The sequence below is a fragment of the Marmota monax genome, unplaced genomic scaffold (genome assembly GCF_021218885.2).
Source record: "Marmota monax isolate L192 unplaced genomic scaffold, Marmota_monax_Labrador192_F-V1.1 WCK01_AAM20220418_F8-fsc00101, whole genome shotgun sequence".
Taxonomy (NCBI): domain Eukaryota; kingdom Metazoa; phylum Chordata; class Mammalia; order Rodentia; family Sciuridae; genus Marmota; species Marmota monax.
In genome coordinates this window covers 5,551,001-5,618,181 of record NW_026692786.1, presented here as the reverse complement: position 1 = coordinate 5,618,181, position 67,181 = coordinate 5,551,001, and the positions used below count along the sequence as shown (strand labels likewise).

At 42.3% G+C, this 67,181-nt stretch overlaps 1 protein-coding gene and 1 long non-coding RNA gene across 2 annotated transcripts in view; both read left to right on the top strand.

Moving 5' to 3' along the window:
- Positions 1–6,719: 6,719 nt before the first annotated feature.
- LOC124095065 (uncharacterized) lies at positions 6,720–37,900 on the top strand. The gene is made up of 3 exons (XR_006852409.2): positions 6,720–7,085; positions 8,970–9,165; positions 37,339–37,900. It is a non-coding gene; the product is annotated as an uncharacterized LOC124095065 (long non-coding RNA).
- Positions 37,901–66,060: 28,160 nt separating this feature from the next.
- Positions 66,061–67,181, top strand: part of Uri1 (URI1 prefoldin like chaperone) — a 65,665-nt gene continuing 64,544 nt past the window's right edge. Inside the window, exon 1 of the mRNA XM_046448165.2 lies at positions 66,061–66,475. Within this exon, the coding sequence (XP_046304121.1) occupies positions 66,377–66,475 (99 nt within the window). The 5' untranslated portion in view covers positions 66,061–66,376. The remainder of the gene's footprint in view (positions 66,476–67,181) is intronic.

Sequence of the window (67,181 nt, the reverse complement as noted above, 5' to 3'; positions counted from 1 at the left end):
AAATTTCTTTTTTTAAAATTATTTTTTTATTATTTTTTTATTTTTTAATATTTATTTTTTAGTTTTCGGCAGACACAACATCTTTGTGTGTATGTGGTGCTGAGGATCAACCCCGGGAGCACGCATGCCAGGCGAGAGCGCTACTGCTTGAGCCACATCCCCAGCCCCCTTTAAAATTTCTGTCCTAGATTCTCCTACCAATACTTTTTTCCCTCTGGACTAGGATAGCATTGAGTTCTAAGCTTCCAGTTTAGCAAGTCTGTTGGGGAAAGGGAACCTGTTTCTCAATTCTAGTGAGAGTCTCAGCACTGAGCCTCTTTGCTCTGACTTGAATCATGAGCTCACCCCTGAACCAATCAGGGAGATGCAGGGCTCTGGCGGGCCTATTCTGGTCATAGCTTCCCTCTTAGGGAATGGAGTTGTTTCCAACCTATTACTTGGACAAAAAGGGACTTCCTCAAGGACAGTGGTGGGGCTCTTGTAATCAAGAGAAGGGAGAGAGAATACAATCATCAGACTCTTACATTTTAGACATAGGCCGGTCAGATACTGCTTTCAGCACCTTTATACGTAGTTCTAATTTTATTCTCACAAGAACCCTGTGAGATCAGTGTTGCATAAGATAAGGGCACTGAGGTTCAGAGAGATTAGTATCTAGTCATGAGTCTGGCTGTCCTGGTTTTGAACTCCCTTCCTCCTGAAGAAAGGGCCTGACCTAGCCCATGACTTCTTTTAGGGTCTCCCACCCGCCACCCCCCGCTTCTTTCCCTCTGCCTTCCATGCTGACACTAGCAGACTGCTGGTGTTTCAAAAACGAGGAAAAATTGGCAATAGCCGTGAGTTGAGACGACTTGATAAAATATTTCTTGTTTTCTCAAGTTTACATAGACCAAGTTTTCACTGTTGCTATGGGGTGGGTTGGCAGAGAGATGAAAATAAATCTGTGTAATTTATTTTTTCCATGCGTCAAATATATTTCCGCTCGCTTCACACACACACACACACACACATGCACACACACGCACACGCACACGCACATACATGCTCACACAGACGCACACACACATGCCCGCTCATATAAGCTTTAATAAAATACTTAAACCCCTTTAATGCTCTCTGTGGAAGGAATAAATATGTACTGTACTTTCAACTTCTGTTCTTTGAAATACCATATGGTCTGCACTGTGAGCTTAAAATACTCTGGTGAGCGGATGCTTTCATGCAGTAGATAGCCAGGTGGAGTTTTCCCCGCCAATCTCACAAGGTTAATTAATCCTTTAAAATACAGCGCGGAGGGGTCCCTGCGTCAGGAACGCGCGCTGTCAGAGGGAGGCGGCCCGTTGGCCTGCGCTGGGGCTGAGAAGAGAGTACAAAGGCAGGCGGCGGGCAAGGTGGGCTGGGCTGGGAGCAGCCCTGCTGCCCGGTGGCGCCTTTGATGAGCGCGCTCAGTCACTCAGATACTCACAGTTTGCATCCTGCATAATCAGGGATAACAGGCTGATGGTTTGCATGAATAACTAAGTTTGTCATTGTGCCTAATTTTCCCTCAAAAAGAGTCCTCCCCCCATCTCTCAGACCCAATGCATATTTATAAAGGGCAGGGAAACGAGGCAGAGGACACTGGATGGTGAAGCGCCTGGGGAGGTGGGCAGCGTGGCCAGACCCCCGGATCCTGGAAAGTCATGTTTGTGCCCGGGCTGCAAGCTCAGAGTGGGGTGCAGAGTTCTGTGGAGCCTGGAAAGAACTGCTGGGGTGGGGGACAGGCTGCTCTGCGAGGCCCCATTTGGGCTAGAATATTCTAGGAGTCTCCCTGTTCTGAGCCTTGGTTTTCAAATCTGCACAAGGAGCATGTGGACTCAGGTTTCAGGGTCCCAAAGGGACTGCCAGCTCCAAATGGAGTTACACATTGTCAGAGGAAAAGGAGGGAGAGAAGCTGGCATCCATCCAATTACTTTAGAGGTGTGACTGCCTTTCCAGAACACCTGTACTGGTTCATGAGCAAATATTTCTTAGATTAAATCCTTCATTTATTTAGTGAAAATCCTACTTGCATTGTGCTGTATATATTTTGGTGTAAAAACTGTTAAATTTTCCATTTTAAATAGGCTATGGTTTTTGTGACCCTGTTTTGGCACCACCCACCCCCCGCCCCCACTCTTTTTACATATCCTGGAAACCTCAGTGTGGATGGGCTTCTCCTTTCCCATGCCCCTGGGGGATCCAGGGATTATTTAGGTCTGCTGTTTCTAGAGCATTTTCAGACCCGTTCTCTCAGTGGCCAGTAGGTGGCAGTTCTGAGCTTTCCACTTGGCCACCCTTCTTTCACTCAAGTCACCCATCCCCTCAAGTCACTGCCACTGAGTCTCAGGTGCTTGCGGGAAGCTCCTGACATCCAGTCCCTGGGATGTGTCTGTAAACTATTGGCCATCTATCTGCCCCTTCTCTAGACTGTCTTCCCTACCCCTCCTGTCCCTGTTTCCATGCTAAAGGCAATTTCCTGGAGAAATTGGCATCTTAAATCTGTACAAGGAGGATGTGGACCCAGGTTTCAGGGTCCCTTCAGCGTTCCATCTTAAGTGAGACCTGAAAGACGACAAAGTATTTCAGTCAAAGGGAACAGAATATACTAGGATCCAGAGAACCCAGACCCTGGTTCTTTCCAGAATTGACATGGTGCTGCTGCGTCTGGAATGTAGAATATTGGGATAGGAGAGGGACTGGGAGTCAAGATGATGCCTGATGCTCCTAGGAGCAGCTGGACCAGGGCCACCTCCGTGGAGTCTGGACTTTGTCTCAAGGGCAGTATTTTTTTACTCTTTGGAAAGATCACTGACCTGTCATCTCATTATACCCCCATCCTCCACCCACTGACACATCCATGCCTCCTCCCACCTCACACGGGCAGAGAGGAGCTGCATGTCCTTCAGTTCCAAGGAGAGCAAAGTATAGATAACTTTGCCATTCCCAAGGAAGTTTCCAGAAGAGACTGCAGAACCACTCCCATTGCTTTGGTGGGTGGTCATAGGTACCTCAGAGGATCCTGGAGCATTATACAAAGGGGAAATTGAAGACTTCTCACTTCATCCTGGGCCATGTGGAGGGAGCATGTTCCCCCACATGGGGGCAGCATTTCCTCTTTTGTGACTATTAAGGAGCCCACAGTCCCTCCTTAGTAGGTGGCAGGTCAAGGGAAGGGGAGATGGCCTGGAACCAAGGAAACAGTCTGTACTTGGCGAATCTAGGCTGTTCTGGATGGATGAGGGGACAGATGTATGTGTAAATTGGGCATAGATTTTTCTGCCCAGAGGCATGGGCTCATTTGCCACCCCTAGGCTCCTGGCCTATTCCACCTTCCTGTATCTGGCCCTGAGACCCAACAGGAGAGGCCCTTGCCTGTGTGACACATGATATTCTAAAAACAGCAGAGCCCAGTGCAGTCGCAATCATTAATTAATTAATGATGCTCCCCAGGTGTCTCCCGGAGTCCTTCTTCATGCAGGAGAGGGAGGCTAAGGCCACAGAGGCTCCATTCAGAGAGCTGTTGAATGACTAATGGCTATTGAGATATAATGTCCACTAAGTCACATCCGATTCTGTATTTAATGTTTAAATATTTAATTAATTAAATGTGCCAAATATTTAATTAAACACCATCAAAGCTACCATGACACTCCACTTTGCATAATTCAAAGGCAAGCCAGCCTTCTCTCTATGCTCCTAACCCTCCTCCTAACAGAACTATCAGTCCTCCTGGCTGGCAAGAAGGAAACTCACTCTGAATTCTGAGACTCAGGATATCCCATGTCCTGGACACTGTTGTTTGATTAGATGTCAGACTGACTGTGCTGTAGACAGAGTTCCCTCCGTGGCCACCCAAAGAGCTCTCCTGTCTTTTTTTTCTCTTTCCCTCTCCTCTTCAAGTTGATACAAGCAAGACTTGCTACTGGGCCCCCTTGGAAGCCAGATCTGCACCAGTCTTCCTGCCTGTGATGACGTATTTTGGCCCTAGCTACACAGGTAGATATGTGACCCAGACTGGGCCAATCAGAAACCTTCCCCAGGATTTTTGTAACTGAAGTTAGAGGGGTAGCCATCAGCTCTGATTGTTCTCTCTGGCTCTGTCTGAGGAAGTATGCTAAGACTGCCTGAGGCCATGTTCCCTGCCACTAAGAGAAACCAGTCTTAAAATATAGTGAATCTGACACACAAAGAGAAAAGAGAAAGCTCAAGACAGTCCCACAGTGCTCTGATCTCTGCATCCAGCTGTTCCCAAAGACAGAACTACCCTGTTTTTTTCTGTGTTAGGATAGGTGAGTCAATAAGTTCCCTGTGTGTTTACACCAATTGGAATCAGTTTCCTGTCACTTGCAACCAAAGAGGTTTGATCAATACACACACCCCGATTGCAATCATCTAGCTTATATGCTGATAAAAATAACTTAATTATTTAACTGGACACGATACTTATGAGTAGCTTAGAGACTTGCCAGCAAACTATGTTTAGGTTCCTTGAATATGCCCTCTGTCTTTCAGAATGAAAGAAGGCATCTGAGCCTGAAAGAATGAGTCCCTCTGACATCTCTTACTCCTGCTGATGAGATCTGCATGCTCCTGGAACTGCTGGATCCAGGGGCCCAAATGATGTCACTGTCTGAACTTTGGCTCTGCTTTTTCTATGTTGATTTCATTCCCCCAACAAAGCTTCCTTTTGTTGCAGCCCCAGCGGCTTCAAGTTTACATTATTCTTACAAAAAAGATATTCCAGTGAAAGAAGGAAGTTTTCTTCCTATTGGAAGCACAGAAGTTCTAGCATCAGCTCTGATTGGATGAACTTTAGTTATATGCTGTTCCTGAACCAATCACTGGCAGTGGTTGGAATACGTACATAGGCTCAGCTGAGGTGTGTGCACTCGGGATGAGGGATGTGGAGTAAGTGCACTGGATAGAGGAAGTTTCCCCAAGCAAGGCCACAGTGTTCTTCTCACAGGGATATTGAGTGGATGGGAGCAGAAAGGAGAAGCAAGTGACCATAGTGACACAGCCTAAAAACCTTCCCACCCTGGAAGTTTTACCCAGAGGGTCCCCTCCAAGCAAGGGAAGTAGGGGTGAGGTTGCCTCAGGAAGGGAGAAAGCTTGGACAAATTATGTGTTCCAGACTAGAGAAACATTGGGATTTGGTTATTTATTTCTTCCCTTGATGGCAGGCGCTTCTATCGGGGCAGTTACATGATGTGGACTGAGAGGAGGCAATGGAGGGTTTCTGACAGAACCAGCCCAATTTATTGAGAAAGCACCTACAATGTACCAGGCAGACACACTTGTGAGATTTGGGGGAGACCTCCTGGGCTGACTATTCATCCACCTGACCATGCCCCCCAAAAGGAGATTTGTGAGGAAGGTTCTGAGTATGGGGAGGTTTACCTCAAAGAGAAGCGAAGGAAAATATTCATGGATCTCAAGCCAAAGAATTGGGAGTCACTGATAATTGATAACAAATCAAATGGGTTATAGTAAATAATACCTACTATGCTTATTATTGTCTGAATATCGTAATGTTTCAGTTTTCTATTGGTGCAACCATCCCATAAGTTAGTAGCTTCAAGCAACAGTGATTTATTATTTCTAATGACTCTGTGGATGGCTGAACTTCCCTGGGCAGTTCTATTCCACATAATGTCGGCTGGGGTCACTCAGATGGCTGCGTTCAACTTGGGGCTTGGCTGAGCTGGAATATCAAGTTCATATTACTCTTGTGTCAGTGCCTTTGCTGGGGAGGCTGACTGGTTGACCACTGTGTAGGTCTCTTTCTGGGCAGGTTTTGTACTTCTCATATTGTAGTGTGGTCTTCAAGAGACCCAAATCAAAAGCAGCCAGTTCTCTCAAGGGCTAGGCCCCAAACTGGCACAGCCTCACTTCTGTAATATTCTATTAATCAAAGTCAGCTCATATTCATAGGGAGGGAAATTAGACTCCACCTCTTGATGGAAGGAGCATCATATACAGGCAGGTGTGGTAGAGTTGTTGGGTGCCATCTTTGGAGACCATCTACCACACCGTACTAGCGTGCAACCCCATGAGGGTAAGGATTTTTTATTCTTCTTTATTCATTGATGTATCACAAAAGAAAAAAGGAGGAAAAAAAGAACATATAAAGGAAAAACAACAATTGATACTGGAACAGTTCCTGGCACATAGCATGCATTTGATAAATATTTGTTGAATAGATGAGGCTAATTTAATATAAATTTAGACTCATTCCTGGAACACAGGCATGAAACTGAATTTGTAGAGAGGGAAAGCAAAGTACTTCCCATCCTCTCCACACATATACACAGCCTTCTAGAGAACATGAAAGAAACCAAAAATAAGAGAAGCAAAGATGGGCTTCCTGGAGACCTCTAGGCCTGCATGCTGTGCTGTGGGAATTCTGGCTTCTCCCTTGGCCTTAATTTTTCTAACTGTAAACTTTTTACATGGGTCTTGTTGACTGAATGGGCTGGAAGTGCCTTTTTAGTGATTTAGTTTTACAGTCATGTTAAGTTACAGATTTTTACAGATTTAGTCATTGATTTTTACATTTGATGTCACGTGTCAGGCACTGTGCCAGGTTCTGGGACACAGCTACGTAAACAGGTGGCTTAGTCCATTTTCTGTTGCTATTAACAGAATGCCTGAGACTGAGTCACTAAAAAAAAAAAAAAAAAAAAAAAGGACTCATATGGTTCATGGTTCTGAAGGCTTGTAAAGTCCAAGTTCAGTTGCATCTGATTGGCTTCTGGTGAAAGTTTCTGGTGAAAGCTGCTTCATGCAAGGCAGAAAAGTGGAAGGACAAACGGGCATGTGCAGAAGAGCCAAAGCATAAGGGGTACTCTTGCTATACAAGAATCTGCTCTTGAGGTAACCATTCCAGTTCTACAAAGCAGGATATCTCTCCCACCAGAGGAATTTAATCTAGTAATGAGGATTTTGTCTCCTGACCAGAACACCTTCCGTGATACTCCACATTCTAACCCTGCTGCATTGAGGACTTAAGTCTCAACAAGAGTTTTTGGTGGAGGCAAACCATCTTAAAACCATGGCAACAGGTAAATGCAATCAGCACATTGGGAGGGGGTGGAACACGCCACCTTCAAGATTTAGGTAAGACTGATTCAAACAATCTTAGACCAGTGGTTCTAGCCTGGCTGTCCAGTAGAATCCACCTGCTGTAGAGCTTTTAAAATGCTGATGCTGAAGCGCCCATCTCTAGAGATTCCGATTTAATTGGTCTGGAATGTGGCCTGTGTTTAATCTATTTTAGAAGCTTGCAGGCAATTCTAATATGCCCCAAGCCTTCTGGTTCAGATTTCCAGCCCCTGAAGAATTCCTGGTCTTCTCTTGGTTCCACCCCCCGCACACCCTGAAATGGAGAATGCAGCCTTTCTCCTTGATTTCCTCTCCTAAATGCCCCTCTGCCTGCAAAGTGCAGTGAGGCCAATTTGCAGGGGAGTGCTGGAGAAGGAGCAGGATTTCTTCCTATCATGCAGGGACCTCTCTCTGTCCTGTGTCTTTCACCCCTGGAAAAAGGAATTTGGCAGTCAGTGGATCACTGCTGGCCTCAGGAAATCTCAGGATACCACCAGCCCTCGGCAGAAGGGGGACATGTACCAGTTTGCTCGTTGCTCAGATAAGGTTTCAAACTGCCTGAAACTGCATGCTGGTTTGTTGCTGCCCAGAGAATACCTGCAGCCTACCGTGCATGGGTGTCAAGGTACCCCCAGCTAGGTAAACTAGCATCCGATCTGAGAATCCAGGAACCCAAGGGAGGAAGTCCAAACTGACAAACCAGAAGAGTGGGCACTACTGAGGAGAGAAGAGAACTATAGCAAAAAAAAAAAAAAAAAAAAAAATCTCAGGGAGATGAACTGATGGTGGGAGAGGATTGTCAGGACCTGAGAAAGCTTTTCTCAGTTTAAAAATTCAGCCAATGAACTCAGAAAGAGAATGATCATTGCAGGAAATAAGTCAATGTCCTGAGAGTTAAAGTGCACGAAAAATCTCACCACAGTGCAAAACCAGAAAGAGATTTGGAGGACAAATCCAGGGATCTAACATTCAAAGGAGAGGGGCTTTTAGAAAAAGAAAAAAGGAGGGAAAAAGAAGAACATATAAAGGAAAGACAATAATTGAACAATTAATTAAAGAACATTTTCTGAGCTGAAGAAAGCCTTGATTAAAGAGGCTGATAGAGTTCCAAGAAGGATTAATTAAAAAAAGACATAGACAGACCCTGGTGTAATTCCTGAATTATAAACTTCCAGACAAAAAGGAGGGTTCCTTACAAAGGGGAAAAAAAAACAGGTTAATATAGGCTTTCTTGTCTGCTGCCTTGGAAAATGGAAGACCTGAGAGTGGGCACTGATTTCACTCTTGAAGGACAAGGACAGGGACCCAAGAATCCTATTTCCACATAAGTCATCATTCACATATCAGGGCAATGGCAAGGGATTGCAGAGCAGGCAAAGTCTTGTACCCTGTCTAAGTAAAAAACTGGAGAAATACCATACCCCCAAATCAGATGAATTGGGGCACAATAAGAAAAACCAAGAAATGACCTGGAAGTGGAATTTGGAATGAGGCTAGACACTGGGATGAAGGAGGGGTGGAGCATGGTATAGGGAAGAGGGCAAGGTAGGGCTTCTTTCTATCTTAGTGAACCGCAAGAAAAACATCTAGATGGGAGGGTGGTTATTTGAAATTGGTATATCTATGTGATAGCTTAGGAAATATGTCCACGAATTCTTTGATGATCTTCTATTCAAGAGATAGACCTTAATTTCTTTTTCTTAGGAATTTGGGGGGGAACTTAGGGACCCACTTTAATCAAGAGAACCTAAAACAGCAATTAAGTATGAACAAGAGTAGGTATAAAAGTCACCAATACCTCTCTCTGTCTCTCTCTCACATCACTTGATCCATGTTGTGAGCAGCCCCATGGAGGGAGGTCCTTGAGACAAGGAACTGTAGCCTCTTGCCAACCGCCACATGAGTGAGCTTGGAAAGGACCCTCCAGTCCCAGTCAAGCCCAGATGACTGCATCCTTGGTGGACACTTGATAGAGGCTAATGAAAGACCCTGAGCCAGGACTCTTCAGCTGAGCTGCTCCAGGACTCCTGAAATTATCCGGTAACTAATGACTATTATTTTAAGCCGCTATATTTTGGAGTACTTTGTTACACAGAAATACATAATATGTACTCAGCCATAGAGAAGAATGAAATTATAGCATTTACTGGTAAATGGATGGAACTGGAGACTATCATGCTAAGTGAAATAAGCCAATCCTCAAAATCCAAAAGCCAATCCCAAAGCCAAAATTCCTCTCTGATATGCAGATACTGACTCACAGTATCTGATATGCAGATACTGTCAGGGGTGGAGGGAAGAATAGAAGTTCTTTGGATGAGACAAAGGGGAAATGAAGGGAAGACACAAATTTCCTGTGTTCATATATGAATATACGAACTGTATAACTCCAGATCATGTACAGCCACAAGAATGGGAAGCTATACTCCATTTATGTATAATATGATGAAATACTTTCTACTGTCATATATAATTAAAAAGAACAAATAAACAATTTAAAAAGACATTTCTTTATATAAATAGAGCTTTCTACAATTGTTAGGGAGAGAAAGGTAACTGTTCTGGGGATGAAAGTATCATGGGATTTTTTAAAAAGTGGTGATAAACCTGAGGCAGCCAGCAGAAGACGGTAAAGAGGAAAGAGAAAAATGACAATAATTTAATAAGCATAATATATAAAGTATATACTAAAATTAGTAAACATAAAATAAAATTCAGGTAGTTTAACCTAATATATATCATCTACCATAATAAATTGGGAATTTTCTGACTGGTATTGTGGCATATGCCAGTAACATAGCAACTCTGGAGGCTGAGGCAGGAGGATTGCAAGTTCAAGACCAGCCCTAGCACCTTAGTGAAACCCTGTCCCAAAATAAAAAATAAAAAGGGTTGTAGCTTAGTGGTAGAGTGCATCTGGGTTTAATCTCCAGTAGTGAAATAAATAAATAAATAAAATTACAAATTTTCCTATGAAATTAGAAAAAAAGAAAATTCAAGTAGATTCTGTTTACAGAAGATGCATCAAAAATAAAGATACAAATTAATTGTTGAGCAAAGAGATACCAGAAAAATTCAGACAAAAAGCAAGTAAGGTGACAGTTCGATTATCCATCAATATGGAATTCAAGGGGTAAAGTATTGAACACGACAGAGAAGGAAATTGTGAAACTTGGAAGGACTATTCACTGAGAAACTAAAAACCTTCATAAACACATATGTACCAAATAATTTGGTAAGCAAACACATAAAGCATAGGACTCTTCAGGGAAAATACAATTACAATAGGATGTTTTGATACAAAGGGCGAATGATCTGACATTCTGTTATTCAAGTCTCTTCAATTAAGAGGTTGCTTTGGGAAACAAGAGTACTTCTAGTGCAATAACAATGACAATGATGATGATAATAAAAAAAACACACATTGAGCACTTAATATGTGCTTGTCAAGGTTCTAAGCACTTTATAGGTCTTAATTCTTTCAGTCCTTCCCACAAACTGTGTGTCATGATTATTACCTTCTCTTTGACAAAGTGACTGTAATCATCATTCTTTCCACCTTTGTACATACAACCTTTTCAATGTGACTTTACCGTTTCTCCTCTTAAGCGGAGAAATCTATTTTTTTTCACCCCGTGAATCTGATCTGGCTTTGTGACTTGCTTTGATGATGGAATGTAGTATAAGTTACTTTTTGTGACTTCTGAGCTAGGTCTCAAGAGACTTTGCATCTTGCATTCTTGCTTAGAACACTTAAACATTTCCACCATCATGTTAAAAAGGTAAGTTCAGCCTTTTGAAGACTTGTGATCCAACACCAATCACCAGATGTGTGAGTGAGCTGTCTTAGATCAGCCAGCCCTGGTTGAGTTCCAGATGACCATGGCTGCATGAAGATCAGCAGAGCCTAGTCCAAATTGTTAATTCATAGAATCATGAGAAAATAAAATGGTGGTTGTTTAAAGTTTTGGGAGTGATTTCTTTTGCAGAAATAGATGATTGATAAACCCTTCCCATTTTGCAAATGAAGAAACAGACAGACATAGAAGGGTTGAAAAAGTTGCCCAAATTTTCATAGCTGGTAAGAGATTTAGCCACAGTTTGAATTCAGGTACCAATAAACTGAGCTTCTACAAAATTATTGTCTGCTCAAACATCCCTTCAGGTTACTTGTCTATCCCAAGCAAATGCATCAATATTTTTGATGATCAGCCTCTCAATGATTGTAGAAATAACCACATAATACATAATAATCCAAGTTAATTGCAAATGAAACCATGAGTTTTGAAAATAGTAGTATTTTAGGATGTTTTAAGAAGATATATTGGAGAATTGCTAGGTTACATGCAAAACCACTGACCAACAGAGATTAGTAAGCAACAGAGAAGTCTTACCAGAAATATAAAGGAAATATTTTTAAATGGTTTTATTATTATGTCAGAAGTTGTAATTGCTATCCAAAATTCATTCTCTCTTTCTGACTGGAACCAATTTTTGCTCAGAGTGATGATGTGCTCAGTTAAAAATTCTCACCTCCCATACTCTTTTTGCAGTTAGGATAACCATGGGATCATGTTTTGGCCATGTTTTGGTCTGGTTGTGGGGCTTCTGTGAAACTTTTCCTGATAAGTAAGGAGGAGAGTAAGCTGTCTTGAACTTTTTCTTTCCCCTCGGGTCCTGCCTGCTTCTTTGAATCAGAATGTGGGTATGATGTCTGGAGATGTAGCAGCCATCATGAGAAGGCAAGGAGAAAGAAGCAACTTAAAGAGAGCAGAGCCAGGACCTAGAGGAACTGAATTTGCAGTTCTTTCCATAAGCGACAGCACTGGCTCATCTGTTTGCCTTTGGATTTTTTTTTTTCATACGAGAAAAATAAGTGCCTATCTTGTTTAAGTTTCTAAATTAGGTTTCTGTGGAGTGCAATCCTGACTGCAAAGGATTGAGAGGCCCTTAGGACAATAGCTAAAACCATAAATTCCCTTTTGCAAAACATAATAGTATTGCCAAAGTCAAATGTGAACCGAAGGTTGTCTTGTCATGTTATCACACAATTTTATAAGATACATTATACTTCAGAAAGTCATTATGAGGTTTATTGTTTTGTTGTTGTTGTTTTGATACTGGGGATGGAACCCAGGGGTGCATAAACACTGAGCCACATCTTCAACCCTTTTTATTTTTACTTTGAGACAGAGTCTCCCTACATTGTTTAGGGCCTCACTGAGTTACTGAGGTTGGCCTCGAACTTGTGATCCTCCTGCCTCAGGCTCCTGAGTTGCTGAGCTTACAGATGTGTGCCACTGTTTTCAGCTGAGGTTTATTGCTTTTATGCAAAGCAAAAACTTAAAAATAAGAAGTATAACAAGTATAGGATACATATGAAAAAGTACACTGAATTTATATTTGTTTTAAAAATTGTTACATTTTTACATTTTAATCTAAATTTCAGTAATATTGGATAATTACATTTTTACAATATTTAGTTTTACTTCTCAGTATATAATAGCAATAAAGTCTTTTTGCCTTATGAATGAAATTTTGCCCTTCCCTCAGTAGATTCACTATAGAGAGTTTTCTTCTAGTACAAGTGTTCTTGGGTTATGATGATGTCCTATGTCTTCCAGAAAATAGAAGATCTTAGTAGACAAGATTTGAACAATTGAGTTAGGAGCTTAGTTTAATTGTTATAGGTTTTACTCTGTAAGCAGAGAATATCCCTTCTTCTCTTATGTTCCCCAACATCAAGCATGTTCTTGTCCACAAGCAAAACTTTAGACAGTCTCAGTGAAATCAAGATTCTACATGTCACAGTCTCTGATCATATCTCAGCAAAACAGAAGTCAAGAGTTTAAGAAAAAAATGATCTTCCCCCCAAATCATTAAGGAATCACAAAAGGAACTACATCAAAACCTAAGGGACATAGATAAAGCTGCAATCAGAGGAAAATTTACAGTACATAAATTATTTTGTCATTAAAAATAAAATGCGAAAATTCCACTTATGTATTTAACTTAGGAAATTAAAATAATACAAAAGGACACACAGTAGGAGGGAATTAATAAAGGTAAATGTTGAAAATAATGAGAAAGAAAACAAAATAATATAAATAAACCCAAATATGATGCTTTATTAAAAAAAATTAATTACATGGACTCCCCTCAAGGGAGTCCTTCCTTTTTCAAAGGAAAGGAAAAAAGCAAAAACATTATTAGAAATAAGAAAGTAGTTACAGGGGCCAGGAGTATAGATCAATGAAAGAGCATATGAGAAGTGCAATACCATGGTTCAGTCCTCAGAACCAAAAAATAAAAAGGATAATTTCTAGAAAAATATACATTACCCAGGTTGTCTCAATAATAGGTAGAAACGTGTTAGCAGATAAAGAACCATAAAAGAGTTGAAATGGCAATAGATGATCTGCCCTTAGAAGGACGGCTTATTCCACATTGTTTCAGAGAACCTGCCAATGCAATAAGAGAAGAAAATGAAACAAGTGGCTTATGTGAAAAAGGAGACCAATACAATTCCAATCACTCAGGTCCTCAAAAATGCCCAGGCATTGTGGTGTAGTGAGAATGTGTGTTTCTCTGTCATTGGTTCTTGGGGCTTCAGCAGTGCAGCCAGCTCCTTGGTACTTCAGCCTTGGCTCTGTGTGGTTGGGGGATGGAGAGGTTTGGGAGTGGGTTGGGGAGATGGTCAGAGGTCTTCTTGCCACCCCACAGCCACAGTCCAGCATTTCTAGGAGAAGGGATGCCTACTACAGGAAGGCATGGGCACCCAGCATCCCTTCCTTGTCTTCCCTGGGCCAGTGTCATGGCCCCTGATATATGTTATGGCATATTCCTCTCCCCCTGCAGGCCACTCATGTAGTTCCCCAACCCAGGGAAATCTCTGAAGGTTGGGAAGGAGCTTCCTTCCTCAAACCATTTTCTCTCTTAAGGGATTGTATTTTCCAAAGCTGGAAAAATACTTGCAGCCTTCCCTCTCTGGCTTCTTTACTGAGATGATAATGATCAAGGAATGGCTTAGCTGCCTGCATTGGGGGAGGGTAGGAGAGGATGGGGATGGGAAAATAACAGGTGGGGGGAAAAACATGGGTTAGTATGTAAAACTCTCCTGTCACATTTTTAATTGTAATAAATAATGTTCAGTTACTCTGCAAAATGTGTAGCAATTTATCCTCCCATCAACAGTGACTGGGGTAGGTGTCTACTGCCCCATATCCCCACTAGCTCTGAATGTTGCTGCTCTTTTGAATTTTTATTACAGTTGTGGATGCTGTCTTCATTTGAATATTCCCAGCACAGGTTTTTTCACATACTTATAGGACATTTGCAGCTCACCTTGTATGAATTTCTGGTCCTATGTAGGTCCATTTTTTTTCTATTAGGGTTTTGCATGTTTATTTTCAATTTGTAGGTGGCCCTTTGTTTATTAGAGGTCAAGAAGGCCTGGTAAGTGAGGCTGAGCAAATGAATAGGGATAGATCACAAAGGGCTGAGCTTTTGGGTTCTTCCTGAAGCAAGGGGCAGATCAGATTGACTGAAAGACCCAAGGGCTCAGGATCCCACAACCTGAGGATGGTTCAAGATTTGGGGATGGGAGAGAGGAGGACTGTGCAAGATGGGGGGCAGGTCAGCTTTATGGTTGGGTGCTCAGAAAAACAAAGTAAACAATGAAATTAGTGCAATAAAATACAATAAAAAGTAAAATACTAATGAATTGAGAAAATATAAGACAAAGGCACCATGTCCTGGGGTAAAACGTTTCATGTTTCCACACCCTGTCCTGTGCTTCCTCCCTTTCCAGCCCACAGCAGTCCTGTGAGTGTGCATTAATATTCCTGTTTAACCAGTGGTCCAGGGAAACCAAGAGAGGCAAAGTTATCCAGTGGAGAAGGAGGAGTGACAGAGCCAGGAATGACTCCACGTCACTGTCTTATGTATTGTTTTCCTTCATTATACAGTGGTATAATGTGGAGGGTTGGTTCCAGGACCATCCTGAGGTGTCAAAATCCCTTAAATAACCCCCCCCCCCAAATTCCTTATATAATGGTACAGTATCTGCATATAACTTTTGTACCTCCTCCCCATACTTTAAATCATCTCTAGATTACTTCTGATACCTAATACAATGCAAATGCAATGTAAATGGTTGCTGTATTGTATTTGGGGGGGAGGGAATGACAAGGAAAAGAGTATATGTTCAGTGCAGATGAAGTGGGGGTGGGAATATTTTCCATCTGCAGTTGGTTGAATCCATGGATGAACTAAAAGATACTGAGAGCCCAAAGCATTGTTTTACTTCATTGTTGATTCTTTCCTAAGCACTGGAGAATAAATGTGTTCAACTGCAGATTTCACACAATAGGTTCCCTGTATGGGCTACCAGTGAAGCCCTAGCTTCTGATCCTAGGCCTTTGGGCCTGGCTGACACGCCCTGAAGTCTGGTGGCATGTGGCAGCCCCTGGAGCTGCACATGCAGCTGTGGGGTCCTCCAACCTATCCCTGTGTTGGCTGCAGGCTGAGGGCAGCAAAGGGAGGCAAGGACTGGGCACAAGTGCACAAGGCCAGGTGGGCTTTCTATGGCATGACCGAGGCTGTCTTCTTATTAGCAGTTTTTGTACCGCTAACCTTGAGGCACTTTATGCTTTAGCTCCTTAAAGGCTACAGCAGGAACCGCCCTCCTCACTTTCTCTGGCTCTTCCTCCATCTTCCGCTTGAACTCCTGGAGTGCCTGTGACTCCCGGGGCTTCAGTTTCCTGGTCTGTAGAATGAAGTCAGGCTAGAGGGTCCCGGGCACCCCTGACTTCTTGGCCCCAGTTTCCTGTTGCAAAGGATCATTTCGCCTTAGCCCCAGGTAAGTTCTGGCCCCAGCAGTGCATTGCTCTGGATAGCAAATGGCCTGACGAGGCCTCCAGCTGCTCGAGGTGGAAGCCTGGCTCTCCGTTCCTTTCTCTGCATCCCAGACTTCCACAGAATCCACCCCAAGTTAGCTCATACTGTGCCCGTGACTGCTTGAGGCCTGCACCCACTCTTAGCCAAGCGCATCATTTCCAGCACGCCGGGCCGGGTCTGGGCGCCATCGGGTATGGGGTTTGGTGGGGGCCCAACTTGAGCCTTGGAGCAGGGAGACCTCAGGCAGGGTCGCGCTCTGCCATCTGCCACTCGTCTGAGCCAATTTCCTTGGAGGTCGAGTGAGGTGACAGATCCCCCGCCCTCCCTCTCAGGCGTGAAACTAGAGGCGTATGAGATGGGCTGGCCAGGGGTCGGGGGAGCGCTCCCAGGGGCGGCTGGCGGGCAGGCGAGCCTCTCCTCCGGCAGCTCCCGGGGACCCCCAGCCCCGCGCCCGGTCCCCGCGGGGGTTGATTGCTCGTCGGGCTCCCCCGGCTTCAGCCCAAGCCAATCAGCATGCTAGCGCCGGGAACAGCATGAGGCGGCGGGCCCCGGGAAGCGGCGGGGGCTTCTGGGCCGACTCTGGTGTCCAGAGTTCCAGGCTGCGGGCACCTCAGGTCCGGTAGGCGGCAATCCTGCTCCCAGGGACGCGCCGCGGGTGGCCTCCACAGGCCGGTGCCCTGGCCTGGCTCCCTCCCAGCGGCCCGATCGCAAGGCGTCTGCTGCCATCTGGTGGCGGCTCTCGAGCAGCTGCGGCACAGCGCGGGGAGGCCCGGCCCAGGGCCCTGGACCAGGGTTTGCAGATCCCCCACCTAGAGCTTCGCAGACCCGAGCGACAGGAAGCTCAGCGCCTCCACCTCCGGTGCTGTTTGGTATTTTCCAAGCAGAAAGCGAGTAATACATGTCGCCAAGGAACATACACAGTGGTTAGCGCTTGGGTCAGGCTCGCCACACCCCACTTGGGTGGTTTGCGGCAGGGCCTTTTTCTTTTCGGAATCCCATTTTTCTCATCTGTAAAGTGGGATTAGTGGAAGTGCATTCCTGGAGGGTTTGCAATGATTGCCTGGGTGTATGCATGCGAAGCTCTAAGCACATGGCATGAGCACGCCTAATACTTAGCTGTTGCTCCCGTAAAACCCCATGGGGACCGCCTCAGACTCTCACCAGGGCAAAACGCGGGCGATATCATGGATTTTCTGTTTTCCCGTCTGTAAATTAGGAGATGCCAATGGGCTTGCCTCCATTACTAGATGAGGTAAAAAGATGACTCAGCCACTCTGTGGACAAATCTACCTGGCATCGTGGGTCTCCAGGGCCTTCCACCCGCAGGCTCCCAGAAGATGCCCTCCTGCAAAGACTAAGCCCAAATCTGGAAGCTAAGCCCAAATCTGGAAGCTCTGCCCCTGGCCTCAAGTTTTATGGGCAAGGCTCACCTTCTGGGTTACAGGGGCCTGAGTAGCTTTTTTTGGGGAAACTTCTCTACAGAGTCACAGACTAAAAGTCCAATCAGGAATTGTTTCTCTGAAACTTTTCAAACAGAGATCCTATCCCTTTTATAAGATGATGGTAGATTTAAGGAAAATAAATACCCCTTTGAAAAGAAGAATTTATTTGGATCTACTGTCCCTGAGACCCAGAATGGCTCTTAATTTTAGGAGGCATGCAACTTTAATTACCTCTGAGTATGCAGCAAGAGGTGGCCTACAGAACTGGGTGTGACAGCCAGGTACATTCTCGAGGAAGCAAGATGTCTCAAGCAGCTGCTGATGCTGCTCTGCCTGTGAAAAACGTAGGCTCCAATTCAAAGGTATCAAATATTTGCCTAGCTGTTCAACATTTCTTCAAATAATATACTCACTACTAATTCATATCTAGACTCGACGTCTTCATCTCTCTCAGGCCTCCCTCCTGGATTAGCTGTCTTGTCTATTCTGGGAGAAAGTTGTCCTACATTCTAAAAATAGGATGTGAAGCCCGGACACTGGCATGTACAGTCAGCAAAGGCTTTATTTATTTATCTTGAGAGCCGTCCTCTGGGGACAGCTGCAATGGAGCCTGAAGACACACTCATCAAACAGCCAGTTGTGGGTGTTCAGGTGCGTAGAGGAAGCTGGGAAGTCTGTGCTGGCTGCTGCATTCCAAAAGAGAACATGGCTGGGTGGAGTGGGCATGCTTGTAATCCCAGCAATTGGGGAGGCTGAGGCAGGAGGATCAAAACTTTGACGCCAGCTTCAGCAACTTAGTGACCAAGACCCCAGCAAGTAAACAAGATCCTGTCTCAAAATTAAAAATGTGAAAGAGCTGGGGAAGCTGTGCTCTGCTCCCAAGTATGCCCTTTGAGCTTTGAGCTTTGAGCTTATAGTATACAGGTAAAGGCCTCTCTTCTCCACCTATGGGTCCTTTCCCCTCAGCATTAGAAGCCCAGGAAGTTCCGGTATTATCCAGGATCTAGCAGGATTTAAGGGATTATTTACAAAGAGGGACACTGGGAGGAAGGGCAGAATCTCTAGGTCTAGAAGCAGTAGGGCTGTTCTCATTCTGGGGCTGCAGACCAGGTGAGGCATGGTTACCTGAATCTGTAGGTCTTAGGTGGCTGCAGAGGAACAGTGACCTCTGGAATAGGGACCTGCAATTTGGCCACCCCAACTACACTCCTGTTTTCCTATCCCATCTCCTGTCAGGGTTAACCCACTCACAAAGCAGAATGAAACTTCCACATGGGGAATATCTTTTCTGTTGGGGCAAGGTACACAGAGCAGGTGGAGAAGGGTGCAGAGGGGTGTACAGGGTGGAGGGGAGATGGACAGCTCCTTCTCTCAGCTCCTCCCCACTACCTTCGACTCCTCTGTCTCTGTGCCCTCACTGTTCTCTTTCTGTCTCCCCATCTCTGTCTCTCACTGCCTCACTTCCCTCTTTCTCCCTAGTGACCTCCTTCCCACTTCTCTGTGCTGCAAAGGAGCTGGGGGTGGGTGTCATCCCCCTTTCCCAGGTGACCTGGTCACACTGGAGCTCAAAAGGACTCTCTGGTGTTGCCTGCCACTGCCAGAGAGGGGGAGCTGCGAAGGCCTGGGAATGACTTCATTTGATTCTGGGCTCTTCTGTCTCTGAGCTGCTCTAAATGAAGCCAATCAGGATTACTTTCTTTTCATTACTTCAAGGACTTCCTCATCCACCTCCTTTCATCCCTAACCCTGCTTTGGCCTGGAATTAGCAAGGAGGAGTTAGTTCCCTGCTCCTGGCAGCTCCTCTGGCCACTGTCAAGCCCTTATCCAGAGCTCCTACTGTGTGCCCAGCTGCAGAAATGATTTAAGGGTGCTAGCACGCAGTCAAGAAGGAGGCAGGAGGGGTGTTCCCACAACCGATTCACTCAGTAACCAATTCACTTAGTCCCCTATTCAGTCAGTTGTTGGACAGGATTCATGCAGGGTCCATGCCAGCCAGGGCATAACCAGGTATGTTTACAGCAATGAAGGGCCCAGTCTCATCTCTTGACAAAGCAGACAGGAAGGCTGTGTTACATAAGGGAGAAGCCATTTGAGTGGATAAGCCTCAATTTCCCCTTCCATTACACAGAGATGGCAATTCATATCTCACATGATTGCATAAGGGTAATAAAGCTCACAGAGCATTGCTGATATTATTAAGTGACATGGACTTTGGCCCTTCCTCCTTACCCAACATACACAAAAGGTCTAACTTTTTGAGGGTGGAGTGAGAAGGCAACACAGAGAAGGGGTGAGGGTATAGACTGGAGACACCAGGGGGCTCGGGCACATCCCCTGGAACAGACAGGGTCTTGGACCTCCAGCTTCAGCTCTAGTTTGAAAATTGAATAAGATAATCCACAGAATGAATATCTCTTCTGTGAAGAACGTCCATTTGTGAGGGAACCCATAATAACAGATCTCATCATGATACAAAGAAAATCTTACTCTCCTAATCTTGGAATGATATATACAGCCAGCTAATGCAAAATGAATTTTCATGTTATTTTTGCTTATTTTTAAGTCCATTGGGTGCAACGTGGCTGATCGCTGTTCTGACATTTTTCTTCCCTCATTAAGAAAGATGCCCCTGGTGAGTTACCTGTGCTGGGCTCAGAGCAGAAAATAAATATCGCTGGCATCCACTTTCCTATGCTCTCTGGGTGTAATTAAGAAAAAGGCACCTGCAGAAGAGCAAAAGAATAGAGTAGAAAACGGGCTAGTGGTACCATTCACAAGAACCAAGTCTTTAAAACCATCCAGATGTCACCCCTTTGGTGACATCCTTCCAGATCAGTTGGTGAAGGATCCATTTTTGAACTTTAACACTTCCCTTCTGATACTTCCTTTCCATTGCAATTTTGGTTTTCTCCCTTATACGTCTCTCCTCCTTACTATACTGGATGGTCTTGTTCTTTCCTTTTTCCTCCACACCTGTTTTTCCTTTGGGGGACTCACCGTTCAGTGGCAAACCAAGTGATTTGGATAGAGGTACCCTCTGCCTCAGTGGAGGAGGGGGCATGTGTCTGGCCAATGAGAGGCGAGAACCGTGGGCTGGCCACCCTGATTGGCTCTGGATTGGGCAGTAGGATAAGCTGAACGAATCCGAATGGATTCGCAGCGTGTGAAGGGAACTACTTAACGAGGATCTCTCCTTGTGGGAAGTCTTCCTCAAGCCTGGAGCTACCGTCATCTTTGACACAACTGGGGAAAAATTGGGAAAGAAACCAAATTTGAGGACAACCGAGCCGATCATGACAATGAGTTTTAATGTCACGGTTGGAGTCCCTGGGTCCACTTCTCTGCTGACCTAAGTCACCCCCCTAAGGAGCTGTGGAACTTTCCGCTCACTCGGTTCCTAAGCCCTGCACTGCCTCTGGCTGAGGAAGCTCCAGAAAAGGCAACAGTCCCCTTACCCTGGGCACAGGGGCCTGCAGTCTGCTTGGTTTTCAGTTCCCAGGGACTGGTGTCCCAGAATCCCAGGGGGATTCTGCTAGAGGCAGATGGGCCAATTTGGCCCTTTCATCATTTTAATGCCCCAATTTCCTATTTTTTTTTTTTTTGGCCCTTTCGTCATTTTAATGTCCTAATTTCCTATTTTATAGGTGGAAGTGGGCCATACATGGTACAAGAGGCTTCAGTGAACTAAAGCCCATGGTACTTCTTCCTGGAAGAACTGACCCGCTCTTACCTATCCCTGGAAACCCTGTGTGCCTACATCACTTCATAATTGAGTTGGCCCACTTGATTTAGGACATATTTGTCATCTTCTCACTAGACATTTGTCCTTCACCTTTGGAAAATGTAAAACCCTTTTCGGTCTGAATCTCTCATCTCCACTTTGACCCTCTTTTTCCTTTCCTCATCTTCCCCTCTTTCCTTCCACGACTTTCAAACTGTTCATTAGACAGTGAACATCTATTAGGCCCTGAGCATACACACACTCCCTGTCAGGCTTCCCTGACATACACTTCCTGTGCAACTTTAGTTTCCATGGTTATTCTTTCTCGGGGTACACTGTTCTTCTCCTTCTAGCAGTTCTCATGGTTTATCATTGCTAAGTGTTTGTTTGTTTGCTAGATTCGCTGCTGTCTCTTTACAGTCACTGTCACACTCTTCACACCATCAGCTCTAAAAAGATGGATACTTTGACTGTGAGCATCTATTAGTCCCTGGGCATGTACACCCTGAGTAGCGAATTCCACGCCAGCCCATTTAACTGCACTAGCATATAACTCAGAGTTTGGCACACAGTTGGCCTTCAAGAAGCATCTATGGAATGACTGACTGGGTGGGTGTAAGTGTGCCAAGCCCTGGCCCCAGGACACTGAAGGGGAACCAAGCACAACCTGCTCTGGAAACTTCTCCCAGGAGGCTCAGACTCTAGTGGAGTGAAATGGGATGGGGGTGGGAAGCCAGACCTCCAGAGCGCTGTGGTGTGAAATGTCCCATGTGCAGATCAGAGACATAGCCCAGAGCTCTGAGAGGCAGGCATCAAGCCTGCCTGCCAGGACTGTTCCTTGGGTAGATGCTGGTGGCTGAAACACAGTGAGTTCAGCACAACTTAGAAATGAGAGGACAAGAAATTCTCTCCAGTGCTTGAACATGTTCATCATCTCCTGCTTTGTTCTCTAGTCCTGAATTTTCAAGTTGAATTTGAGCTCCCTGGGACAGGGATGGGTTGTGGTTTCTCATCTGCCACACATCATTTGGCACAGGATTGGGCTAAGGGCAGGCATGTAATAAATGCTCATTGTCATCCATAAGAAATGGCTTACATCTCCACCCGTGTCCCAGTGTCCCAGATGCAATGTCCAATATCAGATTTGGGGTGGGTGGGGGATGGGCAGGGTGGCCCCATGGATTATTTCACATCAACCCAGCTCCATACACAACAAAGGAGTGACATTTTCATGCCAAGAGTTCATTTCAGTTGTCCCTGTGTTATTTACAGAGACTCCTGGTCTTTGGGTTCCCAAACATGGGCCTGGTGACAGAGGAGTGGTATGGGGCTTTAGTTATGGGTTACAATTCCAGCTTTACTACTTTTTAATGAATGGCATGGGTAAATCCCTTAACCTCTCCCAAGCCTACTTCTTGCACCTGAGATATGGGCATACAAGCCATGAGAGTTGGAGAATGAGGAAACACTTTGATCAATAATGAAGAACACTGCGTGGCTATCCCAAGCCCTGGGTAGAAGGCACCTCTGCCACCTCTGGAGCTCTTTGCCTTGATTGAAGCAGGTAGCAGCTGCCTTGTGTGGAGTGTGGGGCTTTCTGTCCTCCCCATCCTGAGCCTTGTATACTCTTGATGCTCAAAAAAGTATCTGTTGAACGAGGTGTGAAAACTAATAGGACACCCAATCAACATTTATAGAAATAGCAAACCCTTTTACTAACTTCCCCAAACCCTCCGCCCTTCCTCCCTCAGCAGCATTTGCCCTGCTGGCAAGGAGAAGGGGCCTTGTTTAGTCCTGGGGACAAGCCAACCAGAAAAAGGAGGCCGCAGATGCGGGACTAATCGTGCCCTCAGATGCTCACACATGGCTGCTTCTGGCCCTCATCTGACACTGTGGTCCCTCCTTAAGCAGTTCATCTTAGCCAGGCTCTGGTGGAGTCTGAGATGGCAGGGGGCTCCCTGCATTGCCTCCGCCCCCCCTGTGCCGTCCAATAGATGGGGAGTTAGCAATTCATAGACGCAGCTCTGCTCTGGTCACCTGCAGACTTGGCTTGCAAATGTGGGGCTGGCGCTCTGAATTCAAGATGCCCCATAAAGGCTTCATTAGTTGGTGCTGCCGGGAGCTGAGTCTCACAGGAGCCAGACAGGTCTGTGCTCAGCCAGGGCTGGAGCAAAGGGGGAAGCTCCAATTTTAAATCTGGTAATTCTGACATCAGTCCAGTCCCATGCTGCAGAGATAAACTGGTCCAGTCTGCCATCTTTTCGGATAGTTCCTTTTAAAGTAGAAATAGTCCAAATTCAATGTCTCTGATCCCTGATATTTGAGGTTAGTTTTCTGGTATTGTTTTTAGACAGGAAAACTGGCTCTGGAAACCCAAATGTTATAGTTATTCACATACCACTACCCCCACCCCCCAAGCCCTGCTTTTCAAAATGCTCAGAGAACTTCTGAATTTGCCTAAGAGAGGCTGTTTTTGGAGTTTGTTCCTGTGAGTTTTAGAGAGCTTCACCTTATTTTCTCTTTTCCTTTAAAAAAAAAAAACTGACAATTTGTCTCTTTTCATCTTCCCAATAGTAGGGGAGTCTGGCCCTTTGCTACAGGCTGGAAAATGAGGCATCTGTATTAATTGGTACTGACAGGCAGCAGGCAGGAAATCCAGGACTAGGATTCAGGTACCTTACTTCCACGTCTGGTCCTACCACATTACTAAGGAATTCTAGGAAGTCTCTTTGCTTCCATTTGCTCATCTGTAAAATGGGAACAGTAGTAGTTCCTCCCCTGCTTGCAAGATGTGAAACTCTTCAGTGCAGACTGGATAAGTACAGAGGTGGTTGTCATGGCTTCAGAGATGGTGCAGCAGTGAGGGTAAGCATGTGAACTCTGGAGCTAGCTACCAGTGCGGGAATTTTCCTCTTCCCATTGCTGGTTGTGTGACCTTGATGGAGATACACTATTGCTCCACACCTCAGTCTCCTCATTTATAAAATGGGGATATAAAAATAGCCCTGACCTTTTGTGAGGATAAAGTAAGTTAACAGGAGATCAGTTCATGTCCATAGGTGTGGCTTGTGCTTGATAATGTTAGCTTAGTGTATGGTCTTGACCTGGCCAGTCAGGGTCCTCTTTTCCCATGAAAAGTTTCCTTCTCCAGCTCTTGACTGCAGGACTTGGCCCCTGAAGGGTTAGGAGAAGCCTGAACCAGTTCTAATATATTAATTCATTTAAAAAAAGGCAAGGCAAGGTACACAATTTTGGTGAAGTTAAGCATTTAGATATGGCAGGTAGATGCTTTAACACAGACATGAAGTCTCCTAGAAACCCTCACTGGCCACAGTCACAACAGTCTGCATTGAAGGTGCATCAGAATGGAGTGGCCAGGCCAAAAGGCTCTCTGACTCCCATAGTTTGGTCCAGCTCATTATAGTTGGAGGGGCAGAAATAACCCTAACTCTGTGTTGAGGTAAAGACACAAGGAGCGGGAGGATCCACAGCTCCTGGAAACCCCTGGGGGTGGCAAGCGGTGTTTGGAGTGCTGGCTGAGGTGGCTGCAGTGGGGAAGCAGGGCAGGCACCCTGTATGGGGTGTGTCAGGGACAGTGGGAGGTAGTCAGAAGCAGCTGCAGGCCAGAGCCTCCTTGCTGGACTGTCCTCCTTGAGAAGCAGTCCCTCCTCCTGATAGCCTGAGGGTTGTGTAGGAGCTGGTAGGGGTGTTTTGAGATGACTTGCAGTTTTAATGATTCTTATACAGGGTCTTCAAAATACTAGTGGCTCACTCTCCCTCAAATCCCCCTCCCCTCACAGAATACGGCACATACAGACCAGTCAGGGCCTGGCCTGTGTACCAGGACATATCAGACACACATTTAGCCTGAGTGCTGATTGTAGAACCCAAACCTAGGCCAGGCAATGCTCCCTGAGGGGTACTGAGCAGGAGGCTGAAGCCCAGATACATACCTCTCCAGTGTGGCAGAATAGAAATGTCAACTTAGGAAAACGAGTGACAGGTCAACTCTCCAGAATTTTCCAGACAACAGGGACACAAAGAAGATTTAACTGCAAACCCAGTCAACTTTAACCAAACACAAACTATAGGCCAGTCTCTGGCTGGGACATTATCACTCCCACACTCTTGGACAGTGTACCAATTTTTTTTTTTTCCTCATGTACTGGGCCAGGAAGATTCTATGATTTTTTTTTTTTTTTTTTTGAGTATTGAGTCCAGCAGGGATACCCTGCTGTTCCGCATTCTGCCCCTCTCGGGTCATTACTAGGGAACTAGAATAGATCATTAATTTCCAGTCATCCTTCATTTCAGGTGGAGGTTCTCAAACTCAAGCATATGTGAGATTTATTAAATGGAGCCAGCAACCCTAAACAACATATACTGTCTCAGTGTGTGATTCAGGAACTTTCAGGGGGATTCTGGTAAGCTGCAGCAAGCTTTGCAGGGACTCAGGCAGATGGGATTGATCCTTGCACCCAGCCTCCCCCAGTCATCTGGGCCCTGCCTTCCCTTTCAAAGTCACCTTTGTCACAGACACTGTCTCTCAATTACATACTAAACTTGTTCCTGGCTTGGAACTGTGACTCTTGCTCTACTTTATACCTGAAACATCTCCCCAGATCTTTATGTGGCAGGTCAGTTTCCATCCTTTAAGTCTCAGCTCAAGGGGACTTCTTCTGAGGAGCCCTCCCTGACTTCTGAGGCTAAAGAAATCCCCCACCCACATGGTACTTCTCACATCTGACACGCCCATACTATCTCTTGTTTATAGAATGCAAATTGACAGCTAAAGCTATTACAGCACCCACAGCAGTGCTGGGCTGAATTGATTCCCCATTTAAGTTTCGGGTTTTTTTTTTTTTCCCTTGCAGTACTAGGGATTGAACCCAGTTGTGCTCCATCGCTGAGCTACATCTCCACTTTTGCTAAGTTGCTGAGCCTGCCTGGAACTGACAATCCTCCTGCCTTAGCCTCCCAAGTAGGTGGGATTACAGGCACGAGCCACTGTGCCCAGCAAAAAACTTATTGTTCTTGATAAACACCAAATGACAGTGAGTAAGTTCCTCTGAAAGTTCAAGATAAGTTTAGGATGGTGCTTAGAACTGACCACATTAGCACAGGACCCATATAGAAGGCTCTGAGTTGCCCTACCTATGTTCCTTTGAATTTACTGTCCCCTTTGAGCAAGGGTGTCTTGGGACAAGCTCAGGTGCAGAAGCCTGCTCTGCTTGTGTGCAGAATGTGTGGGAAACACCAGAGTCAGTGCCCTGGGGAACAAACTTTAGTCAATGATGGACAGGACCTGGTGGATAAATAACTCTACTGGCTTGCCCTCAGGATGCACAGGGCTGGGTCAGCTTGGTCTCCCAGAGGTCCCTGTGGGTGAAGCTGCCAGAAGTAATACCTGCTCACTCATGTGCCAGTTACTGTACTGGCTCTCTCCCCTCCCCTGCGTCAGTGACCCTCCCTACAGAGCCCGGAAGAACCGTCCCTTTGCTCAGCGTGTCCAGTAGTCTTTCATTGAGGAAGACAACCTCTGCAAAGGAGGCACCCATGTCCTAATTACTGGACATGGATAACTTGCCTTTAGGAAGAGAGGAGACAGTTGGTGGTCTTCAGATCTCATATCAGGCCTAAGGTTCCTGGGGATGAGGCTCCTTTGGTTCCCTGGCTCCCACCCCACAGACAAATTAAACTGAACAAGGTAACAAAAGTTGTCACTTTGGAAAGTCTTATGGCCAACGACTGCATGAGAGATGAGGAAGAGGAACAGGGCAAAGAGGCGAGGTTCCTGGAGAAGCTAAGGCCCAGGGAACCAGCTCCACCCAGAACAATCTCTCTGAAGCCAGGATGCAAATGACAGTCACTGGTGGGAGCAAGAAAGTTTCGCTACTCCTCCCTCCCAGAGATATTTCTAAGAGCTTTATTTTCTTGCCAGTTGGCTAAGAAGCAAAAAAGGAACAATAGATTCAAGCTGAAATAATTTGCATTTATGATGAACACAAGGAATATCTACCTTGCATTTTCCTAAAAAAGAAAAATTAAACCTCGTTTTTAATTAACTGATAAACTATTAATCAAATTTTTGCAATGTTAGGTGACACATTATTCATTTAGATAGAATGACTGTGAACTTAAACTAATCAAATCTGATTTGCCCACATAGGCTTGATTGAAATACATTTTAACTAGCATATACAAAGAGAAAATCTTGGATTTCTTACCTAATCTTCAGAGTATACTGCTGAGTTAATAAGGGCAGTTTTTTTTTTTTAAATGAGACCACCATTTCTTCATCTGCATATCAAAATCAAGAGGAACTTAATTGCAAAACACATATTCCTGAAATCTAATCATTACACTGCTTTAGGGTATTTTATTGAAGCATGTTAAATTATGGACAGAATATTAATGATGGAGCTAATCAAACCCAATTAGTCACTTCTAACAATAGTCACATAAATATACAAGTCAGGTACTAAAGTACTGTAGATATGATGTAAAATTGTTAAAATATTAAATGTATGGGATATTTATGAAATATTCATGTAGAATTTAAAGCCAGAAATTATTGGCTAAGTCACTTTAAAGACCACAAGTTAGGTAGTGTCCTACACTATTTGACTAGAATTCGCAAGTTTTCACATCTTCTTCAGGTAAATTTGAATCTAGGAGATTAGGGAGCCTATAATCAATCAATCAGCAAATTTTAATAGACGACTTACCATATTCATGACTCTGTATTTCACTCTGGCATCCAGAGACTTTTTCAGTCTTTTGTTTTCTGACTTTTTTCAAGGCCTTTTGGTAAGGCAGTTCTGGGGTCTGCAGACTTCGGAAAAGCTGACAGACTGGTGGGTGAAGTTTTGCGGGTCTGGGAATTTGCAGTCCACGATGTCTTCCACCTCTACTCTCAGTTTCAGGGGCAAAGCAAGATAAGGCAAGGAAGCTGCTGCCTGGTGGACCTCCTCCTCCCCCATCACTGAGGCTGCAGAACAGGGGGCTGAAGGACCTAGGGAAGTGCCCAGCCTTGGCTTGTGAGGAGTCTTGGTGGAAGATTCCATACCTGAGCTGAGCTAAAGCAAGCTGGAGGCACTAGACCTGGGATTCCCCTTCCAGGCCCTGGCAAAGATGGCCCTCTTGCCTCATGTTTTGGCTGCCTGGTCCCAGCCTCTCCCATTCACACATGCAAGGCCAGCATTTTCACCACTGGAGGCTCCCAGTACCTTCCTCAATCAGGGAAGTTGTCAGGCCTCACAATTCAATTGATTGGCCCTAGTCCTGTTCTGGTGTCCAGATTGGATCTTCCATTTCTCCTCCCAGTGCTTTTTCCACTCTAGCAAGTATGCCAGGTACCTCAGCACTGGGACATAACAAGCTGGCTGTCCTGACCAGTTGTGGTCAAACATCCCAAGTAGAGCTACAGGACAGAGAGGAACTAGGGGACACAGAGGAACTAGGGGACAAGATGGACGTCTTATTCACCCATCCATCCATCCATCCATCCATCCATAAACATTTACCAAGTATAAATATGTCCCCAGCCCTGTGCTGGACTTTCCCCAAGCTTGGGGAGCACATAGTGAAGCAAACTGTGCATCACTTTTCCCCCACAGCATGTGTGTTCCTGCTTTAGATGAAGGGCATCTCCATTGTTTTCTGCGGGGGGTGGTGGTGCTGGGGATTGAACCCAGGACCTCCTTATTCCTGATAGGCAATTGCTCTACCATTCAACTATGCCCCTCACCCCCTTTTATTCTATTTTATTTTATTTTTGTTCCATAAATAATAATTATAAATATTTTGGGGGGTACAACATGATAATTGAAAATATATATATATATATATATATATATATATATATACACACACACATAGTGTAATAATCCAATCAGGATAATTAGCATATCATCTCTCTATATTTTTTTATGTGGTGAGAATATTCAATATTCTCTCTTTGCTGGGCACAGCAGCAGCACTTGCCTATGGTTCCAGCTATTTGGGAGGCTGAGGCAAGAGGATTGCTTGAGCCCAGGAGTTTGAGGCCATTCTGGGCAACACAGTAAGAACTCATCTCTAAGTAAATTTTAAAAATTTAAAAAGTAAATTAATAGCTGTTATTTGATTTTTATTGTTTTGGCACTGGGGATTGAATCTAGGGTGCATTATCACTTACCTACATCCCTAGTCCTTTCTATTTTTATTTGAGACAGGGTCTCACTAAGTTGCCCCCAGGCTGACCTTGAACTTGTGATCCTCCTGCCTTAGCTTCCTGAGTCACTGGGATTACAGGCATGTGCCACCACACCACCACTAAGAAATAAGTGCTGTTTAAAAAAAAAAAAAAAATCTTCTCTTCTAGCTATTTTGAAACACAATCCATTTTTGTCAAGAATACTTGTTATCTTTTTGTCTTTTTGAGAATAGCCATTCTGACTGGAGTGAGGTTACATCCCATAGTGATTTTGACTTTCATTTCTCTGATAATTAGTGACATTGAGTATTTTTTCACTTACTTGTTGATCATTTGTATGTCTTCTTTTGAGAAATGTCTGTTCAGGTCTTTTGATGATTTTTTTAAACCAGATTATTTGTTTTTGTTATTGTTAAGTTGTTGAAGTTCCTTGTGTATTTTGGATATTAACCTCTTATTAGATATGTACTTTGCAAATATTTTCTTTCATTCTTTAATGACTCTTTACTCTGTTGTTTCTTTTCTTTGCTGTGAAAAAGATTTTTAGTTTGATATAATCCCTTTTGTCTATTTTTGCTTTTGTTGCCTGTGCTTTTGAGGACTTAAAAAAAAAACCTTAGCCTAGACCATGGAGCTTTCTCTCTCTGTTTTCTCCTAGTAGTTTCATCGTTTTGACTCTTAATGTAATTTGAGTTGATTTGGTGTTGAGAAGGGGGGATATTGTTAATTGAACCCAGGGGCACTTAACCACTGAGTCACATCCGCAGCCATGTTTATTTTTTCATTTTGAAACAGGGTCTTGCCAAGTTGCTGAGGCTGTCCTTGAACTTTCAATCCTCCTGCCTCAATCTCTTGAGCCATAAGTTGATTTTTTTAATATGATGAGAGACAGGGTATAATTCCATTATTCTGCATGTGAATATCTAGCTTTTCCAACACTATCAAAGAGACTATCTTTTTCCCATTGTGTGTTCTTGGCACCTTTGTTGAAAATTGGTTGGCTATAAATGTGTGGATTTATTTCTGGGCCCTCTATTCTGTTCCATGGTCTACATGTCTGTTTTTATGCCTGTGCCATGCTATTTTTGTTGATGTAGGGTTGTAGTATATTTTGAAGTCAGTATGATGCCTCCAGCTCTGTTCTTTTTACTTAAGATTGCTTTGGCTATTTGAGTCTGCTGTGCTTCCAATACAAATTTTTGGATTTTTTTTTCCTATTTCTATGAAAAATATCACTGATATTTGATGGGGATTGCATTGAATCTGTAGATTTCTTTGCATGATATTCATTGTCTTTGAAGAACTCCTCTGCCTCCACTTTCCATCTTTATGATCCTTCCTGGTCCACCCCAGGATCCACAATGGGCATGTGACCCAGGCCTGCAATGGTCCACTCCACCCAAGTCCCTGAGATTGGTTCACAGGTGGGCACATGAACAGGGAATCATCCTTAGGCTTTTGCTAGACCTTTCCTGAAGGGGTTTCCTGGGGGAGAAGAGGTCAGGGCCATTATATGGAGAAAACTCCTGGAGGCTGAAGCCAACCCAGGGACAAGAAGGACACACCAAGTTTTTAAGACATTGATTAAGTTCCTGAATCCTGATCTACTTGGAACTTTCCAGTTATCCGCTAAATCTCTCCTCTTTTTTTTTTTTCCTTTCGCTTCTATGAGTTGTTTTTCTGTCACTTGCAGCCAAAGGGGTTCTCGCCAATAAAGGAAGGACACAGAAGTGAGGCAGTTTAGAGCCTCAGCAACCCAAGGACAGGGCCACATGTGGTGTTAGCAGCCAAACACAGTCTTTCAGCTTCTGCATCTTGGACAATGGAAGACGGCAAGATGAAGGGAGTCTGGTGAGAAATCTGCTCCTGGTTCCTACGCCCCCCTCCCACTTTTCCCTCACCAGTGCTGCGGATGGAAGCCAGGGTCTCATACACGATAGTCATATGCTCTCCCACTGAGCTAAGTCCACACTCCTGCTCCTGAAAGACTGACAGGGCTGTGTCTTCACTCTATGTGATCAGTGGGGGGTGGCAAGAGTATAGTCACCCTTCAGGTGAGGGCGTTCATGGCCCACCATGTGGCTGGATGAGAAATCATGGATGCTCAGAGGTTGATATATGTTAGCAAGTTTATGTGCCTAACTAGTACTGAAAACAAGCTCTTTGCTGGGATGGTGCTGCCAGCAGGGATTCCCCTTTTGCCTGGCACTAAAGGCTCTCCATGGGCTAGCCCCAGCCTACCTCTGCAGCTCTAGTTCCGCTGTTCTTGATGGACGTCTCAATCTGCTATAAGCTTTCACACTATCTGGGATGTTCAAACCACCTACTTCTAATCACCAAGGAGAGGGTAAGGATCTTGATCTTAGTACATGTCTGTGACCTAGGTCCCCTATCAGATCATGAGCCCCCGAGAGCAGGTAAGGAGTGGGCCTATGCCTTCAGCTTCTTGGCACATCAGGAAGGGTTTGTTGGAGGGACAACTGTTTTGTTTTTTTTCTTTTGAGGGACAACTTTTTCAATGTTCTGTAGCACTCCACCCTTTGATTCCCAAACCAATTTCCAGTTAAGATTCAATCATGGATTGGTATATGACCAAGGTTCCTGGGCTGTTGGTGCATATCTATAGCAGCCTAAGCCTAACTTTGGATAAGTACTAGATGTACTTTTGAATAAATTGAAAATCAGATTATAAAAACAAAATTATAAACACAAATTAATTTTTTCATTATTTCTGCATTAAACTTTTTTTTAAAAAGAAGAAAGAAGTAGCAGGCAATGTACTATATACTATTTCCATTGCCTAATGATAAACATTTTAGTGATTTCCAGTCAGTGAACGTCCTTCTACATGTGTCCTTGGCACACAGGTGTGTCTATCTCTAGAGTATATATCTGGAGAACAGCATCATCTTCAACTTTGCATTCCTACCATAGTACGTGAGAGTTTAGTTTCCCTGCCTCTTCTCCAACATTTGGTATTATTAGGCAATCAGCGTCTCTGTCTGTGAAATGGACATAACAATGGCTAACCCATGAGTTTCAGATAATGTGGATCAACTCTTTCAGTCTCGTTAGATCCAAAGCTGATGAGCAGGCTGATGTCTCTCTCTCTCTCTCTCTCTCTCTCTCTCTCTCTCTCTCTCTCTCTCTCTCCCAGGTATTAGGCCTGAGACAGCGCTTTCATTTTTCTTGAAAGGTATGAGCCTGCATTGATGAGATCAAGGTAGTATTTCAAGTCAAGCAATTTCTCCTGAAGCTGGGGCAGCATCCTGTCTCCCCAGGCTTTGCTGCAGCCACAGCTGGGGTACCCACAAGGAAGTCCCACTTTTCCCTTCCAGGAAGCTGAGGAGGAGAGGGGAGCAGGGGAGCAGGTGTGGCTTTCAGAGTTCTGTTTTGCAGGGTTGGATTTCTGGTGTGCAGCAGAAATTACACCCCAGCGCTTCCTGCCCATGCTTGGCAAGCCTCCACCTGCTCTCAACGCAACCCAGGTCTGCCCTCTCCCCTTAGGGGTACTGGGTGGATCCACAAGGGGAAACAGGTTTCAGGGTCAGGGCAGCTGACACCACCACAAGGAAGCAGTGAGTCATCAGAGACATACCTGGAAGGATGATTTATTTCTGCCTTAGACTCCCCAGTGGTCCAGCCTTATCTCTGTTTTGCAAGGCCTCCCTAGCCCCAAAAGCTGAACACTCTGCTTCACTCAAGATAGGAGAGAACCATTTTAGCAACTGAAGGAATTTTCCTGGAAGCTTCGGTCCCCTTGGATTTCTCTGGGAATTTCTTGAAGTTTATTTATTAGCATTTGAAGCACCATCAAGTACCAAATCACAATAAAATTTACCATTTTAAATGGAGTTCAATGAAGTTTGGCAAATGCATACACCTGTTTAACCAGACTAATAAAATACACCTTTGTGGTGGGCTTGGATCCTATTTATCTAATGTATAAAAATGCAACTCTTTGCAATCACTGTTCAAGAAGACTGATGTCAGGGGAGACTCATACATGCTGGCTGGATTTTAACCAAAATATTTGCAGAGATGACAAGTTGATCGTGGTGCATAGTCACTGGAGAGCACCATGATTTAGTGAGACCCTTTCTCCATCTGGATCCACATATCTTTCTGAACTGCTTGTTTAGTTCTCAAAACCATTAAACCAAGTATCAAAATAAAATGAATTTGGAGCCAGGCTTTCAAATTGCTGCATCACAAAGTGTTTAATCAAAATTTTTGAAAAATAATGTAGCATATTTAATCACGTTGCCACTCACTAAGAATATCATAATTAACATTTGGGTGAGAGCAAAAGGGTTGTACTGTTAATAAGTTATTTTAAATATCTCATCTCTACCTTATCCTTAAAATGCCTATTTCAAGGGGCTTGGGTTGTAGCTTAGTGGTAGAGTGCTTGCCTGGCACGTGTGAGGCACCGGGTTCGATCCTCAGCACCACATAAAAATAAATAAAATAAAGGTATTGTGTCTGTCTACAATTAAAAATATTTTTGAAAGTGCCTATTTTGTATATATTTTGTTATAAACATAGTGAAATAGTACAAGGATGTTGGTGGCCCATCTTTATTTGGACCCACTAACAGCAAACCTGAGACAAGGATTTGGGTGCAGGTGGTTTACTTGGGAAGGGATTTCAGGAAGCACGAGAGATTATGAGGGTAGATGGAGTTTGGGATTTTTTTTTTTTTTTTTTTTTGTACCAAGGATTGAATTCAGGGGGCATTGACCACTGAGCCACATTCCCCAGCCCTATTTTGTATTTTATTTATAGACAGGGTCTCACTGAGTTGCTTAGCACCTCGCTTTTGCTCAGGCTGGCTTTGAACTTTCGATCCTCCTGCTTCAGCCTCCCGAGCCCCTGGGATTACAGAGGAGCGCCAACGAGCCCAGCCAGATTGAATGCTTTCATGATTGATTTACTTAACTCCACAGGACCCTCTGAGAGATCATGTAGATGGCATCCAAATTGTCCTGTCTAGGGATGGGGAAGCAGAGATATTTGCCCCTGGCTTCTGTTTCATTTTGGTTGAGTTGCCCGGCAGATGTCAACTTCTTGGCGCTTCCACACTGCCCTCCAAGCAAGCTTCTGTGGGGCTGGAAAAAGCCTTTAGTCTAAACAGCAGAGAGGAGCAAAAGCTGGCTGTGGGAAGCTGTCAGGTTGTATGGGAAATGTCCGCCACAGCTGTCAGTGAACTCAGATGTGGGCTAAGCTATACGGAGGTGGGCCATCCACGGCACTGGTTAAGAGCATTTGCTACAGAAATGTTAAAATTTTGACTGAACCGGATGCAAAACCAAAAACTAAATGGAGACCATTTGTCTCAAGATTATTTAGAGGAACTAGTGCCTGACAATAACTGGTATTTTATTACAAACCCCACCCTTGTTATTAACCATGAAAACCTATGGTTACCACCCACCGACTTTCCCTGGCACCCAGTCGAGATTATTAAATGGGTGAAATCTATCAGATTCTTAAGGATCAGATAATAATCATGCTGCTTAGAGTGTCCCAGAGTGTAGAAAAAGACCTACTATGTCCCTAAATGGAAAGACTTATTATTGGAATGATGGTCATTCCCTTTGGATTAGTCTACAGATTCAGTATAATTTCAATCAAAGTCGAGGGAAACTCATTCTATCAAAAATTTTATGCCTTTCTTCTAAGAACTCCTGAAAGGCACCCCTTGATGCCTTTGAATTTTATTTTTTTAATCAAGTTAATTGAGGTTTAATTTCCATACAAAAACTGCATCCATTTAAAGTGTGGACTTTGATGAGTTTGGCAGATGTGTGACTCCTGAAAGGAGCCCAATTGAGGTACAGAGCATTCCCATCGTCCCCCAAACATCCTCGTGTCCCTCTGCAGTCCCTCTCCCTCCCTCCCTCTGCCCCTGGCTACAGCAGTCCTTGATCTGTTTTCTGTTGCTAGAGATTCGTTTGTGCTTTGTAGATTTTATATAAGTGGAATTACACATTCTTGAAGGCCTGGAATCTTACACTCAGCCTCATTATTCTGATATTTATCCACTTGGTTCACTCATAGATATTAGGAAGTATGGATATACCATAGAAAAAGACCTTCTATGTCTTTGGATATACCATACTTCCTAATATATTTATCAGGTCACTGATTGTTTGGGGACTTATGTCATTTGCAATTTTTGACTAGTTGTGAAAAAAAACAATGAACATTTATGTATGATACCTATTTATTATCTCACAGTTCTGAAGGTCAGAATTCTGGATGTAGTGTGGATCAACTGGGTCATTTACTTAAGCATTTCATAAGGCTGAAATCAAAGTCTCGATTCTTATCTAGAAGTACTAGAGGGAGACTTCCATTTTCAAGTTCATTCATTCCTTGTTCATTTTGTTTCCTTTTATTTTTTTATTGCTTTAACTATTGCAGCTCATTTGTTTTTCCACATATGCTTTAGAATTAACTTGTCAATTACTATGAAAAAAAAAACCCACTAGAATTTTTACTGGGGTTGCTTTTAATCCATAGATAAATCTGGGAGAATTAACATTTCAACAATAGTGAAATTCCAGTCCATAAATATGGTATATTTCTCTGGTTTACTTAGGTCTTTAATTTCTCTCAGCAATATTCTGCAGCTTTCATTGTAGAAGACTTGCACATATTTTGTTCAGACTAAACCGTTTTATGCTTGCTGATGCTGCTTTAAATATTTTTTAAAATTTTATTTTCTATATTTTGCTTCTAGTATTTGAAAATATACTTAATTTTCATATATTATCCATGTATGTTTCCACTTTGTTAAATTCCCTCATTAGTCCTAATGATTATTCTTTAGATTATTTAAACTTTTAAATGTAAACAGTCATATAATTTCAAAGAGATTCCTCCTTTCCAATACTTAGGTAATTCATATTTTATTTTTATTGCATTTTATTTTACTTTACTATATTTTTATTTATTTTCTGATTTATTGCAATGGCTAAAACTTCCAGGACTATATTAAATAAGTATCAGGAGCAAGCATTCTCAACTTGTCTCAGATCTTGGGGGAAAAATGTTTATTTATTTCATCATTAACAATGTTTTTGTTGTTGGTGGTGGGTGTTTTGGTTTTTTGTTTGTTTGTTTTGTGCTGTGGATTGAATCCAAGGGAGCTTAACCACTGAGCCACATCTCCAGCTCTTTTTACTTTTATTTTGAGACCGGGTCTTGCTAAGTTGTTTAGGGTCTTGCTATATTGCCGAGGCTGGCTTCAAACTTGAGATCCTTTTGCCTCAGCCTCCCAGATTGCTGAGATTATGGGCATGTGCCACCACACCAGGCTAGAATGGTTTTAACTGTAGGCTTTTTAAAAATTATTATTTTTTTTTCTAGTTGTTGATGGACCTTTATTTTATTCATTTATTTATTTGCAGTGCTGAGACTCAAACCCAATGCCTCACACATGCTAGGCAAGTGCTCTACCACTGAGCCACAACCCCAGCCCCCAACTGTAGGCTTTTTGAAGGTACCTTTGTTCAGATTGAGGAAGGTCCCCTCTCTAATTCTATATAGTATGCTAAAGTTTTTGTTTGTTTTATACTAAAAAAAAAAATGTTAGAATTTGTCAAATGCTTTCTTCATTTATTGAGCTGGTCTTTCTGCTTTATTCTGTTAACATGGTTAATTAGATTGATTTCTAAATGTTTTGTTGGATTTTGGTGTTAGATTTTGCTGGTTGTATGTGTATTTGGTGGAAGGGTTATATAATATTATTGCTCTCTCTTCCTTAAAGTATAATAGGATTCACCAATGCAGTCGTTTGAGCCTGGAGTTCTCTCTGTTGGAGTGTTTTTAACTACCAGTTCAGTTTCATTAATAAATATGTAGGAGTTCTTAGAACTTATTGCATCATATATAAATCTTGGCAAGTTATATTTTTCAAGGAATTTGTCCATTTTTTTCTCTTGTAGTTTTCATCAGTTTGCCTACTGTTTATCAATTGTACTTATCTCTTCAAAGAACTAAATATGGAAACACCTGTGGAGCAACCAGAAACCAACACAAAAGACCAGTCCAACTGGACCTGAAGCTGGAAGCCCCATAGAACATAGCCTGGATGAACCAACTCACAGCCAACCTGCAGACCAGGAATAGGAAGAGATGATGGGGTTTGGGGATAGTTTTTTAAGCAGCTGTATATGACTAACTGATAGAGCTCATGGGTTTATATAGCAAATTGATAGAGTTTATACATTTTATTTAACCAACTCCCTACAGATAGACAAATTGAATTATTCCAAGAAAAGTTTGGTTCATTTTAAAAAACATTTCTATAAGATCTATTTCTAGAAGAATTGCATCAAAGAGTTGTACTCTTAAACTTTGAAAACATATTACTCAATTATGCTCACCAAAGCTATGCCGATTCACGTTCTTATCATCAGTTTATAAGCATTTATTTTTCCTCCTATCTTCCAACACCGAATATTAAAATATTTGATTATCAATCTAATAAATGAAATATAATATCTATTTAAATTTGCATTTCTTTGAGCACTAGAGACTGAATACTTTTCCATATATGGATTTGTCATTTATTTATTTTTTCTCTGAATTTTCTCCTTCATGTTCTTTGTTCCCTTTTATTATAAGTATTTGTCTGATTATTTGGAGGAGATTTCTTTTATATAATGGCTCAATGTTAATTTTTTATCTGTTAAAAGTATTGCAAATATTTTGTTTAATTCTGAAAATTTTTAAAAAGCTTTTTTTTTTCAGTATCTTTTACTAAAGAGAAGCTTAATATATTTGCAAGGTAATATTTTTCTTTATAGCTCTATATTTGCCTAAGAATATTTCCCATTCAAAAACTACTAAAATCTATCATATTGTCTTCTGTTATATTTATAATTTTTTTATTGTTTTGGGTCTATATATCATCCGACATTTGTTTTTGTTTTTGTGGTGCTAGGAATCCAACCCAGGGCCTCATGCACAAGTGCTTTACCACTGAGCTATACCCTGAGTCCTATTTTTGGGTTATTATTTTGAGTTAAGTATAAGATTCTTTCCCAAAACAATAGGTAATTATTCCAACAGTGTTTATCAAATACTCCACTACTTCCTTTTTAATTTGAAATGCCATACTTAAACTAGATTTTAATTAAGGGTTGTTTCTAGAATTTTTGTTCTATTCCACTGATCTCTCATAGCATTGTGTCAATACTATGTTGTTTGACTGCTGATGTCTTAAACTACATTTTGGTATCTTCAGGCAAAGTACTCCCAATAGCTCTTTATACAAATTTTTTATTCTTGGCATTTACTCTTCTGGAGGAACTCGAGAATATTAACAAATTCATAATAAATTCTATGTGGATTTGGTTGGGGTTGCATCAAATATATAGATTAATTTGTAGAGAATCATATTTTGACAGCAACGAGTCATGGCATATGATTTATGTCTTGATTTTTATAAGTTTTTATTTTAATTATCTCTGGCAAAAAAATTTGCTTTTCTTCATGTAGGTTTTGCACAATTCTTATTAGGTTTAGTTCTAGAATGTCTTCTTTTGTTCTATAATGAATCTATTGACATGAAAATATTTTATCAATACATTTGGCCCCAAAATTAGATTAATAGCATTTATGATATTATTCCACTTTTGGTTAAAAATATATCTACATGTATGGATGGCTATATATGTAGAAAAACTTTGAGTATAATTGTTAATTTAATTCTCTATCTCCACTTGGTTGATCTCTTTTATTATTTTTGATAACTTTGTGTGTAACACCACAAGGCTCCTGGCACATATTAGTAGCTCAAAACACCTCGGTTACATGAATAAATGAATGGAATAAAGGGATTTTGAAGGATCTCCATAGGAAGGGTGACAATGCCTTTTCTCTGAGCACATAGAACTCTGGATTTAAGTTTTTTTCTACTTGTATTTTTTTTTTTAATTTCTTAAGATCATGTGTTATCTCATAATTTTAAAAAATCAAAAAAAGATCTTCACTGGGGGAAAGAAGAAAATCATATTGAACAAGCACATGAGGAGATACCTCCTATGTTACTTGAAATATTTAAAAGAAGAAAAAATTGTGCAGGCCCTAAAAGTGGCTAGAGGGCAGATTGTTCCCCTCTGGGTTTCTTGGTTATTCAAATTTTAGAGGCTTAGTTTTGTGCTTTGTAAATCGGTATTCTCTTTGCTTTGCCTTAGCCTCTCACTGCTCCTTCTGTGCTGAGTTAGGAACTCTCTGCCTGCTGGAGCCGGGCTCAAGACCCTCATCACAGGCACAGCATAGTTCAGAGGGACTTGAGGGAACCAAGGGAAGTAATTCTTCAGACCCTGAGGTTGTTTTTACATTATGATGATATATGGTATATGTAGCTACGATGCTTGGGTACATCTACAGGGAGGGCAGACCAGGAGGCCTTAGGATTGGGAGGGCCACCAGGTCAATAATATATGCAGCTGGCAAAAGAGAACATCGACCTCATTTCCTCTCGAGAATAGATGACTATAACCCCAGAGTCCTGGTTTGCATGTAAATAATGAGCAACACTGCTCGGCCACTTGTATCATTGAAGAGAGAGTGAAACAAAAAGAGAAAGACAAATTAGAAAAATATGAGGTCATCACTAATAGATCTGTGCAAGGAAGTATAATTCATCTGGTTATTTTTGCTTCCTCTAGAAAGCAGCACAGTGTTGGTATGCTTCTATACCTGAGATTTAAAAAAAAATAATTGATATGATTATTATCAATGAAATAATCACTATAAGTAATGAAAAATAAATAATAAGTTTCTCAGGAGAAAGACTGATGTATCAATTGTAGCATGTAGCTGCGGAGCCCATTAAATCCTGACCTTGGCACTGAGCGGTTGCCCCACAAATGATTTGACTACACTGGTAATAACCTGGGAAGGAGGCCAAGGGTGTATAATTCTGGGGAAGTTAGGCTCTCTTTCTGAGCCTGGTTACAGGCAGCAGCCTAGGGCCTCATTAATCTGAAAGATCCTGGTTTGCTTTTTTAAAAAAAAATCCTTTCTGAAGAGTGAATAGCCTTTATTCTTCATTTGCTTTATCGCCCATGCTATATGGCACAGGGCTTGATTCATCCCACGCACTCTAATGATTGTTTCTCCTCTAATTTTTTTTTTTTGTGATGGAAAATATAAACATATGCTAAAGTAGACAGAATAGTATACACTTCCCTTCCCATGTCCTCCCCCGCCCCAGCTTTAATTATATCACATCATGGCTTCATTTACACCTATACTTCCTCCAATTTACATGCCTGTGGGCCCCAGGAACCAGGAGGTTTGGGACAAATTCAGTCCTGTTCAAGATTTCAGGGCACAGAAAGACAGGCCTGAGCCTTGACAAGACTATGACCTTGTCAAAGCTGGGGAAAGAGGAGACATTAGGTTGGAGAAGGAAAAAACCTTCAAGGCCAAAGAGACATTTTCAAAATTTCACAGGGCAATTAAGGAAAATGGAAAACAAATTTCAAAAGCTTGGAATCTCCAGGGAGACGACTATGGGGCATGGCTTAAGGATGAATGTCAAAGCACAGAAAACAGTATGGAAATATACACCCAACTGTGATATCCTCTGGGAAGAAGGATCCGGGACCAGCACTGGGAGTTGTGGTCCACGGTCCACAGCTTGCTATGGAAGAACCATCCAACCCACAGAGTTTGTCAAGCCACAAAGATCATGGCTTAGCAAATCTGGAGGGGTGCCCAGAAGCTTTACTTTTTCTTTTTCTTTTTTGCCATGATGGGGATCAAACCCAAGGCCTTGCTCAGCAAGTGCCATACCTCTCAGCTATATCCCCAGCCTTAGTGATTTTTAAAGCAAGCGAAGCTAAAGGTGTTTTCAGGGTTTCCCCTGGTTTCCTTTCAAGAAATTACTAATGAGCAGCAGGTATATGAATTGATTGTCAACATCACTAATCAGAGAAAGTCAAAACCACAAAGGGATGTCACCTCACATAGGCTGGGATAACTATTATAAAAAACAAAAGACGTAGGAGAAATGGAAACTCACACATTGTTGCTTAGAATGCAAAATGGTGTAGTTGCTATGGAAAACAATATGGTTCCTTTGCAAATGGAGTTTTCTTTTAAAAATTAAAAATAGAACTACCGTATGATCTAGTAATCTCATTTCTGGGTACTTAGCCAAAAACATTGAAATCAACACCTCTGAGACATATTTGCACTCCCAAAATTCATTACAACAGTTCACAATAACCAAGATGTCACAATAACTCAAACATTTACTGTGAGATGAATGGATAAAGAAAGCTTGGTATATACATACAACAAAATATTATTCAACCTTAAAAAAGAAGGAAATCCTCCATATCCGACAGCCCTGAGAACATCATGCTAAATGAAATAAGCCAGTCGCAGAAAGATGAATATTGTATGATTCCACTTATATGAAATATCAAAAATATTCAAACACATAGAAGCAGAGAGAATGGAAGTTGCCAGGGGCTAGGGGAAAGGGTAAATGGGAAGTTGCTGTGTTTTTTTTCTTTGTACCAGGGATTGAACTCAGGGGCACTCGACCACTGAGCCACATTCCCAGCCCCATTTTGCATTTTATTTAGAGACAGGGTCTCACCGAGTTGCTTAGAGCCTCGCTAAATTGCTCAGGCTGGCTTTGAACTTGCGATCCTCCTGCCTCAGCCTCCCAAGCCACTAGGATTATAGGCATGCGCCACTACGAGTGGCTGAAGTTGCTGTTTAACTGCAGAATTTCAGTTCTTCAAGATAATTGAATTCTAGAGATCTGCTGTATAATATTGTACCTCATCAACAATGCTGTATTGTACATTTAAAATTTGACCAAAGGTAGACCTTGTGTTGTTTTTACCACAGCAGCAACAAAAAAAGAATTTAGTATAATTTTTTTAGATGTGCTAATGGTATTCTTGTTTTGTGTTGACAAAAAAAAAATTTATCATTTGGAGACACATGCTGAAATATTGACAGTTGGAATGATCTAATGTAGGGAATTTGCTTCATATATCTAGGGAAGAGGCAGTAGGTGGAGGTACATTTAATTGACCACGAGTTGACCATTGTTGAAACTGGCTGGCATGTGAGGATTCATTATGCTGTTCTGTGTTTTTTTGTTTGCTTGAAATTTTTCTTAAAAACAACAACAACAACAACAACAAAAAAAACCTCCCTGGGCAATTCTGGTGATTAGCCAGAGGTAGTAACCCACGACTTGGCTGATTGGTAAAGTCTTAGTTTTCCAGTTCTTAGTCTTTGACTTTCTAGATAGCAGGAACTACAATAACTAGTCAGAATTTGGTCCTATTCCCTTCCCGGTTTGGAGGGAACCATGAGATATATTAACAAGAAATGTCTAGGGAAAGATTCCCAGTCATACAAATTAGGTCAAGGACATCAGCTAACTTCCATTCAACTTCAAATAAAATGTTGAGTCAAGATTTTTTTGTTCCTTAGAGAAATGTCCCTCTTTCTCATAAAATAAACTCATATTTATTTGGGAAAATGAGATAAATAAAAATGTATCCATTCATTCATTTATTTATTCAATAACTATTGGTTCAATTCCTCCTCTGTGCCAGGCACTATGACAGACTCTATTGCAGTTCTTAAAAAGTGTGGTCTGTAGACCTCTGGGTGCCTCTGAGAGTCTGTCAATAGTCTGCAAGGTAAAAACCATTTCACAACTTATCGTTACTTACAAATAATAAGATATTAGTTATCTTTAAAACTCTTTCATTTTATATTGATGGTACAAGAACATTGTAGGTAAAACCGTCTTGGCATTGATCAGTCAGGGGCACCTAACTGTATTAGTAGTCATTGTGTTCTCCAACACTGCTTATTGACCATTAAAAAAAATACAATTTTAGCAGTACAAATTATTGTTATTAAAATTAATTATTAGCCAGGCGTGAGGGCACATGTCTGTAATCCCAGAGGCTGGGCATGGGAGGCTGAAGCAGGAGGATTACGAGTTCAAAGCCAGCCTCAGCAAAAGTGAGGCACTAAGCAACTCAGTGAGACCCTGTCTCTAAATGAAATACAAAATAGGGCTGGGGATGTGGCTCATTGGCCAAATGTTCCTGAGTTCAATCCCCATAACACCCCCCAAAAAATTAATCCTTGAGTGTATATCTTTTTAAGAGTCTGTGTGACAAATGGAGAATCACATGAAGCAAATCTATTGCACACTGAGTAAGATGGATCAAGGTTGTGCACTGGTGCAGTTTTTTGGGTTGAGAACTGAACTAGCTGCTTTTTTCCCCTCCATGAAATACTATTTTTGTTTCTTTGTAGTGCTGAGGATTGAACCCGGGGCCTTGAGCATTTTGTGCATCCTAGGCAGGTGCTCTACCATTGAGCTACATCCGCAACCCTGGAACAATATTTTTACTTGGAAGATAGGCTTGACCCATTAAACTTTGTCCATTCAGACTTGGTTATTTAACAGAGATTTCCTTAAAGATGAACAAAAGGAGCTTGTCACTTCAAGGAAAACAACTGGCAGTACGTGTTGCCAATGATAAAATTCAGGCTTTCAAGTTGAACATTAGAATTTTGGGAAACTTTGTATCTGCCACCATGAGCTTGACAGCTTCTCAATATTTAAAGACTTTTCTGATGATGTTAAATATCAATGGTGATGCTAAAGAATGTGATTTTTTTATATTGTATAATAAAATTGACTTTTGGAAGCTTTGCGTAACTTAGTAAATCAACATTTTCCAAATGACTAATGCATGAGGTTACAAAACCAACTCAAAGTGCAAGACAGAGCTTTCAAAGCAGCATCTGGGATGTAAAAAGGGAGAAACAGGATCTCTCACATTAAAAAAAAAAATCAACAACAAAAAAAGGCAGGGAAACTATAAAGTTTTTCTTGAACCTATTAAAGAGCAACTAAGTAGCCCAAAATTTAAGAATAGGTTCCTCCAAAGAAAAAAGGAATGTGAGCACTAACTAGCTCACCAGTAGCACAGCATAAGAAGAGACTCCAGATACCATGCAAGAGAAAAAAATGGCTATAATTTTTAGCAAAGTGCTAAAGCCTGAGTGAATTAATGTAAGAGTATAGAACTCTTGAAACTGCAGACTCAAGAAGAGCTTCCATATACTTGCTGTGAGTTCTTATGAGAAAAATCAAGGGCAGAGAAGGAAGCTAGAGAAAGCCTCCCTCGTTGATAGAGGCCTGGATGATAAGATTGACCTCTGTCTTAGTCCATATTCTGTTGCTATGATGAAATACCTGAGACCGTATGATTTATAAAGAATAAAGACTTATTTAAAAGTTCATGATTCTGGAGGCTGGGAGTTTAAGAACATGATTCCTCATAACATGATAGAGGGCAATACAAGACAGAGTAAGCATGCTTGCTGAGTTCTGCCTTCCTCTTCTTATAAAGTTATGAAGGCCATCAGGGAGAATCCCATCCTCATGAGCTCATCTAATTTTAATTACCTTCAAAAGACACATCTCCAAATACCATTAAAATATAAATGTGGGGATTAAACTTCTAACAGATCCACGTTCCAGAGACACACTCAAACTGTAACAGTCACTTTGGCAAGGAAGACATAAAACACTGTCTGGAAGTTTCTTCCCTGCTCTCTGTGGAATGAAAACCACAATCACTAAGATGGCCTTCCCTCTGAGACCCAAGGGCATAGGAAGCATCAAGTAACAAACACCAGTAGTCATCTGCTGGTGGGGAGGCAGAGGTGGGGAGAGAGAGCTACTTTGAGGTGTGAGGGCAAAAGGGAAGGCCAAAAGCTGAGAATGAAGAAAAAATATCAAGAAAGGCTCTTATATCATGCAATCCCCACACTAAGCACAGGGTAATTCTGGAGGAATTAGAACCCAGATGCTGACAGAAATCAGGGCAACAACAAAACCCAAATCCACATAGACTAGTGACTGGATTGCCTCAACTTCCTTCTGCTAAGCAGAAGAGGAGGAATGCCCATCTCCAGACATGCCTACTGTTTTCCACAGGTTCCTATACAAAATGTCCAGCACTCAATCAAAAATTATGAGACACACAAAAATGCCAGAAAAAAACAACACAATATCGAGAAACAAAACTATCAACAGACTAGACTTTTAGGCCCACTAAAAATATCTTAACAAAATTAAGGAAAAATGAAGACTTTTGCAGACAAACATAAGCAGAGAGGATTTAATACTAGCAGTCCTTCATTATAAGAAACGTTAAGGGAAGTCCAGGCAAAAGGAATATGGCATTGCCATATGATAGAAAATATATGTGGTATTTGTGTCCATTCTTGGTGCACAGCTCCTAAATCCCTTGGAATGTTCTAAGTCATAGAACTGTCTTGTTATTCATAATGAGCCTTTTAAAAATCATACCTGAGTTTAAGTTAATGAGGTAACTTAAGATGGGGCCTCTAAGTTGGGACTGGTCACTAGAAAGACCTAGTGGTTAGAGGGCTGGAATATTTAGGCCCATCCACCAATCTCCAGGGAGGGGAAAGAGGGTTGGCAGTTGAGCTCTGCAAAAATTCTTGAATAAAAGTCAGGGAGCTTCCAGATTGAACACATTAAGATGCTGAGAGGGTGGGTACCTGAAAAGGTCATGAACATTCCACACAATCTCCCTCCCCAGGATGTCTTGCCCTATGTGCACCCTTCCAATGGCTGCTCCTGAGTTGTATCCTTTATCATAAACCAGCAAATATACTATTATCCTGAGTGGTTCTAGAAAATTATAGAACCTGAAGGGTGTCATGGGGAATGATCCTGCATCTGTCGTCAATGGAACAGAATGTTTGCACCCTATTTGCATTTGTGGATGGTTTTGTGGGACTGATCCCTTAAGCTGTGGAGTCTGTGCTAATTCTAGCAGTTAGTGTCAGAACTGAATTGAACGTTTGGTCATATCCTGTTGGTGTTGGAGAATCCAACAGGTATGGAAACATACCACATATTTTTTTGTCAGAAAGAACCTCAGAGGTGCCAAACAGAAACATGAATACACTTGAAGATCTGCTAAGAAATAAAGAACATTGGGAAATGTCAAGATGAAGGTATGTGTAGAGGACTTTTTCTTCCTATTTTTAATCACTTAGAAGATAATTGACTACCTATGCTATTCTTTAAGAATAGTAGCAGTTTGTTAAGACTTTGTAGCACAATATAAAAGTAAAATGTTAAACAATACTCATCATATAACAATCTTCATAGTGTATAATAGGGGAGGGAGAAATTGAGAGCATACTCTTGTAAGGTTCTCACATTATAAGTGAAATTACAATATTATTTGAGGGTAGACTGTAAATTTTAAGTAAATTATTAAAATTTGAGTTAAAGCTCAATGGTAGAGCACTTGCCTTGCTCAAGAAACTGGGTTCAATTCCAAGCACTGAAAAATAAGTTTAAAAGAGGCGTAAATTATAAGGAATAATACATAAAAAAAGGAATTAAAAACTCAAACCAAAAGCAGATAGAAAAAGAAGGAAGGGAAAAAAATCAAAGACTAAGTAGAGCAAATAGAAAATAACTAGCAGGATGGTAAATTTAAACCTACATATAGGGACATCATTCAATGGTTGCCTGTTTTTGATTTCCGTATAAATGGTTTTACCTTCTAAATATCCTAGTTGACTTTCTATTTTCTTTATTATTATTATTTTTGTTATTTGTTCTACTTAGTTGTACCCAACATCAGAATGACTTTGTTTTCTTTCTTCAATAATATCACTGATTTTTTTTTTAATTTGGAAGGCTATATATTTATTTAACTGTGACATTAGGTAAGTAACACATAAGTTATGATTTCATGGATATTATTGCAAAGGCTAAATTTTTACAGTAAGACCATAAGTTGATTTAAATAAAAATATCAAGTAAATGTTAGGTGGCAAGAGGATATAGCAAAACAAACCAAACAGGAAAAAAAAAATTATAATGAGAATGGCGAAATCTCAGGAAATATGGTTTTAATAAAAACAGATACATTCACAATTGTTCTAAGTTTTTGGAACAGATCTGCCCTGGTGTGGTCCTTTATGGTCCCAGGCATTGTGTCACAAGCTCTTTCTGGGCACAAGGAAAAGGTGATTGGATCCCTGCTCACTGCCAGCTTGCTTCAGGACACTTTCAGTCGGCCAGTTTGGTGGCCTCTTGCCTCCCTGGTCTGTGTTCACCGCCGGAGATTTCCCCTAGGCTTGGCTCTTTTCCCAGTATTTCAATGTCTTTACATCCCAGCTTGGATCAAGCTGGCTTTCCAGTTCCTGTCCCCAGCTCCACTTACCCTCAGGTGGTATATTACGTTACTGGCCTGAATCCCTTGCCTCTCCTTTTATCCACATCCTCTGGCACAAAATTCTCATTCTGACTCTGGGCCTATGTTGGCCAATAGAATGAGGATGAAGTGTGCTGTTGGAGAGCCCTGTATATCTGTTTACTCTCTTGTGCATTTCCGCTGTCTCCAAGAGAAGAACAAAACCTATCAGAAGGAGGATGAGATGTATGGAGCAGAGGTGCACCAGCTAAGGTGCTTCAGATAAGCATAGCCTACAGCAGGGCTCCAGGCCATCCACAAACTCATAAAGAATAAGAGGTTATCATTCTTTTAAGCCATTAATCTTTGGAGAGTGGTTTGTTACATGGCCATAGCTGACTGATGTGTGGACACAAAGCAATGCCTGATTCCTACCCTTGTTCAGTGGCTGCACTCTACCTAGACTTAGAGCAGGAAATGATTGCACGAGTGGAATCATGCATTTCTATATTTTCACAAGCATGCCCCACGACTGGGCCAGTAATATTACCCTGGCTTGTACTGGAGGAGGTACAGAGGGTAGACAGAGTCCAGGAAGCTGTAGTAGCTCTCTCCCACAGACTGAATGACTTCTCACAGTCTAACTCTCAGAGGATGGTCCTGCTAGCTGGACAAGAACTCAGGCAGGATGAGATCTAAGGGTGATCCCATCCTGGTGGGCAGAGGCCTGGGCCTGTGTCCCTGCTCATGACAGAGAACCGGAATCCTCATGTCTGCCAAACTCTAAGTCTCTTTCTTACATTACAGATGGGGATTCTTTTCACCTTCTTTCCAGCCTACTCCCAGTGCTAATATGGTTCTTCCTTTCAAGGAAGTCTTGCTCCCAAGTTTTGGCTTTCACATTGGTGAACTGAAGCTTGATTGTGTTACTGATTTTTGTCTGTTAGCGAGGGTCTTGGAGGCTCTTACTTTAGCCACGTGTGTTAGGGTTCTCCAGAGAAACAGAGCAGGTTCTATATAGACATACAGAAATAGATACATAAGAGGGGATTTATTATGAAGTTTGTCTCAGCAATTATGGAGGCTGAGAAGTCCCACAATATACCATATGCAAAGCCAGGAAAGCCAGCGGTATAATTCAGTCTGAGTCAGGAATTCCAGTGTCCAAGGACAGAAGATGGATGTTCCGGCTCCAGAAGAGAGTGAATTTGCCCTTCCTCTGCCTTTTTATTCTATCTGGGTCTTCAATAAATTGGATGATGCCTGCCAATATTGGTAAGGGTAGATTTTCCTCGTTAATTCTCCTGATTCAAATGCTAATCTCTTCTGAAAATTCCCTCATAGTCAGCCCCAGAAATAATGCTTTACCAGCTATGTAGGTATCACTTAACCCAGGCCAAATTGACACCTAAAATTTACCATCACACCACTCATTCACAAATTTTGAATGAGTGCAGACTCATCTTCTGTACCGTCTCTACTAGTTTCTCAGTGGACTGAGGCCAAGTTATTTTAGGGTGGAGAGATCCTCACTATTGCTCTACTTACTGGCTATAGAAACATATATGTGGAGTGGAGGGCATTTTGTTACATTTTTAGACACCAAGCTTCTACTCCTGATCTTAAAAACCCTTTGATTTCCATCTGAGAAATTCTCTACCATTCACTGTAGGAACCAGAAGCCATCCTCTCCTGTCCCTTCAGGTAACCAGGAGTTGGACCAGAGCTCAGTGAATCAGACTCTGTCCTGTAAGCAAGTGATGCAGGGGCCAAAGAGATAGCTGGGATGCTCCTGGCACTGATGCTGCTGCAGCAGCGTGCTGACCAGATCACGTTTGTGGGAACCAGACTATGGTTCAGTTATTAGGTTTTTCAAGGCTCCCAGGAGGTCTGCCTGCCCTCAGCCTCCTGCCAACCCCCTCCAGCTAATCCCTCTTGGTTATACAGAGACAACCTCCAGTTCTTGTAGCTACAAGGCTCACAAGGAAGAAATGTTTTGGTTAATAATTGTTCACATGTGTTGTTAGTAAGGTTTGCACCACTGTGACCAAAATACCTGGCATAGAAATACTTAGAGGAGAGAAAACTTATGTTGGCTAATGGTTTCAGAGGTTTAGTGCATATCAGCTAGCTTCTTTGCTCAGGGCCTGAGGTGAGGCAGAACATCATGGCCAAAGGGCTCGTGGCAGTGTTAGGAAGTAAGGGGCTCGGGTGGGAGGGGGGTAAGGAACCACAGGGATCCACCTCTTCCAACCAAACCCCACCTGCCTACAGTTACCAGCAGTTTGTTCATTCAAATGAGGTTGGACTAAGTAGGTTACGGTTTTCATGATCCAATAATTTTACCTCTGAATATTTCTGCAGTAACACAGGAGTTTTTAGAAGATATCCCACATTCAAACCATGTGTATCAATTAAAAATTATAATAGTTTTGGAGTATGCTCCCATACTAGGTCCCAACAGAGTCACACTAAAAAATTAAAATGGAATCATTCATACTAAAGTTCCACATCATCAAACTGAAACTTAAGTTATTTTCTACCTTCTGAGAAATTAAGAGACATAGTAACCAGATATCCCAAACAGGCCAGTTTCATTCAGCTTAATTAATGAAATTCCTTCTGCTTTAATTCTTATGGGGAAAAAAAAAGAAACCCTGAATAACCTTATGTTAACTAGATTTTGTTTTTGCTTTTGTTCCCCCCCCCCCGCTGTGCTGGGGATTAAACCCAGGCCCTTCCTCTTAATGGGCAAATGTTCCACCACCAGTAGCAAGTGCTCTACCACTAATCCCAACCAGTTACTTTCGTATTGTTCTGTCTTCCTGTCCCTATCTCACAAGGAAAATAATTTTAAAATGACCAATCCACTCTTGGTTCTTTGTTTCTGCTTTCTTTAATCCTTCTCTGTCTATAAATCTCTTCTGCTCAGATCATTGAAATACTTATTCTATTTTATGGAATGAAGTATTGTCTGAGTCCAGAATAGAGCTCCCCCCCACCCAGCCAATTAAGATCTTTAAACTTAATCGCTTTGTTGTAATTTTTTCTTTTGACACATATAAGTCTGTTTTTGTTTTTCATTTGAATTTCTAGTTCCTTCTGGGCAGGCACTCTTTATCCCCTCAATCCTGAGTCTAGTACTTAGCATCCAGCAGAATCTCAGGCAAAGCAGGGCCTGGCTGAGTGGCAGGGGACACTGTCCAGAGCGTGAGTTCTTGAGTGTGAGGCTCAGCCTGGAACCTACTCCCTGTGGCAGCTTGGCATAGGCCCATGGCATCTTTACTCTGGCTCTGCATCTATAAAGTAGATGAAGTGATTTCCCTCCCTCCAGACCTCAGGGCTCTGTGAGGTAACAATGAATGAAGGATGTGAAAGCTTTGCAGAGAGGCTGACTCATCCCCAGTAAAGGATGAGTCTTGCTTCAAGGAGGAGATTCAAACAAAGGGACAACTGGAATATATAACTCAGGTAGTCACACATGGCCCTGAACTCAGAAAGATTCCATGACTGATGCATGTTATGCTGTTGGCACTTTGAAAGTCTTAATAATGTTTGAACAAAGAGTTCTGCATTTTCTTTTTCTTTTTTTTCCACTGGACACTGCAAATTATGTCATCAGATCTGTTTAAAATACTATATGACCTAAAATGATACTGGACCCAGAATGCACACTGGATGAGTTCACTTAGATACAGTTTAGAAACAAATGACATTAATCCAGAGGGTTAGAAATCAGGATAGTGGTTACCAGGGCTGGGGTAGGGAAGGGACAGGGGATGGTGAACATAAAGGGATGTGGAAAGGCTTCTGGGACTTTAGAGATATTCTATTTCTTGATGTGGGAGCTGTTTATTTTTATTTTTTTATTTTTTTGATATTTTATTTTAGCTGTAGCTGGACACACTACCTTTATTTATTTATTTTTTTATGTGGTGCTGAGGATCGAACCCAGCACCCCTCACGTGCTAGGCGAGTGCACTACTGCTGAGCCAAGACCCTAGCATGGGAGCTGTTTATGTAGTTGTGCTCAGTTTCTGAAAATTCATCAAGCCATTCCCTTAGGATTCCAGCACTTTTCTGTCTCTATGTTATACTACAATATTAAATGAAAAGAAAATAAGCGAAAGGACCTATGTGTGGTGAAGGGAAGTCTAAGGTGCTGTGATTGACTCTCCTGGGGCTTGATTGACTTTTCTGGAGGAGGGGTTTGAGCAAAGTCCTCAAGGAGGATCAAGAAGTGGAATATGGGGATTGGGCCTGTTTCTTGCAAAGGGATGGTGTTCATGTGGGCAGTTAGCTAGCGAATACATGGCGCTGGAGAGCATCTGTTTGTATTGAGACTGGCTCTGTCTTGCAGATTGGATAAGAGACTCAAAGACCAGTCTGCTGACCATGAACTCTATCCTCCAGGCAGAAGAAATCGTTTGAACCATGATTGGTTCCGAGTTTGAGATTTCTGCTGCAGAGTAGATGGTAGGCTGTATGGGAGACAGTGAGGAGACCACTGGAAGTCAGGTGAACTGTGATGTTATCTTGGGCTTGGGAGTATAGAGAAAGGAATGAATACAGGAAATTCCTTTTTCAAATGGTACATGTGGTGGTTTTAACATAGGTCCACAAATTCTTTGACATTTGTCCAATCAAGATGAAGTTTAATTCCCTGTCTCTTGAATATGCACTGGCCTTAGTTGTTTGCTTCTAATGAAGAGAATGAGGCTAAAATGATGGTATGTGATTCAAGCTAGATTAGAAAAGACAATATCACTTCCATTTGGCTCTCCCTTAGAACCTAGCTGCCACGTTGTAAGAAAGCCCAGGCCATAAAGAAAGACCACACTCAGATATTCTGATATGTACATGAGGAAATTTCCAAAATGAGAACAGTGGCCTGAAACTCATAGAAATCTGCCTGGCTGACCCCATCAACTTTCAAAATTGTGATATTTGCCACTAAGTTTGGGTGATTTGTTGGCAGCAAGAAAATAGCCGCCTTGACTATTGAGTAGAATCACCAGAGAAGCTTAAAAAATTCCAACACCAAGACCAGTCCCAAGCATTAATATTTGTTAGAGCTCCTGTTTGTGCAGCCAAGTTGACAATCACTGCTGTAGGCCAACCCAAGGGCTTTTAGCAGTGCAGAGGTTGGGCTGGTTAGATTCATGACATGATTTTCCCCTTCCCTTGCTTCCTCTCACTTGTGTCCATCTTCAGTACTTGACAGTATTTGCCATTTGTGTGGCAGAGACTTTGTCAGAGGTGCTTTAGGTATTTATTCTTTTTTGTTTTCCTCCACATTTTTTTTTTTATTGTGCATTATAGTTGCACATAATGGTGCAGGTATTTATTCTTAAAGCCAAGTAGGAGAATAGATCTGAAGGGGAAACAGGGAGGCCACAAAGGGCAGGAGTGAGAATGGTATGCCAGGTAAAATATAGAATGCCTCTTTACATTTGAATTTCAGATAAATCACTGATTTTTTTTGTATATGTATGTTCAAAATAGACTTAATTACATTAAAAATTTGTTGTTCATCTGAAATTTAAATTTATTTGGGTGATATTTATTTGCTAAATCTGACAAGCCTATGACACCAGCTCAAGGTGATAATTGGGGCTCATCTGGGGACGTTTGTGGACACCTGAGTCCTTCAACAGCAGGGTCAGAGGCACTTACTGAACTGTGTCTTGGCTCTACTGCTATCAACATCTTGTACACAGATTTTTGTGTTGACATAAACTTTCAAATCCATTCACAAATGCCTGCAAGTACAATTGCCAACCTGTATGGTAAGTCTGCATTTAACTTTGTAAGAATTCACCAAATTGTCTTCCAAAGTGCCTATACCATTTTTTTTTTCTCCACCAGTAATGAAAGAGAATTCCTGTTGTTTCACATTCTAGCCAGAAATTTTTTTGGATTGTATCCATTCTTGTAGGTATATTGTAGCACCTCATAGTTAAATTAATTTGCATTTCCCTGATGACAAATGATGCATTGTTTCATATGCTCATTTACCCTCTGTATTTCTTCTTTGGTGAAATGTCTGTTCAGGCATTTTACTCATTTTTAAATTGGGTTGTTTGTTTTCCTACTGCTGATATTTTAAAGTTCTACATGTATTCCGGATATAAATCCCATATCAGAGAGTGATTTGCAATTATTTTCTCCCAGTCTGTGGCTTGTTTTTTTTTTCTATTTATTTCCTTACCAATGTCTTTCCCAGAGCAAAAGTTCTTAAGTTTGAAAAATTTCAGCTTATCAATGTTTTTTTTTTTATTGCTAAACCCAAGGTCATACAGATTTTCTCTTCTGTTTCCTTCTAGAAGTTTTATAGGTATGAACTTTGCTTTTAAGTCAGTGATATCTTTTCAGTTCATGCAAGGTGTGAAAGTATATATAAAGGTTGGGATTCTTTTTTTTCATTTGGATGTATATCCATTTGTTGTATCTCTATTTGTTGGAAAGAACATTCTTTCTCCTTTAAATTGCACCTTTGGGGGAAAAATCTGCTGATTATACTTGTGTGGGTCTATTTCTGAGCTCTCTATTCTGTTGATTTCTGTGTCTGGTCTCTTTTCATCAAGACAGTCTTGTAGCTTTATAGTACTGTATTTTACTACAGTATAATTTTAAGATCAGGAAATGTATTTTTAAGGATCAGGGGGACCCACTTTAACAGACCTAAGAAGATAAGGAGATTTGGTGTAAAGGGACAAGGGATTTAAGTGAAAAACCAGCCTCTACCTCAGAGCAAAGCCTGTCCAAGGAAGGGACATTACCTTTGTCCTTGGAAAAACCCACAGAGCACTCCTAGGCACATTCCCACCCTGCTAAGTTGTTTATCTACAAATAACAGGAGAGATCTGCTGCACCAGGTGTCCCTGACTCAGTCAGGCTAGGTAGGGATCCATAGCAACCCCCTAGCAGCCACCAATCAGCATGAGACAGGGAAATACCTGGGATGCCAGATGACCCTCCCAGTAGTTTATGGTGGTTGATAACATGCTGGGAAACCATGTAGTTCAGCATGTACACCCCTCTTGGCTTAAACCAATCAGTTCAAATGAATACCCCTTTTGTACTGACCAATCACCCCTACCCAACTTGTTCCCGCCAGTGAATGTGCTAATCATGTTTTAGAGTTGTTATTTGATTTTCCTGCGGTGTGTGATGATTTGCTAAGAGATGCTATGATGTATGTGAAGTCCCTGACTTCTCCAAAGAATGTATAAAACTGCTGCAAACCCTGGGCTTGGGGCCTCTCAGCATCACCAGTTGCTGTGTGTGCGCGCAGAGGACCGAGCTAGCTCGCAATAAACACCTCTTTGCTGTTTACATCGATCTTGGGTCTCTGGTGGTCTTTTGGGGGTCCCGAATTTGAGCATAACATAAGGAGAGCCACAGGCCCAGCAGATTACCTTCTCTCCCCAGAGTAGTGGTGGCCTGAGTCAGGAGCAGCCAATCCCGTTGAGTCATCCGGAAGCTGGTTGCCAGGGGCCCACTGTGCCTTCCCTGCATTTGCTTCACAATTCCCACTCTACAGGGTTCTCTCAGTACCTCTGGTCAGAGCCTTAGCCTGCCCCCAACATGGATTTGTCACAAACACCACAGATCTGTGTTTTGGCTATACAAGCTTTTAGTTTATTTTTTAAAGTTCGACTAGTTGCCAACTGCCCCAGTCTGGCTGCAGGAAACTAACGGGGAGGGGTGGGGGGTGACTTGTGAAGATTGATACAGCAGGAGTGGGAGCCGTTTATTGTAGGACAGGAGGGGTATATATACATAACTGAATACACAGCTTAACTTAATTAACATAAACTAGATACAGCAGTCAACCAATAAGGAATCATCATCTTAATGATTACACACAGCTTAACTTAGTTGACATAATCTAGACACAGCAGTCAGTCATTAAGGAATCTATCATCTTAATGGCTAGCTGGTGTTACTTCACAAACCACTCCCTCTGGCAAAATGCCAGGCGCCATCCTGACTTGTTTACGGACCCTAACAGCCAACTGCTGTAGTTTGAATATTGATTGTGTCCTCAAAAGTCCATGTACTGAAGGTCTGGCTCCCAGGGTGGCCCTAGTGGTGGGTATTGTGGACCTTAGGAGGTGGGGCCCTATGAGAAGTCTTTAGGTCATTGTGACATGCCCTTGAAATGGGGATTGTGGGACCACAGCCTGGTTCAGGAGGTGAGTGGTGGTCTCTGGTACACACTCCATGATGTGTGGTCCTTACCAGAGGTCAGAAGAGATGGAGACTCTGAGCTAAGCAAAACTTTTAAGCCTTTTAAATCTTATAAGCCAGACATTTCTCTATATAAGGTATGTAATTTGGTTATCGGTGTGTTAGGTTGCCAGGCTTACCATAACAATTTACCACAGACTAGGTGACTTAAATTGCAGAAAATAATTTTCTCTCAGCTCTGGAGGTTAGAACTCCAAGATCAAGGTGTCTGCAGATCTGATTTCTCCCTAGGCCTCTCTCCTTGGCTTACGGTTCACCTTCTCACTGCAATCCCACGTGCTTTTTTCTTTATGCATGCACATGCCTCTGTACGAATCTTCACATCTTATAAAGATACCAAATATATTGGATTAAGATTCATCCATACAACCTCATTTTACCTTACTTTTTTTTTTTTTTTAAATGGGTACTGGGGATTGAACTACACAGGGGCAGTCAACCATTGAGTAACATCTCCTGCCCTATTTTTTTGAATTTTATTTAGATTCAGGGTCTTGCTGAGTGGCGTAGCGTGTTGGTTTTGGTGAGACTGACTTTGAACCCTCGATCCTCTCCTCTCGAGCAGCTGGGATTATAGAGGTACTCCACTGCGCCTGGCCACCTTAATTACATTTTAAAGGCCCTATCTCCAGTGACATTCTGAAGCATTGGGGCTTAGGATCAGAATATAGAGGGACATGACTAAGCCCACAACACCTGCTTTTTATTTTCAATCATTTTGTCTTTTGATCTAAAGTAGGTCTCCTGTAGACAGTATATAATCATTTTTAAAAATTCATTTTGCCAAAATCTGCCTTTTACTTGGACAGTTTAATCCATTTACACTTAAAGCTAACTGATAATGTACTTAATTCAGTTATTTGTTTTTCTCTTTTTTATGTTTTTTTCTTCATCAGTTTCTCTACTATGTCCTTTTTTGTATTTATTAGATTTAGATATACCATTTTAATTCTGATTTTTTGCTTGTCTGTATACTTTGTAGTTTTTCTCTTAGTGGTTACCCTGTGAATTACAACTAACATCTTGAATTTATAATATCTTAGTTTAAATAAGTTTAAATAAGTGTCTCAACACTATGCAAATCCTCTGCTTCAGAACGTCTCTGTCCCTCACTTCTCATATTGTTATTGTCCCAGACCACATGTCTATGCATTGTGTGCCCATTAATCTGGATTTACAATAATTAATTTTTGCATCTGTTTTTTGAATCCTAGGTGAAAAAAGTGGAGTTACAAACCAAACCTAAAATAATATTTTAAAAATATTTATTTAAGTAGTTACTGCTTTTGTCAGTGTTCTTTATTACTCATCATGGTTTTGAGTTACTGTATATTATTGTGTCATTTCAATTGAACATATTTGCTTTAGCAGTTAATGTGAGGCCATTCTAATAATGAACGCCCTTGTTTTTATTTTTCTTTTTTTGGGGGGTGGGGGGATACTGGGAATTGAACTCAGGGGCACTCAGTGACTGAGCCACATCCCCAGCCCTATTTTTTTTGTATTTTATTTAGAGACAGGGTCTCACTGAGTTGCTTAGCACCTTGCTGTTGCTGAGACTGGCTTTGAACTTGCAATCTTCCTGCCTCAGCCTCTGAGCTGCTGGGATTGAAGCATGCACCCAACACCCGGCTTCCCTCGCTTTTCTTATTTGGAAATGTTTTAATTTCTCCTTCATTCCTCCCCCCGCCCCACTTTTTGCTACAATATAATTATACATAACAGTGGGATTAATTGTTTCACACTCATGCATGTGTGCAATATAACAGTATAATTTGGTCAATTTTATTCCCTAGTACCTCCTCTCTTCCTCTATTCTACTGGCCTCCCTTCTATTTTCATGAGTTATCCTTCATTCCTTTTTTATTTATTTTTTCACTATTGGGGATCCAGGGCCTCTTGCATGCCAGCAGGCACTCTACCACTGAGCGATATAGGCTCCTATCCTTCATTCTTAAAGAGTAGTTTGTCTTATATAAAATTCTTGGCTGACAGGGTCCTCCCACTTTCCGTCAGGGCTTTAATTATTCTACTGCCTGCTGGTCTCCATGGTTTCTGATGATAAGTTTACTGTTAATCCTATTGAAGATTTCTTATACATAACAAGTTCCTCCTCTCTTGTTGCTTACAAGATTTTCGCTTGTCTTTGGGTTTTAAATATTTTTACTCTAATTTGCCTCCATATGGATCTCTTTTGAGTTTATCCTGCTTAAGTTCATTAAATGTCTTGGGTGTGTACATTTTTTTTTTTAAATATCTTTTAGTTGTCCATGGACCTTTATTTTATTTACTTATATGCAGTGCTGAGAATAGAACCCAGTGCCTCACACATGCTAGGCAAGCGCTCTATCACTGAGCCACAACCCCAGCTCCCTTGGGTGTGTACATTTATATCTTTCATCAAATTTAGGAACTTTAGCCAGGTGCAGTGGTGCACTGCTGGGTTTCTGTTCTCGAGACTAAAAGGCTCAGGGGTCACTCCAGGGGAACTGGGTTAATTGGGCTGCACAAAATAACCACACAAGAGGCACAAATACCTTTTTCTTTAGGGTTGCTGTGATGGCTCCTCTGACCTTAAGGGTCTGCAGGAAGAGAGAGAGAGAGAGAGAGAGAGAGAGAGAGAGAGAGACTCAGGTTTCAGGGGGCTGAGTCTATCTTCATGATGTCCACCATCAGCAGGTTGACTAACACCTGGGTAGGCCACACCCAAGGGCACAGTAAGAGAAGGGGACACATACAAGGCACTTCCATGGAACATTCTATCCTAAACAGGGCAAGGGGTTATATTACAAAGGAACAGGTGAGTGTAGATACACCCATGGGGCTGTAGCAAGACATGTCCGGACACGAAGACAGTCACTGGAACCCTAGAAGAGCAGCATGGGTGCCTGACACCACATGGCCCAGCAGGGGAGTTAACTTAGTCTCCCACAGTGCACACACGTTATCCCAGCGGCTTGAGAAGTTGAGGCAGGAGGACTAAGAGTTCAGTGAGTCTCAGCAACTTAGTGAGGCATTTAGCAACTTAGTGAGACCTTGTCTCTGAATAAAATATAAAAAAGGGTTGGGGATATGGCTCAGTGGTTAAGCAACACTAAGTTCAATCCCCAGTACCGGAAAAAAAAAAACAAACAATTTTTTAAGGACTTTTCATCCATTATTTCTTCAAAAAATTTGATGTTTTTCTGTCTTTTTCTGTCTTTCTTCTCTTGTACTTATGTTGGTAAGTTTGATGGTGTTCCACAGGTCTCCTACACTCTGTTAATTTTCCTTTCTCCTTTTCTTTTTCTGTACCATTATATTTTAAATCGCATTATTGTCAAGTATGCTGATTCTTTCTTCTTCCTGCTTAAATTAGCTTTTTGGCCTCTAAAGTGAATGTTTTTTATTTCAGCTGCTGTACTTTTCACCCCCAGGATTTCTACTTTGTTCCTTTTTATGATTTTAATCTCTTCATTGGCATTTTCTATTTGTTCATTCAGTCTCCTTGTGATTTTGTTCCGTTCTTTGTCTATGGTTTTCTTTAGCTTGCTGAGTCTACTTAAGACAGTTGACTTAATTAATGTCTTTGACAAATGTTTCCAAGTCTGGATCTCAGGAATGGTTTCTATATAATAATAATGATGATAATCATCATCATCATCATCATCATCCTTTTTTTTTTTTTGTGGGGCCAGGGCTTAAACCCAGGGTCTTGTGCATTCTAGGCAAGCACTCTGCCAATTGAGCTATATTCCCAGCCCCTACTGGGCTATTTTTCCTGTTTCTTTCTGTGCTGCTATAGTTTGGTTCCAGAATGTCCCCCAAAGGTCCAAGTCTTGAAGTCTTGGTTCCAGACATGCTGCGATTGGAAGGGAGTGCAACCTTTAAAGGTGGGCCTAGTAGGAGGTCTGTTGATCATTGGGGTGGTGCCCTCAAAGAGGCTCTAGCCTCTTTCCTCTTTCTTTTGCTCCCTGCATCGAGGGCAGGTGGTTTTGTTCTGCCATGCACTCCAGCCATAGTGTGCTGCCTGGCCACAGGCTTAAAAGCAATGGGGCCAGCTAATCATGGATTGCATTATCAGCTTTTGTTGCTAAGACCAGAATACCTGAGAAGAACAACTGAAAGGAGGAAGAGTTTATTTTAGGCTCACATTTTCAGAGATTTAGTCCATGGTCCTCTGATTCCATTGCTCTGGATCTGAGATAAGGCAGAAAATCACTCCAGGAAAGGTGTGGCAGGGGAAAACTGCTCATTTTCTGGTTCCCAGAAAGGGGATGGGCAGAGAGAGAGGGGGTAGGGGATATGCACAAAGAGCCAGGGACAAATATAATCCCAAGGTCATGCCCCCAGTGACTTACTTCCTCTAGCCATGCCCTACCTGCCACCTAGTAATTTGAATGGTCAAATTATTAATCCATCAAATTGATCAGTTCCTTCATTAGTTTATAGTTCTCACATCTAATCATTTTACTTGCATTGCTGAGTGAGCTTTTTGGGGGACTTTTATATCCAAACCATCCCGAACTTCTGAAACTTCGAGCCAAAGAAAACTTTTTATAAGTAGATTATCTCAGATGTTTGTTATCTTTATGGAAAGCTAATTGTTGTGGTTTAGATATGAAGGGGTCCCCCCAAAGCTCATGTGTGACATAATGCAAGAACTTCCAGAGGGGAAAAGATCAGGTTATGAGAGCCTTAACCTAATCAGTGGATTTTTTTCCACTGATATGGATTAAGTAACTGGGTGGTAACTATAGGAAGGTAGATTGTAACTGGAGGAAGTAGGTCACTGGAGCTGTGCCTTTCAGTTTTATATTTTGTCTGTGGTGAGTGAAAGTCTCTCTCTGTTTCCTGGTGCCTTGACTGACTTGCTTTCCTCCACCATGCCCTTGCACTATGATAATTCTACATCACCTGGAGTCCGGAACTATGGAGTCAGCCAACTATGGGCTGAATTTCTGAAACCATGATCCAAAATAAAATTTTCCTCCTCTAAATTGTTCTTGTTAGGTCTTTTGGTCACAGGGACAAAATGCTAACTAAAACACTAACACATATGCTTCATATTTCATCAAGAACTGGACATTTTGAGCATTATAATATATTAATGCCGGAAATCAGCATTAGCACTCATAAATTAATCAGCATTGTTAATTAAGTTGATCAGCATTAATTCTCACAAATTGCCAATTTTTGTTCGTTAAAGACTTCAGCCATCTGTTTAGTGACTTTTTTCAAATTATAATTTGCAAAGTATGTAGTCCTTGTTTTGTATGACCATTGAAATTTTTGTTCTATTATCTCAGCAGTTCAGTGACCTGACAAAAATTTTCTTAGATATCTGGTTCCACAATGGTATTCTTTCCATTTAAATCTTCTAGTAGATGTTGTTATGGGAAGCCAGAGAAGGATGAAATCAAGACAGAGGTTTTTTCACAGTCTTTCAAGGAAATGGCTAGACCAATCAAATGCACAAGTCCAAGTTTTTGGAGGATATGGATCTTATTGCCTACCTTGACATCACTCAGGCACTCTAAGAACACCATTCCTACAGCTCCATGGTAGGGCTGGGGCTGAAGAGTGGCATGATTTACATCTTATTCTACTGTTCTCTTAGAAACAATAGCAGACTCTTTCTTGATCAGGCATTCCGCTGGGTGTTTATAAGGGTCTGATGACAATTCCAGAGTTTCAAAATAGTTGATTCTGAGTGTTTGTGTGTTCCCAGCTAATGACTTTTTTTTTTTAATAAAGAGAGAGAGGGAGAAAGAATTTTTTTTTTAATATTTATTTTTTAGTTTTCGGTGGACATCTTTTATTCTATTTTTATGTGGTGCTGAGGATTGAACCCAGGGCCCCTGCGCATGCCAGGCAAGAATGCTACTGCTTGAGCCACATCCCCAGCTAATGACTTTTTAATGAATAGAATGATCCTTTAGAGTTTCCTGCTGTGCTTTTTTTTTTTTTTTTTTTTTCACAGTCACTTTCAGTTGAATTTCTATCACTATAATCTGAGAGGTAGTAAAATCTAGGCCCCATGCTTAGTGCTATGGATTTTACAGTTTTGAGGAAGATTTCATCTCTACCCTTTGGGGGAGAGATTGACACATACAGGAAAAAAAAAACCCACATAGTTAAGGAATAAAGTGATCAAACTTATCCAAAAGGATGTTGAGGGGACCATTTTCTTCTGACATCGGGAGTAAGAATGAATCTTTGGCAAAAATTGTCAGCATTTCCTCCAAGGTCTGTGGCTCTCCATGAGTCAAAGATCCATAAATAGGGTTGGTGCTGGTCTTGGTCATCTCTTGTCACTCATGCCCAGCAGGGGGCCTGCTACTTGGAAAGGGGGCCAACAAATACTTTCTGAAATTAGCTTTTTTATTTATTATTATTAAAAATGTTTTGGGGTAGCTGACTTCCCCTGGGTAACTGATTATTATTTGAAGGATTCTAGAAGACTAAAGCCATTATCTGTGGGCTTTTATATTTGTGATGGGTCTTTATTAGGAAAACTCTGGGGCAGGCATTGTTCTAATATTCTTTGTAAAGATGAATGAAGTTCAGAGAGGGTTGAGGTTCTTGTCTAAGTCTTCTCAGCAGATAAGTGGCAGAGATGGGACAAGAACTTTGTTCTGAGAGTCCGAGTTCTTTTTCTGCCACACTTGACATTCTTATATTAAATGAAACATTTAACACAGCCTGGTTTGTTTTCTGCTGTTCAAATAGAACATCTGGTGGGTCTGCATTTGGTACTTAGCAGGAGACCACAAAGAAGAGTCTTGGAAAAGGCTGAGGCAGCATGATAAGGCCAGGTTCTCTGGTTTAGTGAAAGCACATTGAATGTCTTCTAAGTCCTTTCCCTAATGGATAATCAAATGGGGACAGAGGATAGCTGATCATTTTAAAGTGATAAGCAAGCGCTATGAAGAAAATGTAAACAGTGAGGTAACAGTGGATGCTTAGAGGAGAAGGGAGGGGTTTCTGTGGAAAGAATATCAGGAAAGTTTCTTTATTTGAACTGAGGCCTCAGTGAAGAAAAGTCACCAATAAGGTAAAGATCTGGGAGAAGAATTGCAGATAGAACTAGAAGAGAAAGTAGGCCCAAATCTCCATCATGTTGGGAACTGAATTCCTCAACAAGCCTCCTATGGTGCAAGGAGTAAAATCAAGAATGGATAAATGGGATGGAATGAAACTAAAAAGCTTCCTCACAGCAAAGGAAACAAATCAAGAATGTGAACAGAGAGCCTACAGAATGGGAAAAAAAATCTTTGCTACCTGCACCTTAGATACAGCATTAATTTCCAGGATATGTAAATAACTCAAAAAAACTTAACACCAAAAAAAAAAAAAATCAATAAATGTGCAAAGGATATATAAATAACTCTGCTGAGAGCCATAGCTGAGTCGGAATGACGAACGGCATTTTTGCCAAAACAGAGTGGTTGAGAGGCCAGCAAGCCACTGAGATGATAATGGTTATGTTAAACTGTGTATTCAATTGCATATTAGACCCCTGCTATCAGCCTTGGCCTGCTACTTTGGAGTTCTGGAGGGGATTCCTGGAGAGTTCCCTTTGGTTGGGGAAGTGCAGGAGGAGGGATTTTCCAGAGGAGGGATTTCCAGTTGATGTGGTGTGTTCCTGGAGGAGCCGCATGGCGTTTCGGGGAATTCCTGGGGAGCATGTATGGAGTGTGCTGGTGGAGTTCAGAAATAAAGTTTGTTCCTGCTTCAATGGCTCGTGATTTGTACCCAGCCAGACTGCGACATAACTCAAAAAACTTAACACCAAATAACCCAATCAATAAATGGGCAAAGAATCTGGACACTTCACAAAAGAAGATACACAATTGGCCTACAAACATAAAAAAATGTGCAACATCTCCAGCAATTAGGGAAATGCAAATTAAAACTTCACTGATATTTCATCTCATTTCAGTCAGAATGGCAATTATTAAGAACTCAAGTAATAATAAATGTTGGTGAGGATGTGGGGAAAAAGGTCCACTCATACATTGCTGGTGGGTCTGCAAATTGGAGAAACCACTCTGGAAAGCAGTATGAAGATTCCTCAGAAAACTTGAAATGGAACCACCGTTTGACCCAGTTATCCCACTCCTTGGTTTATACCATCATCAAATCAGCATACCATAGTGACCTGGCCACGTCAATGTTTATAGTAGCTCAATTCACAATAGCTAAACTATGGAACCAACCTAGGTGCCCTTGAACAGATGAATGGATAAAGAAAATGTGGTATATATACACAATGGAATATTCCTTAGCCTTAAAGAAGAATGAAATTATGGCATTTGCTGGTAAATGGATGGAACAGGAGACTGTCATGCTAAGTGAAATGAGCCAAACCAAAAAAACCAAAAACAAACAACAACAACAACAAAAAACCCAAAGGCTGAATGTTCTCTCTAATATGTGGATGCTAACATACAGCAAGTGCAATGACCCTGTGGGAGTAATCAGTCTGGCATGTCTGAAGAAACATGGTATGGAGGCTTGCAAGGGGATAGGGAAGGTCAGATAACGCAAAATTCCATCAGGCTATCTGGATTTGATTCCAGTTGCAGTGGGAAGCCATGGAATGCTCTAACTCTGAGCATGATGTGATCTGATTACTTTAAAAGCTCACTCAGGCTATCGAGCAGAGACTAGATTGGGTGTGTGTGAATCAGATTGTCTTTGGCTGTTAGTGATAGTAAACTGCCTTGCTCAGCCAGAAGTCCAGTGGTAATGCAGACTTTAGAGTTGATTGATTCATCCCTGAATCAAATTCTGATATAATCAGGGACTCAGGTTCTGTTTCTCAGTTTTGCTGGCTAAAGACTGAACTTCATTCTGTGTTTTGGCCTTTTCTAGGTGGTCCAGGAGAGTTGTATGAAACACGCAGGGCTACTTGTTTTATATTTCTTAGCCAAGGAATATATTCTTTACAACTTTCCAAATAATTAGGAAGCATTTTCTCTGGAAACCTTTGTGTGATGTCACACACCCATTCCTGAATCAACCACTTCCAAGGAAAATGCATTACCCTTCCCCTGAAGCTAGGGGTGGGTCAGCTTCTCACAGACACAGGGCTATGTGATATACAGTTTAGCACCTCAAAGTAGAGTGGTAGGGTGAGCCCCTGCCCATGTCCATTATTGGAGCTAGTTTAAATAGAAGCAGTGATTCCGGGAAATAGCTACTAAGGTAGTTGAGGATGGAGAGATAATGGTGGTTCCGGAAGCACTTTGAAGAGTGGTTTTATTCTCACTATGCTTCAGAGGTAAGGATGGTTGGTCGTGCAGAGGGGAAGAGACAGGAATTAACACTTCCCCCAAATTGTCCTTGCTTTTTTCTTTGAAGCAAAGGGAAAAAGGTTGGAACTGGACTTCGGAGCTGGCCAGAAGAGAGAGAAGAGCAGGAGCAAGTACACACATCAGCTTGCAAACTCTGTATGCACCTCCCAGTCTTTTCCCATTTTACAACGCTGAAGGAACAGGACCCATCACTACTGTTAGGGATTGGAGCGGGATTAGGACAAGGTCAGTTCCATTCAGTAAGGTTAATCGGAGGCCTACTGTGTACAGAGGCTGTACAAAGGGTTAGAGGAGCAATAGGGCACTGTAGTTTTAAAATAAAAGGAAAAGTTCAGGCAAAGCTACTCTTGAAAAAACAATCTCTTTAATAGTCCGTATATGGTAACACTGTAATATTAGTGTAGCAGCTTAATATACATGAGGAAAAATTCGAATGTGTACAGTAATTAATGCATAAGCAAAATATAATTGTATATTTTAATTAATTAAAAAGACACAGGAAAGAGTTGAATTTACTAAAATTAAATGTTCTTGTGAAACAGCTTCAGTGAAACGAATTAAGCTCCTTCAGCCAGATGCAGCGCTGAACGACTGGGGCGCGGGGTGCGGGGGACACCAGGCAGTAAAAGGCTCATAGCTCTGAATACTGAGCCCGGACCTCCTAGAATGTAAGCTTGTCAAGGGCTGCAAACCCAGCGTAGTCTCGGAGGGGGCCAGCGAGCTCCGCGCGCCTCTGTACCACGTTCACTGCGGGGCGGGGCCTGCGTGGGGGAGCGCGTTCGCTTCCCGGCGTGCCGCGCGGGGCGGGGCGAGGGGCGGGGTCTGCGGGGGAGGTGCGGAGGAGGCGCGGCCGCCACGGGACTCCTGGCTGGGCCCGGCCACCCAAGAGTCGCCTTCCGCTCTCGGCTGCGGGCCTGCTGCTCCCAGCCCGCGGCGGCGGCGTTAGCGGGCGGCATGCGTGTGTGAGATGCGGCCGCGGGCAGTCCGGACGCGAGCAGCGGCCCCCGCGGCAGCGGCGAAGACAAGCGCGGCCTCCTCAGCGGCGGGCGCGCAGTGCATGAAGGCGAGCACGAGGGCTCTGGGCAGCAGCCGGCCACGCCGCCTCCATAAACACTTGTTTAGGACTCGTTCGCCCCGCTGAGGCCCCGGGTGCCCCGTTCATGGAGGCCCCGTCCGACTCCGAATCCCACGCTTCGGCCTCGGCCGCGGCGCCGTTGCGTGCCCCGGAGGTGGCGCGGCTCCGCGAGGAGCAGGAAAAGGTAACAGGCCGCGCTCCGGCCCCGGCCCTTGCCCCGCGCTTCCGCCTGTCGCCGCGGTCTCGGGAGGCGCCCGCGCCCTGCAGGTGCCCCGCTCCGGGTTCCGGGGGCTGGGGGCCGAGTCATCCAGCCGGCCTGTTCTGGCCTTTTTTGGGCCGCAACCCCTTGAGCAGGGCTCAGCTCTCTCCTGAGCCTGCACGCGAGAGGAGCACTGACTGGCTCTAGGCCTGGAGAGAAGTGTTGGGAGAAACTTTTGTCACGTGCGTTTGTTGTCTTTTGTCTGGAGCCCTTTGACCTTCGAGCAGCGGGGAGGGATGGGAAGGAGGGATGTGACAGTCTCTTTAGCTTGTACCTAAAACTGAGTTTTTGAGTTAAATGCGTGCAAAGAGTGCGTAGGAATATTTTTTTTTTTTTGGGGGGGGAACACTGTAAATGGAAGTGTTCACCTTTCTCTTTTTATATTGTTATTATCTAAATGTTGCCAAAATGTATTCTCTTTGTTGCTCATTATTTGATTACACATAGAAGTTTTACTATGTTTGTTTTGGTATGCTTCTTGAACAGTCTCAGTTTGGGTGGTTTAGTATTTGACAAAATAGAATGCCATTTTGTTAAATTTTAATTTGACTAGTATGATTAGTGAGTTTTAAACTATCAGGAAAGGAGAAAGTTTTGTATTTTTTTCTTTTTTAATTTTTTTTTTTTTTGT